Genomic DNA, 64775 nt, shown 5'->3' on the forward strand with positions numbered 1-64775 from the left:
AAAAAATTAATTGAGACGTTTTGTCAGTTGAGAATTGAATAAAGCTTTTGAAATCACTATAAACTTTTATTCAAATATATGAGGTTTTGCATTTAGTTTTTAGTTACAGATTTGTATTGTTCGTTTAACTTTAGATCTGACATATCTAAAGTTGAGAAAATATATGATGAATTTTGTTTATTTTTTATGCGCTTCGTGACATAGGAAAAGCTGTTTTAAATTTCATGTAAATGATATTTTAATATTTTATATTTTAATATCATTTTCTTTGGTAAATATTGACAATAAGTGAGTTCCGGCACCATTTTAAAGAAAAGCTCTGGTCGCAATAATTAAATTAATTTTATGATTATTAGGACATTTAACCTGATATTCAGTGGTCATTATAATTTAGGTAATTTACGTATAATAAATTATCCGTTGCTATGCAAATTTATTTTAAATATTAATTATAAGGGCATTGAACCCAATATAAGCGGTCAATATAATTTTGTTAATTTGCGTGTAATAATTTATTTGATGGTCCCCACAATATAAAATAAAAAAACAAATATAATTTTAAATAAATTAAATATTAAACTGTATTTTTTAATAATCCCTTTTTTCTCGCAAACATAACAGAGTAATTTAAAATATTATAATTAAAACACAGAATGGCGACGGGAGACAATTAGACACATATTGAGCAGCTGCAGTAGTGTTTTTATTGAAGTATATAAGTTTGCATAGATAATAAGTATACGGTGCGTGCATCAGCAGACTAGGGTATTTTTGTCGAGAGTTTCAGTACCTTTGTGCTACTAGGTGCTGACAAGTTTTGGCCATAACAAAATCTAAATAAAAATATATAAATATAAATAGGCTCTCTACAACAGGTTAATGAATTTAAGCGTAGAAGTTAAATGAAATATTTATGACACTGTCTATTTTCAGTTTTTGTAAGCATTTCTAGTTAAGAAGCTTTGTGAGCGTACATTGCGTTCGAAAACTCAATTCGGCTCGCGAACGTGTGTATCTGTCATCCGAAAGATGGAGGGCGGCGACGCGATGATGAAGTTGCCGGATATGTCTTCGGGGCAACAGCTCGCGCTGACGGTGACGCAGCAGCTGTCTGACGATCAGACGAGGGGCATGCTGTCACTGCCAGTGGGTGCGTTGGCCACGTTCATTACACCGGAGCAGCTTCAGCAGCTGAAGCCGCTGCTATGCGTGGACAGCGGATTTATAACGAGCGGATCGGTGCCCGTGATGACCGACGGAGACATGAAAGCAACTCACATCGTCATCCAGCAAGCGTCATCGGAGCAGCAGCATGCGGCTATGTCTAACGCGTCCTGGTCGGAGGCGGCCGGCATGTCAGTGCTGCCCGTCCGATGCAAGAACACATCGGCCGAGCTGCATAAAGCGAGGTTGGGCTCAGGTGGCCGCGGACGCTGCATCAAAATGGCCGAAGACTGGTATACGCTTGCATTTTGACTGCTAGATAGTGTAAAATATTAATATTTATATACACAGTACAAATAACCCTCGGTTTATGAAAGAAATCAGTTCCATATAAAAATTAAGTTGCTGAGAAAATAATTCTAATTTTACTTTTTAAGGATATCTTAGGATTTTTTTATTTATCGAACATTTGATGTATTTCGTTAATTATGAAAAATAATATCAATTAAATGGTCGCATCTGTTTCTTTCGATTACTTTTTCGTACATTTCGTCAGTATCTCGACTAACTGGTTTTTATGTGCTCCAACGTTTTGGGTTTCTCGATGTAGACACGACTCTTAATGAACCCCATAAAAAAATCCAATTGGGTTATATCGCATGATCTTGGCGACAAAAAGTGAAATAATGCGACTTAGGAACTTTTCATGCAAAACATCCAACGTTGCACCCAATGTGTGGCAAGTTGCACCATCTTGTTGGAACTACACGTCTTTCATATCAACATCTTCGATTTCGAGCAAAAAATAATCAGTTTTCATGCACCTATAGCGTTCACCATTGACTGTTACAGTCCGACCTTCATTGTTTTCAAAAAAGTAAGGCCCAATGACGCTGCCTGACCACAATACGCGTCAGTCACTTTTTGTTCATGTAATGATCTCTCGTGAATCACATGAAGATCTTTCCCGCTCCATATGTGACAATTTTGCCTATTAACATAACCAGAAAGGTGGAAACGTGCCTCATCAGAGAAGATTTTCTTTGAAAAAGCAGCATCAATTTCCTGCTTCAGTTAACACCCAATCTGCGTAAATTCTTCGCTGTCCATGGTCTCTGGGCTTCAGTTCTTGTGTTAACTGAATTTTATACGGGTGAAATTGTAAGTCCAGATGCAAATATGCGCCAAAAAGAGCCATAAGAAAAGCCGCGAACGCCGACGAATCGGCAATTTCGGGTCTTCGGCCGCATTTCCACTTACAGCAGTAATGTTCTCAGCTAAACAGGCGCCACAATGATACACAAATCTTACACTATATACAATGCTTTCAGTCTCTTTAAATTTTTGCACTACGTTGCGAATTGTTCGTTCAATAAGGCGATGAAATTATAAATAATCATCCCGTAAATTTCGATACACAGTCGTGCACGCATTTAACAAATTTTACAACAATTATAAATACATATAAGTACATATTATATTAGTACATATTATTCATATTAAAATGATTAAACTGCATAATACATTTTACCCATTGCATTATTTTTTAATTTAATTCCATTTATTTATGTTATTTTATTTCAATTCATATAACATTTTCCAAACTTTCTCTTATCCTTTGCTATTATCATAAAGCCAATTTTTTTTAATGCAGTACTAAAAAAACTAAGAATTACATAATATATCCATTTCACATTTCAGGAGGAATAGACAGTTATATAGTCAACTAATTACTATATTACAGAACATTTTTTTAATAAAAGAATGTCAAGAGAGCGGTTTTTTTAATTTTTAAATATTTTCACAAAAATTTGCTGATAGTGTCATATTTTACACTTTTCCAAAAGATGCGGATACATTAAGAAGAGAAGGACACCTGTTTTAATTGTCAATCATTATATTTTTGACTACGTATGTATATGCATATATGTGTAAATATTTAAATTTTAATTTGAACATATTTCTATCAATATCATCATATTGTAGAAGAAAATAACTTCTTAAATGCAGCTACTCCTTGTTTACTAGCTGTTTATCGACCACTCTGATTTACAACGGGAAATCCTTCCAGAGAGAGAGCTGATATGGAATATTTCGAGAGAGAGAGAGAGCTGACTAACGAAGATTTGATAAAATTAACGAAGTGCTTGGAAGGACTTGGAGGAAGAAGAAGTGGAAAGAATGAAGAAGTACAAAAGACGTTCACCATTAGCTCAAGGGATTAGCTGGCATGTTCTCGGAAGTGTATACGGTTTTATTAGAATTAGATTCGAATGTTGAACTTTGAAAGATTCGTTTTTTTTATTAATGAAATTTAATTTTTGTGTTGATTGATTGTATTTTTTAATGGTCTGTAATATATAAGAGATGCAAATTTAAATAAAGTGATTAAATTAATGTTTTATTATTCAGAATAAATAAAAATTAAACTCTGCTTTCAGACCTATTCATATGAACGGAACTCGGTTGATAATTGAGAGTGGTTGTTATATGCTTTGAATATTAAAATTACTCTCTGATCCTTTGGATAAATCGAGGAAGGAAAATATATTTTTAGGAAGATACTCAATTCTAATTTTTTGTCGATATATATTTTTCTATTTCAAGAATAAATTTATTTTTGAACAAATCTTCAAAAATGACTTTGGTAAACCGATCTTCAATTTTCGTAAAAATGGATCAATATGAATTTTAAATAAAAATTTCCAGCTGCATTGACACCGAGAATGTTATTTGCTCTTTTGATACTCTTTTTTTTATATAAATGTTCTATTAGGCGTTTGTTTTATAAAAGTCCAGTTTCGTCAACATTTAGTACTCACCGAGAAAGATAATCTAGATATTCAGGATATAGACGAGCTGCATCACTGTCGTCGCTCCCAGCTTTTCAATGTTGTGTTGTCTAAGGCATGTTTGCTTTTTTTTAGTTTATAGCGAAAGCTGTGCTGAATACCCGAGATAATATTTTTTTGTCCATGTAGTTCGGAGTAGATTTTTTAAGACAAAAACTTCCCCACTACGGAGAGGAGACTTTTCGGTTTATAGTTGGACGATTTGGTGTCACCCGTCTGTATGACTTCGTCGGTTTGAATTGGTCCTTCAGTTCATGTCATATCTTAGATTGCAACAATTCAATGTCTAGAACGTCTGCGTTTACAGGAATCATCTGATACAAGTGGGTCTGTGTAGCAGGAGCGTCAATGTGGATCGAGTATTGAGTGCTCCGAAAAACAGAATCTAGCTATGACTAGAAGTGAGTTTAAGTAGTCTAATTGTATTGATGATATTATTCTTATTTATATTCGTGTGCTAGCTTTATGATGTGCATTGGGTCTAGGGCTTCTCATAGTAGCCGGCGGCACTGCAGTTCCGGGATGTCCCAGTGTCGAGTCGGCCAGAGCCGTGTTTTCCGTTTTTTTTCCGATGTTATCTGTATATTAATTTTGAGTAATTATTTCCTAGGTATACACCCAGTGAGTTTGAAGCCGCTTGTGGTAGAGCATGCAGCAAAGATTGGAAGAGATCTATTCGCTTTGGCGGACAGAGTATACAAACTCTGATTGACGATGGGATTCTGACCCCTCACGCTACAAGTTGCACATGCGGTACATGCTGCAATGATGATGCAGGTATTGATTTTTAGGGTATTCACTCTGAAAATGATAGTAAGTGACGCACAATATCACAGTGGCGGCGTTTTAGTTTGGATTGAACCTACTTGCTCCAGTATGGTTTTGTTTTCTGAATTTTTGCTAACCTGAAGTATCACATGTCAACTGGTGGATACTAAATTGCATTTGTTATTTCTTGTGCGATTTCAGTTACGATTTTACTGCGGTTGTTGTCGATACCACTTTTATTGATGCTTAATTTTTATTGTATTGTTTATAGCGACGGGTCCGGTACGACTGTTTGTTCCTCATAAGAGGCGGCGAAAGGACGAGGCAAAGAGGGAAGTAAAAGTTCAACGCAATGGCAGCTGTGAAGAAAACGACTTGGATCCTCTCAATTACAACCCTAATGATTTTCCACTGTTGGTGCAAGCGATCGATCCAGTCCAACCGGAAGAAGGTAAGCGATCTATGTGTCTATACTTTTTTAATCCTTACAATTTGGCCTTAATTTTTTTCAAAAACTAGAGATCATATTTATTGTTTTTACTTTCTAAAAAAATAAAATGAATCTATTGACTAATTTAATTAAAATGCAGAGATCGGTTGACCAATTGTATCGCCTGTATATTCGACCAAAGAAATATGTTCATGCCTTGAAAGGGGTAATCACAATAGTGGTTTTACACTGAATAGGCTCATGGTCTGTTGCATCATTTATTTCTTACGTCCCGTTTTGAGTCAGTCGGCTCCGATTGTTGTTACGAAACGATCGTACCACACCGAACTCAAATAAAGTTTACATACAATCACACATGTTTTGGATTCAGACCTAAGATCTAACCAGCACGCGTATCTACACGCAACATATTGGTCCTTCTAACCGGATTCGTGTGACGAGGTTTACACGTCGTAAAGGTCTGAATCTAAAAACAACGTCGTAATCCCAAAGACGTCCACTTTTGAGACGCGGAGCCAAGCAGCGCTACAGCCGTCAGGTTACTGGTACCTCAGTCGAGACAGTCCTAGAAAACACGCTGTTTGCCAGTAGTGTTTAACGGTATTTTTTAAATCAAAAATGGCCGTCATTTTGCGAGTTCACAGAATCGCAATTTGGGAGCGTCAAGTCGCTCGTAGAACGAGCCAATGGGTCCAGGAGCTGGTACCCAGATCTGGGGCAGTGAAGCGCCAGTGAATGCGCGCCCCAGGAAGCTACCGTCAGACCGCTTGGAGCTCCATCAGAGTTTCAAGCTCATGTAAGCAGTCGCATTCAGCAGGAGAGAAAGAATTGCAATTTGGGAGCGTCAAGTCGCTCGTAGCACAAGTCAGCTGGTCCCCAAAACTGACGCAGTGGAGCGCCAGTGAATGCGCGCCCCTGGAAACTGCCGTCAAATCACCTGGAACACCACCAGGACGCTGAGTCCCGGGAAGCAGTCGCATCCAGCAGGAGAGAAAGGTTAGTGTTGATCATCCTAATCCAACTTCTTCTCCATTAAATAGTTTGCTTACATTTTGATTAATATAAATAATTTGTATTCATTTTGTCAACGACCACAGGGCGTGCCTCAAAAGTGAGTTAACAAGGTTTGGCAAACTGTTAACCGTTGATCCCATCAATATCCAAAGGATAAGGGATAAATTTCAAAGTTTCAGCACACTGCTGGACAGATTCCTCGCTGTCCAGCAACAAATTAGGGTGATAAATGCCGAGGGTTACGATGAACAAATGATGATTTTGGGGATAGCTATTACGATATTCTCAACTCGGCAAAACTGGCGCTGAAAAGTCAGCCAGAAGTGCAACGGGATCCAATTTTTAACCATTACAGGTTAACACAACCAGTGGTTGTCATTCCAAGTTTCAATGGCTCCCGAACTAAGTGGGTGGCCTTCCGCGACACTTTTTCTCACTTAATACACAACAACCCGAAACTAAGTGAAATTCACAAATTTTATTACCTAAAAAATGCACTTTTAGGTAGCGCAGCCAGGGTCGTAGAACTTTTTTAGTTTAGTTCCGAAAACTACAATTCGGCATGGGAAAGACTTCTAGACCGTTTTGACTAAGCAAACTGTTCTTAAACATCTGGCTGCTCTTCTGTATCTGAAACCAATTCAGATAGCGATATCACAGTCGCTATTTGAATTGGTGGAAACAGTTGAGACGAACTTTGCTGCTTTAAAAAACTTAGGGCAAGACATCGAGGATTCTACGGTGGTGTCTATGGTGGTTTTGCGTCTCGATAATCTGTCCAAACAGGCATGGGAGAGTCGGCAAACAGAATCTATTCTGCCTACGCTCAGACAGCTCGTTTTGTTCCTCACTCTACGAGTTCAAACATTACAAAATTGCACCCCTGCACCGTCACATTCATTCAAGTCGGTACTGTTACAAATTATGTGCAGGCAATCGAAGAAGATTTTTTTCCTTCTTACAATAATGTCAGTCAATTTGAGGAAATACAACCTCAAGTACATCATTCGAGCTCCTCTGCATCGTCGCATATGTTCAAGTCGATACCGGTACCGCATAGGCAGACCGGTACTGTTATAAATCATGTGCGGACAATCGAAAAAGATTGTTCACTTTCTCACAAAATTGTCATTCAGCTTGAGGAAATACAACCTCAAGTACATCATTCGAACGAAGATTGTGAGCCATTCATTCAAGAAAGCAGCCAAAGAGACTTCAGGGCGTTTTGTCGTCATATTGCCACTGAAGAGATCTCATTTGTGTCCCGACAATGCAAACGAATTTGCATTTTAAACCACAGAGCGACGGCTCATGGTGAGTCGGTCATCTCAAAGCTGCAACAAATGTTCAAATGGTACGAATTGTTGGTTTCTTCTGGTGTAAGCAACTCGGTACCATTATTTGAGCATCGGTTTCATGCCAGGAGGCTAAGATTCAAAAGACGTCACTACCCAGAGTCGCCCAGTTATCAAGCGGCTACTCAAATACCTGATCCTTGGACTCCTCCTGATCGGCACACCTTAACAGCTCTTCCACGGCAAGACACTTCAGCCTACAGGGGGACGCAGCTGTACCATCAGATGCAAGATCTGGTGCAGGAGTTCTGGACCTGGTGGTCTACCGAGCACCCGTTAGAGCTACAAGGATGGAGAATACGGCTGCAGCCGGAGTCACAGACCCGCTGTAGGCGTTGTCAAGGAAGATGCCCTGTATCCTTGTTACAGATGATCAGTCCCGTCGAGACGATTCATGCAAATTCCGATGAACTAATTCGTGAAGTGGCAATTGAAACAAATAGTGGCACAAACAAAAGTGTGAAAGTGTGTACAGTGCAAGATATTTTATGTTTTATGTTTCATTGGTTGATAATTTAAATGTGTACCATATTTCTTGCTTTTATTAAATTTTATGATTTAGTCATGTAATGTGAGGGCAAACACTTGTAAGGACCGTTGACGTGCCCGTCATTATGAAACTAATGTTTCATAGTGGGGGGTATGTTGACGCCTGTTTCGGCTGTTGTATGCGTTTGCAAACGCCGTCTTAAAGCGTTCAGGAATATCCCGTTTTGACAGTCCGATTGACTGTCAAAACGGGACAGACCAAACGATTGGACCACACGTTTGTCCTTACGTTGCGAGTGATTTGTTATTAAATGCCGTTAAAATTTACTGAGAAACTTAAACAAATCATATAAAAAGGAACCTAGTTATCTTTTCCAGATGATATAAAACCATATTGGATGTAATTTTCGTTTTGATGAGGTGGACTTTTTATTCAGGTGTTCATTTTCTTTGCTATGATTTTCTGATTTTTCTGAGGTCTCGACAAAAATTTGTCAATGTTTAAAATATTATTTCTTCACTAAAAATCGGTTAAAATTAACATAAAATTATTTATTTAAATTAAAATTAAATCAGGTATTATTCATATCAGCACACCTGGAATCTCTCGCGGGGGCACTATTGTGCCGCGGTATACAATTTGCCAGTATTATCCTCTTGTGGGTTAGGCCTTTTGTACAAACGAGTTGCTATTTCCTTAAGTGTCGTTTAAATGCCTTTAACGTAACTGCGCAAATTGACCTCTCATTTTCAGTGGGACGAACAATTATAGTAGGGTGGTGAAGTTTTTTTTTAAATACATTGCCGTTGGCCGATAACATATTACGAACGGTCGTTTTGAGAATAAACCCGAATGTACCGACTTTCTCTTCTCAAGGCAGTGGATATTTAATCCCTTTTGATTTATGGCGTGTACATTAATCTGTTAAGAGGCTGCCTACAGTGTTTTATTTCAACAAAGAAAAGCTTTATCTTAAGTGGAACTGGACTTTTTATGATTAATGATATGAGTTAATCCCTCCAATTTTAAATAGAGAAGTGGTTCAAGTGATGAACCAAACATTTTTAATCAAACGTATTTATTTTTACAGTGGATAATAAATTAAATTTGTTTTTTAATAATTATCATTTACATAAAATTTCGTCAAGAAACTTGTTTTAAAAAAAAGCTTGTTCAAAATAGCGGCTATTATAAACAATTTTTATATTAAAATTCGATATTTTTATTGTTTCCAGGAGTTGTCGACCCATCCCCAGAACCTACTACCTGGCTCAAACAAATTGAGGAATACAGTGTGAACATGAAGAAGTCGTATGATGGTTTTCAGAAGTTTTTGAACGAAGCAAAACATTCAATAACAAACAAAGCTTTGAGTAAGCAGCAGCAAACTGAAACAGCAGCGCCCGTTAATGAAACGACAAATGTTGGCCTATTGCAAGTGGATGGTTTACCTATAAAAAATGTATGTGTTGGTATAAAAACAATTTAATTTTATATTAACTAATATTTGCTAATTTCAGTGCATCAATTGTAATCGAGAATCAACGGCGACTTGTATGGCATGTCACAATGCTTGCTATTGCTCTGTATATTGCCAACAAAGAGACTGGCCGGCTCACAAGCTCAGTTGCAACATCAGCAGAGTGAATCCAGAAGACGCATCGTCAATAATGATCATTGTCGAAAGACGAGATCAATAACAAGAAATAAATTTGAGCGGAATCTTTATGTTTGTATAAAGGATCTAACAGACCGACGTGGTACGCGGTAGCGATAGCAACGACAGTGATATCTGTACCGAATTGATCATTTACACCAAAGCGGTATGATACTCAAGGTCCGATCTGATTCGTTATCATGAAAACATACTCTTGTATTTAATATAGTAATAGATAATCACAAACCATACATTTTTGCCAATGAATAACATATTTTTTCTAATATCTTTACATAATTGGTGACTCGTATCGTACAGTATGAGATGAGGTTTGATTGATTCAATCAGTTTTTTAAATAGTCATATTGATTGAGGCGGTAACTGCAACTGATGTGTGTATAGTTTTACTTACCGCGATAATCCTCGTACCTATAAATTAGCACAGTCCATTATCGTTACCGCGTTGGTCTGTGAAAACCTTTGGGTAGGTCCAGTGGACCCCACTTTAACACTTTGTATGTGAGTCGCAGCAGTTTATGAGTTATATGCAACTGTAACTGTAACAAATAAACATTTCGAAACAAAACAAATTGATGGGTTTTGTTTCGAAATGTTTGAAATGAAAAAAAGTTTCGTCCTTGTCTCCCAGTTAACCGAAGTGTCGCAAAACGAAGATTCGCGTCACCAACATACAAAGTGGTAAATAAATAATGAACTAGAAATTAAAACGTTAGCTACTCGCGTTTTTACAACGGCTTTTATATACAAATGTATGTACATATGTTTGATGTTTTTTATGTTTAAATTAAAATAATTTTGCAAGGATTATTTTTGTGATAACTAAATATTATTTGATGAGAAAAGCTATTTAAAAAGTATATAAAGGTGATCCAACTTCAGTTTCCGAGCATTTAAAATAAAAAAAAAAATTATGGCTATCTTCAGATTTTTTTGATTTTTAAAAATAATACCAATTAAATGCCCATCTCCGAAATTTTTGCAGCAGCTGATCCTTTCGATGTAATTTTCAATGGCTTTTTGTACATTTCGTCGGTACATTTCTCCGATCTTCAACGTTTTAAAAAAGTAAGGCCCAATGATGCCACCTGACCACAATGTGCACCAATCAGTTACTTTTTGGATATTTAATAGTCTATCGTGAATCTCATGAGGATTTTCCTCGCCCCATATATAGCAATTTTGCTTATGGGCCTCATTAAAGGAGATTTTCTTTAAAAAATCAGCATCAAATTCCTGCTGCTCTAACGCACAATCTGCGTAAATTTTTCGCTGTCCATTTTCTCTGGGCGCATGATTATTGACAGCTGTCTGATTTACAGTGCTGCCAACATAGGAAACTCGAATTGGATCACCTGTATATTATTGTAATACAAATTATATTCTATAATTTTTTGTTAACCGTATTTTCTATGAAAATTGAAATTTACACGGGCAAAAAATTGATATAGTATTATGATAATAATGGAAAAAAAATACAATGACAATATTTCTTCACCTCTATGCCTTATCAAAAATGATTTACAAAACCCATTTGTAATTTCGATATCAATCAACTAAATCAGCATATCGTTTATTAGTAAATAAATTTAAAATTGGTCGTCCATCAGATAAACTAAACATTTTACTGACTATATTTTACTTACAGATAATAAAAATTCCTTCCGGGAAAGGCTGCAATAATCTAGTAGATTTGCATGTAAATATGTGTAAAGTATTTAATTTTAATTTTCAGATTGTCTTTATTTTTTTTTGATAATGAAATGTTCAATAAATGTTATAGAACATTTTTAAGTAACTGCTATTTTGCAACAAAATAATGAATCAAGCTGGATAAATAGCTTAGCTGAGATATTTACGAGGTCAATTTTTCAGAAAACTTTTATAGTTATTAGATTTAAACTATGGCAATCATCGTGTTCACAAAAACCGTTATATCAATGTTATGGGTTGTTCTCAAATTAAATATAAGCGGCTTAGAAAAAAGCAATATTTTTGTAAAGACTGCAATATTTGGCTGTGCATAATGCGTTTTTGACTATTTCATATGCAAATAAATTATCAGTTTTGTATTAAAACATTCTTTGAATGGGTTTAATAAACAAAAACTATTAACCATTTACAATTTAGTATAACGAGTGACACTCAAAGCACTAAATCGGTATGTGTGACGGCTACCTCATTTATTTTTTTAATTTGCTTAGTTCGATTGGTTATTCTTAGATAATATTAGTGTATTTATGCCTTGTTTTTGATTTGATATTAGTTTTTTACTTAATTTTTATATTGTTCCATTATACATCAATTTTAGTGAGTGCATATATTTATTCTAAGGTATTAATAATTAAATAATTTTTATATTATCGAAATTTATATTACTGATATGAATTTTAGATTTCTTAAATATTAATCAATATATGTTATCAAAAATATGAATTAAAAATGTTGTTGTTATAATGAAACAAATTTTATTAAACTGATTAGAAATATGTTTATTAATATTATTTTTTATTCATGAATTTGTTTTACTGATACATAACTATTATTTGGATCTTTTCCAACGTCCTTTTTTCTTTATTGTAAATAAATATTTATATATTATATAATGCATATGAATACACATATACAAACTATATGTATATGGTTTATTATAGCATATGTATTTTTTAAATGTGAGCACTCAGTTGCAATATTCTGCTCCTATTAAATAATAATGTATTTTAAACATTTTAGAATTAGTAATTTGCCATTTTATAATTGCAGTTTTTGTCATTGTGATTTAAAATTGCAATTTTTTAATCTTATTGTGTGATTTTTCGCCATTTAAACTTTAATAATTATGCAAAAGTGATAAAAAGAATAAGATGTTAAATACATGCTTGATAACTACTATAATATCTATTGTACTTTTTGACATTTTTTGGTAATTAAAATACTTTTCTAGCATCCTGTGTTTTAATTTTATGCATATTACCGTAATAATACTAACCAAAGTTGTTGATCCATAAATTAACTGTGTGTCACATAGCTAACTATTTCTTTCTTTTTTTTAATACACTATTAGACTATATATATATATAATCTCCATAAGATTTCGCAACAAAAAAGACATAGAAAGATAGATTGTAAACATTTACTTCATAAATATTAATTACATATGGATATATTTTCGATTAATCAGTTTATTTAATTTGTACATTAATTTTCAAAGCGAAAAAAAATTGTATTTGTATGAGATGAAAACTTTGTTAAGGATGAAATTGTACCATGGGATATATCGACTTAATTTCAACTAATATAATATAGTTTTGTATAATTTTATTAAATTATTTTTGCATTCATAAAAAAAATGATAATATTCTTACAATTTGTGCCCTGTTTAATTTAATAATATATCAATTGAATTGACGACGGACCAGCTGAAGTATCATCACTTTTCAACAATGCAGCTTAGTCCATTACGAAGCTGCATCCCATAGCTTTTCTAATTCGACTCGTTCTACCGAAGAGCCATCTTCGTTAATAACTAAAATAAAAGATTATTGTAAATAATAATCACAAACATGAAAAGTGCACAATTTTATAATGTCTCAAAAGTTACCTGAAATACATGTAACTTTCCAAAGTTTTTTTATGCGTAAGGCTTTTCGTCTCGGTCCTGAAAAAATAGTATTACATTAAAGCGGTATTGCTAATATTAATTAAATCATTATAATCGTAAATTACATACGTTTTTTACTTTTCTTCCCTGCAGAAGATCCTGTTGACGGCTTAGGGGGCTGATCATCCATCTTAAACTATTAAAGATCTTTAGAAAAATACAAAATTAGGATAGATTATATATTAGATAACCACCGTTTTTCAGAGCTCCTTCAACCTCAACGGGCACCAAAAGACTGATAATTACCAGTGATTTCAATATCGAACACACACTTGTTATGTAAGTTAAACAATGTAGTGTTTGTGATTGTCGAGATATCGTAATTATTCAAAAGTTTTACAATTTTATTAGAACTCTACATCAGCCAATTCATTGTTTCAAATTTCATTGTAACAAGACTTGTGGCGTCGTAATGATTTTTGCTTAGCTTTGATTTTTTCAGAAAGCATGTTCAATATTTGTGACAGTAACGGTAAATCACTCAATACGTTGAGAAAACATTCATCGATTGTTTGAGTCGACGGTTTTATCATGTTATCTTAACGGCAGTATTTTATTTACTAAGCAATAAAACGTTAAAAATTACAAAAAAAATATTTTTTAAATTACATTATTTTTGACTAAAAATTTGGCTATAATTATTAATTTAAATGGCAAGCATCGTAAATAAGTATGAAATCGCTTAATAGTATCTAGGGTTACTGCAATACAATTATGAGATCATATGCCAGTGTACGCCACAGTTTTCAATTTTTACACATATGTATATTATAGAGCCAAGTCACAAGAAGAAAGTCGTATACGTCACACGAAAATACGATTGTGTTATTTTTGTTTCTACCTGCGCTGCAATAACGATTACTACCGGGAAACTGCAATGTATCGGCATACTTTGGCGAGCTTAGCAGAAGTCGATAACAATGTTATGCGTATGATATATTATTTAAGAAATGCAGTTAAAAAATAAATGCACTTTCTGGTGATATAGAAGAAGAAGATTGGTAGTTCATTTTCAATTTTTAAGAAGTCAATATGAAAAATTGTGAGATTACCGAATTGAAAGACAGTTTGTTGCTAACTGATACATTAAAAATTCATATTGAAATAGTGTAATACTAAAATAAATAAGAACTACACATACATTTAAAATTAAAAATGGTTTGCTAATTGGCTAAACATTTATTTAACAGCAGATGTCAGCACAATATTTCAAAATAATTTCAAACCGCCCAATTAGTACTATATCGCCGTTAACGTAACAAGGCTGTCTTCATAGCTCGAACAAAAGTTCGTGGTGGCTTATTTTTAGCTCCTGCAGCATCCCTAAATGAACAAAAATTTATTGATGACTTTTTTAGTGTCTTTTGATATTTTTAAAATCTGGTTATCTATCTTAACATAACTTTACATCGTCATAAGAACTTTATCTAGAAATGAAATCTGTTTAGTTTTCTCCAAAACTAGATAGTGTTGCAATTTCGAGGAATTAAATACCTCTATAGGCATGTAAGAGGTAATAAATAGGATTGGAATTATTCCAATTGCCCTGGGAAATCCTAGATCTAATGATATCAATAAAGTTTCGAAAACATGCTTATACGATTATGCCGGTGAGTATACTGTGCGTATCTGTTGTTTTTTTGATAGTGGTGCCAAGTTCAAAGTCGTCATTAATTATTCGAGTGATGTAACATGCGTGCATTCATTGGCATTGAATGAAATTCAACGTAATTGGACAATAGACTTTGTAAATGACATATATGATCAAGAGCAATTTGCATAGAAAGTTGATTTATAAATTAATAAAGATATCGACACTTTGCTAGTTAATTGCACAGAAATATATCATTTATACCGATTTATGTAAAATTAAAATGCAGGCGTCGAATCATAGACCAAAGAGTTGTAGAGTCTCTTTGGTCTCTGGTTTCTCGCAGTCAGCTAAGTAGATTTGGTGAGTGAGCTCGTGACATTCTTCATACTGCTCATTGAATGAAGCTTGGATGAATGAGAAAACGACAGTTTAGAACAGTCACGCTATTGTTGGGTAACTTCGAAAGAAGATAAAATTACTTACATTAAATCATATTTAAAAATATATTTAATATTATTTTGTTTTATAATTCAATTGTTTAAATAAATATCATTAGCTATTTCTAATGAAATATGGTTTTATTACCAGCCATTAAATGCTGTAGTTTCGAAATTACCTAACTATAATACTTTTCGTTTGCCTATCACTATTTTTATTAATTTATTTTTTGTAAACTGACAGGCGTTACAAATGGGTAAGCACAATTAACAACATCATAGTTTGTACATAAATCAGTGACATATATTTATGAACTATTATTACAGCCAGAGTCGGCGCTAAGAAACGCGGGACCCGAGGAAAAAATCAGGCGCATCCTCCCTCCAAAAATAGTTTGTGAATATTAAATTTTTAATAATGTTTTTCAATATGCATATTTGCCCAGAAGGTTGTTTTCTTTCCAATCTGTCTATTTTAACCCGTCACCATCCGATTACCATTAGTAAATACCGCGAAAAATATAAAAAGCATTTTAACCCGTTCATTAAAAATCTTTAATAATAAATTTAAAAATATATATTAATAACTATATAAAAAAACTAATATTATAATGTCTACGTTTTTTGTCATTTTGTCTTTTTTCCTCATAAAAAACTTGTAAATAGAAAAGTAACCAGATAAATGGCGCGAGTCAGGGATGTCATTTCAGCTTTTTCTTGAGAGAGGGGGAGGGAAGGCGGGCAAAAATCAACTACACTGTAGTCATTGGTTGTTTTTTTTTAATATTTCGATTACAATAATCTTATTAAATGACACGCATTTTTCTAGTCAAATTAAAGGGTGGGTTAATTCCACCACCTGTTTAGAATCCACGTCAAAAGCAATAAAATCGTGCCGTCGCTGTCGCAGTGGAAATGATGGGTTATCTAGCATTCATATTAAGCCTTTTTTAAACAATATTACGAATTACAATAAGTGAGAAACGAATGAAGCACATCTAAACCAAATTTTTATCAATAGGAGACCGCAGAAAACCATTATCCCTTCTCAGAAGGCTAAATTCCACGTCAAAAGCAATAAAATCGTGCCGTCGCCGTCGCAGTGGAAACGCTCGTTGCCGGGCGTGCAACGGCGCCGACACGATTTTATTGCTTTTGACGTGAATTTTTGACTTCTGAGAAGTGATAATTGTTTTTACGCCCTCTTATTGACCAAATTTCGGTTTGAATGCACTTTGACTAATAGTCTTATATTAGAAGTTCGAAATAATAACGGTAAGAATAGCTATCATATTTTTAAATCTTTTTCTAATATTAAAGTGCAACCGAACTATAGAGAAATATGCGAGTTTATAGTCTGTTTCTTTCACTTATTTTTCTTTGAGAAATAAGTTTCCTTAGTTTGTATTTTAGACTTGAGCTAATGAACGTTCTAAAACTATAATTAGTTTTAAAACGTTCATTAGGTCAAGTTGGGTTTGGTGAGTTCATGTAGGTTAGGTTTGGGTTTGAACAGAAAATGGATGTTTCTGAACTGACAAATTGAGTGCAGCATATAATTTCTCAAGCGCCTATTAGTTTATATTAATAATTATATTTTCGTTAGTAATAACATGTATCTACCGTTGAAAATGTATTTAGATTTCACTAGTGAAAACTTTATTGAAAAATATACATTCACTGTAACATTTACATATCGCATGTAAATAAATAATGATAAGTATGTAAATGTATATATTATTTGGATGGAAAATTTAATTATATAATTTTATTTGCACCTGGCAGATAAATTATATTTTCATTGGTAAAAATATATATCTACCGGTGAAAATGTTTTCCGATATGATTTCACTGAAATTACATTTAAAATAATATTTTCGGGACTGTTTTTTTTTGAAGGATAAAAATGCATTTCACTAAATGAAATGCATTTTTCTGGCCAAATTCAAAGGGAGGGACAATGCCCCACATTATTCTACTTAGGCGGGGTGCGTTTAGAAGGGTGTAACAATTTTTTGCCGAGAAAGTTACTTGACGTGTTTTATTTTCAGAATACAACTCTAAAAAATATTTTAGTTGCCTTGCTCAGCCAGGCCTGATTACAGCTTACAATCAATAAATGTCATTCTGCACAACCTAGCTCAATTTTATTTTAGTTATTCATTCTTCAGAATAGGAAAATCGAGGAAAACATACTCCGTGATAATCGATCGTAATTATAATTGTATAATAATTACTAATTACAATCATCCAGATAGGATATAAATTAAAAAATATGCATTATCGTCCAGTTAAGATTGTCCAGATAAGTTTATAGTTAAGATATTTTTTACTATACTGGTTTATAGTTAAGATATTTATCATATTATATTTACAATTTTTCTGGACGGATGGTGACGGGTGGCAATAAAATACAGATTTTGGCTACTGCTGTAAAAATTTTAATAGTTACGTTACTGAATGTTATTAATGAGATTGGCGGACGAGGCGCCGCCAGTGTTGCCAGAGTGCCGGCTCGCTTATGGCCAAATAAATCGGTTACCACAAAATTGTTTGTAAATTTTTCCGCTACACAAATTACACATATATGAATGCGAAATATAAATGAAGAAACTTGAGACTTGAAAAATTTATTTACAAAAATAAGTAAATGTCAGTCGCTAATTTTTGAGAATAATAAGATCAATAGAAAAGGTGCCAATGGATTTTAATATGAAGTATTAATGTCGACATACAAGTCTATTGAATAACTATCAAATGTTTGCTTCAAAACAAATTAATTCCTTTTCAGAAAAATAATTTAAATCAAATTTGTATATAACAGAATGTTTAAAACAATTTTACAAAGAAGTGTTACGGAAATAAGCGATGGTTACTCTCTCATAGCTCGAACAATTACCGAAACATTTTTATTTTTGACCACCTTGAATTATTCACATTTTAAATTAGCATAACTTTATAAGTAGGGGATTCTTCTAAATTACGGGGGGGAGGTAATTATCTATATAATATAGGCACTGATAATATCGATCTGCACTCGAGTCACAACTAGCTCGTAGCGATAACAATTATTTTATACTCTAACTAAAGAGTCTATTTTATTCGAAATAGTCAAATTATAAGGTGCTATTTTTTAATTTTGTGTGTATTAAAATCAAAAAATTATATTTTGTTATCTTTAAAACGGTATAATTTTTAAATAGATGTACTACATCCTATATCAGTGTTTGCTTTTCATTGAAAATAACCTAAGATCAACATTAGCGCCGTCGTTGTTTTACAATGACAAATGTTGTCCAAAAAACACAATTTAGCATTCTCATATAAGCCACGTCACATACTTATTCAGAGCTATATGAATAACTAATTAGTTAATATAACATTACGCGCGTTGAAAACTATAATTGAGATAGACTAAACATGGCAAAACTGTTACCACGTCAAAGAAAATTCGTATAGTTCAATATTTGATCCTTTCCGTATTTATTTATGAATTTATCGTGCCGATACTTGATTTAATGTGTTAAAAGGAATAGGCGAGGAATCGATGCATTATGGAAGATTTATCTTTGAAGTTAGTGAATTGCATTCGAATCCAAATATGTATTTAGTATCACGTTCTTAAAATGCATTAGTCTTATCTAGATCTATTTTTAGATATTTTCAAACTTTTGCCAAATAATAAAAAACTGAATCTTTCTCTAAATATTCTGCGATGAACATAGAAGTTGAAAAGAGTTGCAATATACAATTGGTGGCAAAAATAAAATAATATTTTTAACAATTTTAATTAAATGCGTGTAAGCTAAAAACATTTATATTGTATAGATTAAAAAATCACTATCATAAGCATTCTTTTTACTCACATTAAATTATGTATGCAGATAAAATTCTGTAAATTTGTCAAGAAGTAAATCTGTTTTTCATATATTTTTAAAATTATATTTAATACAATATATAGCCAAACTAAAAGTGCGTAGGAATCTTCACGGCCATCTTATGTTAATTTAGGCATTTGACAAATAAACCCTAGTCCACAGAAATGACTCAGGAGATTATTTAGCGTGGGCTGAAAAGCATTAGTAGACACAATCCGAATATGAGCAAAATGGTTAAAGCGATCCTCGAAAATTCCAAAGGCGAGAGACTAAAGTGAAATAAATTTAAATTCACAAGTTTTTGTCTTTTTCTTATCTAAAATTAGAGTATTCACAGTAAATATTTTAAAATGCTATCTCGTTTTTCATATTGTATTGTTTACATTGACACAAGATGCGCGGTCTAGATAGTGCTAATTTTGTGCGCATTCTATTAAATAATTAATTATATAATGATCTGATTCATTTGCCATAAGTAATAATTTTAACCAGTGCGACGTTTACTATCAGTGTTGGGATAAAGAGGATTCCAAAGTTTGAGAAGCTCAAATGGTAAAACGCACCACTGCATTCTAAATCCAAATACCCCTCCGTCACCGGTCATTACTCTATTCGAAAAACTTTGGCTAATAATAAAGACCAACAACACAAACAAGTGTTGCATTGAGTGTCTGACAAACACCCGACTATGCGGTGTTATTTTATGGACCTTTGGAAAGCCATTAAATTACTATATGAACGAACACTATTGCTTATGTATTACGGCCACTTCAGAATCTTAACATAATCTTGCATTAAGAGAACTAAATCAGTATTATTTATTTAGTACTAATTACATTGATACAAAACATAACTAAATATAGAATTACATGATGATTTCATAATAAATCATCTTTTCAAAATAATCAAAAATGACTTGTCAATGCATTTGAATATAGTATGGTACATATTATAGTGTATTTTGCACTTACTTAAAATGAAATAAAAATATAAATGTCTTGTATTAAAATCGCTACACAAAAATTATCATAATTTGTCCTAATAATTGATTATTTTTTATATTGTAGTGATGTACCGACTTTATTCCTAGTTAAATTTCACAATTAAAAATTACTGCTAGGGGAGAGTAGTGTGGGGCCAAATTATTTGTACGCGACAGCGGCGAGAGCAACACTATACTATAGGCACAACTTTGATTTTATTAATATTATTTAATAACCATGCAACTATATAATAATACTTTAATTAAATACTACTGTAGCGGCCCAATCTGTGTATAATTGCTACTCGTCACTATTTATCCGCCAATCTATAGTGTAGTGCTGCAGTTTTTTTAGCATAATTTGGTGAAATAAAATATTTTTTGCCATTTGACGAATTCTTGCAGATTTGATTTATGCCCAGAAATGGACTGAAAACTAAAAGGACGAAAATGGTTAGTAAAATTGCAATGATCTACATATAGGCGAAAAATAAGTGGGAAAATATGAAAACAACAATGATTTAAGTGGGAAAAAAGTTCATCGAGACTAAAAAGGCAGCCATAAAGCAACAACGGTGAAGGACGAAATATTAGAACTAATGAACAAGCGTAGAAAATTCATAAAAATATGAAAGAAGCCAAAGATAATTTGCTGAATGAAAATGAATAGAAATGGAAAACTTACAATAATTTTTTAAAAGGAACATAAGGACAAATCGGAAAAAAACACCCCAGAAAAATATAAAGAAAAAGTATTACTTAGAGTGAAAAATATTATATTATGTATATCTGTTTATACTATGGTTTGGTGTGGATGTCTTTATGCTTAATTTAGAAATCCCGGAAACAAAAATATGACTTTTAACATTGAAATTTAAATCTTTGTCGTTCATGATTAATATAGACATCACACGAATAATAATAATTGCCATTAAACGACGAAAGAGATATCTGCATTACATAATGGTAGCGAATAAAAGGATATATAAATCGTGCAGGACACCCAGTATTGCATAATAACCACAACTATCTCGACCTTACATCAAATGACTTTATACTTAAAACCCTTTGGCCACCTAATAAGCACCAACGAAAAAGTGTGTGTTTCGGAAAACAACGCAATTAGTTCTCAATCATCCCCGTCAGCGATTTGTTAAAGCTTTCTTAAACGATTGATATAAAAGATGTGACACATCAGAAGATATTCATAATTTTGCGTCAAATTATTGTAAACATGTTATTGTTGTGATGTTTCATATTCTCCAAATAATTTATATAAATCGCAAAACTTTCTTTAAATAACGTTTTTACTGAAATACAATAATTCAATTTTATATACTAATAATAGTGTTTAGTACGTTTATTAAATTATATTTTAAATGATTTTATATGATGTATTTACTTATTTTAGTAAAGAAAAATGTTATCTTTAATACAAAAATAACAAATATGATGAAAAAATAAAAAATCTTTGCTCAAAAAATAAAAAAGTTTTTCTATAAGATAATATTTATACGATGAGGCCTTTAAAACAGTCCAGAATGATTTTAATAAAGAATTGTATTAAAGCCTATTTTAAACATCAATACATTTAGTAAAAAAATCCCTGTTTTTATTTGCTTAGTTTTAACGTTTCCTGACTGACCTTATATTATTACGAAATAATATCATATTTATTTACAAGCTTGGCATCATTTTTATTTATCTTACATGGGAAATCCAAATAACATTTTACATACATGTTGATTTTTTTCCGTTAAGTACTCAAATAAAAACACAGGCATTTTTTAAATTATTTACAAAGCAAATTCATCGAATTATTGTTTACAGTGTAAACAATAATCGGTTTTGCTTCGGTTGCGCTTTGTATTACCGCTCGAACGCTTACGAAAATCTTATTAGCATTGCTTTTCAGATATTATGTAATTAATATTTAAAAATTAACGGAACATGTATGTAAAAAATATAGGGTTTTTAATGATTTTTGTGACTTATTTAAAATATTTATTAATAATATCTCCAAAAATTATAAATCATCACACTTTCAAAAATGTAAATATGGGACATTTACGAGACCTTTACAGGGACGTAATCTAAAATAAATATACATCATTGTGATCTAAAACGGTTTGTCACCACTGAATATCATAATTGAAGTCATTGAAACGCGCGGTTAAAATATGGCATTATTTTATCTTTTTATTCATTACAAATCTTAATAATTTTATAATCGTTATACAAAATAATTTTATCATATCAAGGGTAAACGAATTGTGATTGGAACAATACGATCCTAGTAAATACCTATTGAATTTATTTCCCGAGGGGTGTTGTAATCTTACATTTTTAAGTATTTTCAGACCAACCAACTCATTATTAAAGACACGTCTTATCTCATGTCTATGTAATTTGAGAGAATGATTTGCATGCAATTCCACTGAAATATTCCGTAGACCAGCAAATAAAATAAAAAGCGCTAATATGACAGCCAACTTAAGAATAAGAATAACATGAATGTATTTCATTTTTTTAAAGCCGATTATTTCATTGAGCTGATCTGGGAATAAATTGCAAAACCTTATATACATATGTATGTATTGTTTTCTGTTTTGTTGAGACATCTTGTGATTTTATGTCTCTGTCAGACTGTGGTTAACTATCATTCTTTGAATTACATTAAGGTGTCATTTCTCAATATAAATAAAATTTATAGTGATGAAACCAGTAACGTATTTATGAATAATGTTTTTCCGAGTTAAGTCATCATGCGGGAGAACAATCAAACTACGGACCTCAGTCCCAGACAATAAATTGTCAGAGGTGCTAAGAATCATCAAGTCACTATTGAAGATTGCAATTTGATACATAAGCGATGTAAAAGAATGACACAACATCGACAAGCTATAATATATTGTTTCAAAAGAAGTAAGTCTATGTGTTACAAATATCCATTCATAGTACCGTTGTTTTATTACAATTTAACGATTATAAACCGATGGCATAAAAATTGATTTTGCGAACGAATAGTTTTATGTAATCTTCTCTCTATCTAGACTCCTTTTTTCAAGTGACATAAAATGTTTTCGAGTCAATAGGACAGGGCTCGGCAACCTATGACCCGCGGGTCACAAAGTGACCCGTTTGATGATTTGAAGTGACCCATTTCAGTTCTGCAAATATTATTTTTTAATGTGTTACGATGTCAAGACTAGACCACATATATGGTTGTTAGGACCAAAAGTATTCACTGACCCGAATAGTCTTTTTAATAGTCACATTCTAATTATTTTGACCCGCAGCCAAAAAAGGTTGCTGAGACCTGCAAAAGGTTGCTGAGACCTGCAATAATGAAAATATTCGTGGTGTGAAATGTAAATCAGCTGCAGAACATTTATAATAAGGTCCAAAATCATTTGAAGGTGGGGGGGGGGGGAGTGCAGGTGGAGGCATTTGCAACAATTTAGTAACACAATAAAAACTCTAGACCGGAAAAGATACCTCAACCGTATCCAAGTACTTATAAAGGCTTAAGCGCCACTCCTAACTGGAGTAATATCGATTTTAAGAATATATGTATATATATGTATGTATTATATATACATATTGCATAATAAAAAGATAGACGTGTCGCGTGATTTTCTACAATAAAAGTAACTCGGTCAGAGTTTGAAACTAGCAACTGGTGCAACTCAAGCTCGGAAATAATATTCATAAAGCCGTCTCGAAACAGCCCTAAGCACGAAAACGGTTCTTAATCTGTAAAGTGGCAAAATGCGCTTCTTTTACAACACAGGAGCAATATAATCGAAAAGAAAAGCAAAGCAGGTCACTCGGAGGCGGATCGATACTGATTTATTAAAGCATAACTGGGTTATTCTTTTGCAGGCTGAAATCTTATTCCGCTGAGTGCTTTTTTTATCTATTCCATATTTAATTTGACAGCATTTCCATATATAATTTAGTTTGCTTCAAAATACGCGCACCAATCGAGATGCTGGAGGACATTGTGTGACTTGTAAATATAATTACCTAGTGCTCGGTACCAATTAGCGTGTTTATCTGATCGATTGCGCGTTTAGTGATTTATTTTATATATTTTTTTCATTAAAAAAATGTCAGACAATCGTAGCATCTATGCAATTTACTAGAGTTTTAAAATATATCAATAAAATATGTTATGTTTAATTTACGATCCAAAAAACAGCGATTACTCATTATGTTATTGTGTTCATCTGCCTAATATATTAATTTTAACTTTGAGAACCAAAACCAGTGATTACTCATTTTGTTATTGTATTTATTTTTGTAATTCACTAATTCTAATCTTGTCTTGAAATCCAAAGATAGCGATTACTCATATATTTTTCGTTACTTATATCTGTAACATACTATTTATAATGTACTTTCACAATCTTATGATTGTTTATTTTAAGTCATTTCGTTAAGAACTTTACTAAATGAAATAAAAACAAGCCCCAAAATAATTTCTCTTCTTTAATATTCTGCTTGTTCGTTTTTGTGACACAATTGAAATAACCTATTAATTTCTGCATCCAGATAGAAAGATACATGTGTTAACTTAATGGGTAAACATGCAAAATCTTGATTTAGACAAAGCCAATGAACATCGGTCATTGTTTACCAAACGACTCAATGCACAATATAATATATTCCGTATTATCATCAATTGGATCTTAGTTCCCGGTATTTAGTGCGTATATATTTTTAATTGGCCAACTGTCACCCAATCATTTATTCGATTAATATTCTTCCATCTCGATTGTTACTGATCAACCTTGCCCTCAATTATCATATTGTTTGTTAGTATTACTAAATTTCATACTTAATCAAGATGACGAACATGTTGTTTTTACCTCACGCTTTTTTGCTTTACCCAAGAATTGACATTAATTAAAAAATGTGTGAATTAAGATTAATTTATTATAAGATTAAAAATACGAATAGAATATATATATTACAATTAAGTACAGGTTGCTAGTTTATTTAATTAATTATTTAAATTAATAACCCCAAAACTATTTATAACTATTTACTTAACTGAGGTCCTAGAGCTACTTTTTATATTGTAGTTTATACAACCAAGTATTGTTTTATATAATATATATTTTTTAATATTAACACGAAAATTGTAGGTTAAATTATTTATCAATGTTTTCATTTGCAATATTTTATTATTTTTCAGTTTATATTTTGATTTATTACATTCAGTAATACGCGTTGGAACGAAAAATTCATGCTTGTTCAATTACGGATGTGAAATAGTTAATATCATCGTCGATTGATTTAGTGACTTGCACAGTGTATATTTGCTGTTTGAAATGTAAGCTCTTTTCCAGTCAGCTTTTTCGTAATCAAAGGGCTTATCTAACCGATACTAAAAACATATAGTCAAAACGCAATATGCACTGTACTTGTTCATTCATAATCAGAATGAGTGAAAGTTGAAAAATGTATCGCAATACCACACGCACGTTGCATCTTCGCCCACGAATTATTTACAAACAGCATTTTCTCGCACTCTTCAATGGGACTCGAATAAAAATATAAAAGTCAAAGATGTGACGTTAGACATGTGCGATAAGAGCTTGAATATAATACACATATAGTATATGGAAAACTGGTTTTCAATAGAATTGAATACACATACTATGTGGTATGCTCGAGCCATGCCTACGGGAAACTATTGCATAATATTCTAAACGAAAGATTCATATATGATATGAATAGAAATTCTGTAAGTGCGATTATCAAGTTTATAAAAATTACAACTAAAGAATTTGTTACTGTAAGTGCAATATGAGATAGCTATTCTATGTATGATAATATTTTGGCTTAATACAAGAACAACAAAGAACGAAAAAACTTCGTAATATAATTCATACATATGTATATACATACAAATATCACTCAATGAATTAATCAACTATGCATTATGTTTTCTTTTTTGATAAATAAAAAATATGTATAACTTATGTTATTATTATATTAGTATTGTACATCTTTTTTATTATAAATAAACATAAAACTGGACCGTTGAAGAGAACAAACTTTTTTAAAAGAGAACAAAATGATTTTTATTATGGACGCGAATAATCGAACGATCAAACCGATCGTTAACATTGGTTGATTAAAGAGCATTGAATTACAAAGGAATTTTTGGTGTATTTATACCCGGAACGTAGAGAAAATAACAGCTGTTGCTACTTCACATTTTCTTTTTAATTTCAAATAAGATATAAATAAAAAAAACTCTTTCAATTATTAAAGTATTTCTGTGGAAAGCTATCATACATTTCTGAATTTTCCGATTCATTATGTACTTCTTAAATTATCAAAGCAAAGATAAGGCCGATTAGAGTAGTCTGCCATTCGAATATTTATGACGTTTATTAAAGCGTCTAATAAAGCATGCATATTTTCAAACATCTGGCACGGACCCACCCGTTCTTAAAGATCAGCAGCTGTAAAACATATTCGTACAAATTTAATTTTTAAGCAAAAATTTTCGAGAAATCATCGAGAAGAAAAACTACACTAATTGTGTCGTGTATAACACGAGTCTAATCTTAGATTTTTTCTTATAATATAAATTAAAAAATATTGTATTTTATACACTACTAAGCTGCCAGCTTATATATACAACACTGGTTATTTAATAGAGGGATGGATATTTTTAGCAATTTTTTAAATTATTATTGTATATACGTGTGTATTATTGAACTCTTGTTTACTAGATTTGACGCGAAGAGAGAAGCGGTTGCTTTCTTGGTCTTCTCAGAGTGACATTGATCGATATTAGCTCCGTTTTGTGTGATTTCGATTGATTTGTGAGTGCCAAGTCAAAAGAAAATTAAAGTAGATGAAAGAAAAAAGTGAAGTGAGAAGTCTGTGTTCCCTGAAAAAGGTTCAGAATCGGTGGCAAAAATCACTTGTCTCTTTGTCACAATGAAGACTGTATACTAATGGTACGATAATTAATCGGATTACAATATTCTTTCTCGTTTTTTTAATTGTAATAATTTTGGCTGTTTTCCAGATAGTGGACTATAGATTCTTTAGAGTTCATTCGACCTTCAGATAACAGCTCTACATTATTTGCATGATTCACGTTTGCTGTAGACTTTTCGAGAAGAACACAACACATTTATACAAAGTTTGTCTTTCTAATCAGTAAGCGGGATGCAGATAAGAATCATTAATTATCAGAGGGGTTCGCTTATTTTACTACATTGTTTTAGGTGTGCCGGTAAATACTATTTGACGCTAACCTACTAATTAAAGTAAAACGAACTGCATAATAATTTCGCAACCCTTTTTACTAAAAATAATACAATACATGGATATGTATTCTATAAGTCCTAATTATAAACATTTATAGTATTCATTACAACAAGTAATTAATACATCTAAAACAAAGGTTCCCAACCTATTTATTACATTACCGTTCCTTATGATATATTATTTATTGTTGGCTATTTTAATCTCTCAAAATTTGATATAAAGTTATCTAGTTAATTATTAAACAAAATTAATAATTTGTTTAAATTATCCCCTGATATTTAATAAACTCATATATAGATCTCGTAGAGAAATCTCAATTTAAAATATACTTTTAGTGCATTAGTTGTCTATTAGATATCAGCACTCTCTTTTAGATTTTTCAATTGAGTGTAAGAAGAATTGTGCTTCGTTGAGCGGAATAAGTGGTAATCTGAAGGTGCTATTTCCGGTGGATATATCAGACGGTGAGAATGTGACCTTGAATAATCAAGACCTGCAGTAGGGAAACTGAAACCTTGTTTTATTCTTGGAAATATGATTATTTTTTATGTGCATTAATATATGCACCTTATAAATCGTTCATTATTTATCAAAAATCCCTGGAAAGAAGTATTAAGTTTATTTAGAAAATTGAACGTTTCTGCCATATATGCAAATATCCGTTCCTTATCCAACAAGAGTTCTAATAGGTTCAAGATCAATATCCTAAACTGTTTATTTGTTCCTTAAGTTCAATAAAAAGTGTTAGATAAGTCCATACTTTCGCACTAGAAATCGTTGCTCGACTAAGAAATTTAATTTATGATTTTCATTTAGCTTTTTTGTAATTAGATCATTATTCAGTCCTATTTGCAGCACCATCTGTAAACACTCCGACGTAATTGCCTGAGTCCAAGCGCTGCGCTTGTGATTCGTCCTGTTAAGTCGAGGCACAGTAAAATTTTTTCCATGAAGTCTTCAGCTTCACTATACCTCACGAAGCAAAGTAAAAAAGCATGGTTACTCACATCGGTTGATCCGTTAGTACCTCTATAAAATTTATATTCAATATCGAATTCTTCTCTGAATGATGTTGTTCGAAAGCGAACTGCATTTTCGATTAAGATATTCGAAGGGCAACCAAAGTAAATGCTTGAAGCAGCAATATCTTCTTCATTTGAATTTTAACTGGTTCTGCAATCTTTCAAAAAATCAGGTGGCTTATCTGTGAGGACGCTATGCTTTAAGCACAAACGACAAACAAGCTTTATTTAATATAATAATATATCTAGTATAGTATATATCTAAAAATTCGTTAACCAGCCTTTTCGTCATCTAGTTTAAAAATAACGACTATTCAAAATTATAAAATCTTAATTTTATTAAAAAATATTATAGAGAAAAAAAGTTATGAAGTCAAAAACATTAAAAATTGAAATAAAAATACATATAAAAAATAAACTTCGCATAACAGTATTTTAAAAATAATACACTTATAAATGAATTGTTGTAAAATGAATTTTGCAGAAAATTAAAAAAATAAAATATATGATTTACAAATTTATTGGAAAAAATACTATATTAATTACAGCTAAAATGGGCGTATAATTACCTCATCTTTGTGGCCACATTTTTTTTGTGCAATATTAATTTAATTTTTGTAAAATATCAGTATATCATATACAATTGAAATTTTGAGAAACTCTGCCTTAGATATATGTACTTCATACACATGTTAGTTGTGCTTTCAGTCCTTATTAAATTTTATTGTATATTTAACATAATAGCTGGCATAAGTCATAAAAGCTGCAATAAACGAACGGCACACCCGGCGATTTATAAAATAAGTCGTCTCGCTGTTTTATGTCAAATTTGCTGCAGCGTCCGTAGGGCGTAATTGCAAAGTACTGAGTACATATATTTCGAAGAGATGACATCATGAACCTTTTTGACCTCTGTGTGTGGACATAAAATCAATCAAGCTACAAAAATTTGTCGAGTATGCAAATTGCCACCGTTGCTTCGTCGCATTCCCTACTGGGCGTTGTTAATTCACTAAACGATGCGAGTATTTAGATTAATGTTTCATTCGACGCGACGCCGCAATTACGAGGATATATGCACGATTTATCGCCTTTTCAATTGAAAAACTAATTCATCGTCTTGTCAACTCATTGAATATTGTCATGGTGTGTACGCGTGACAGGATTGGTCTATACTAATCGGCAAACGCAGCACCACTACTAAAATTTTCGGTGAGATTTATTCATTACAGGTATTCCACAACTATAAGGCGTCTAATACGGATTTTTATTTCAGTCCTTAATATGATATAGCGTTTTGTGCTTTTCTTCATTTTTACATTTTTAAATAAATTCAATTTTTTTAAAGCAATTTAAAAAAACATATTTCAAGTACGGATAATCCGAATTGTAAGTACACTGTGTATAATTTTAATTAAAGAATATAATAGAAAATTTATAATATAAAATATGGGAATCCATGAGACTCGAGGACATGAAAACGAATTTATTACAAGTGCTGGTTATGGTAGATCCACACAATCATACAATTTGAAGTATAGTTATCTTTTCTTATGCTTATTTTAATATCTCTGTACGTGTGGGAAACTATGGATTTATTTTAGCGTTGTTTCTTATTTTACATCTATTGTATGATGCTTCAAACGTATATTGCAGATAAGATAAATTGATACTTCACCATAACATATGAATCATAACTGTTTCTGTTAACGAAGCTGCGATGTTTTATGATATTATTGTTAGATTATATTTATATAATATTTACGTTTTACCGCTTGCGTATTAAAAAATATAGGATCTTGAAAATATCGCACTCGAGAAACACATAGACTTAAATCAGAGTACACTTTCATAAGAAATTTGTATATACGACTAAGTCTATATATGTTTATAAATAATTTTGCTCGTGAGAGATGTGCCTTTGTTTACTGCGTCGGGAAACCCTTGAAGTATAAGTCGTAAACACGTTGATGCCTTGAGCACACAGGATGTCATTACGTTTTAAGGAGACCCTCTGTTTTATAAAAAAAATGTTGCTGTATAGCAGCAGCGGCGTTTCGTCTAGAAATTCATTGAACTGTAGTGCCCCAAAATTAATTCAAATATTTAATTCTAAAATAAAGTAAATACATTTTCCATAGAGGTGATTATGTGACATTATTTGCCACAATAGCGTCACAATAATTTCAATTTAACTGAAGTATTCCTAATGATACTGTATATACACATATCAGTTATGTTCAACATGCCACATGCAGCTAATTGAGGATTGACTGCGGTACTTTTGAAGTTTGCAGCATTTTGTTATTTATAAAATAAAAGAAACAAGTCAATGTACATACGTGTTATGAGTGTATAACTTTTTGTGAGTGACAGTTGCTAGATAGGACTTTTAAGTTTTGGTCTTAGCAAAGATACAGCTGACCATTGAACAATCAAGAAATGCGTTTATTACAATTTATTTAATATTTATTCGAGTTTGCCACATTTAGCGCAGTCTATTATTTGGTCGATTTGTCTCTTTCTATTATTATGCTTATCAATTGATGTAAAATAGTGAAGCGGTGAATTTATTTGATTCTATCAATAATTAATTTTAACATTTTTTAAAAATAAGATGAATATTGATCATGTCTGTAGATGAAAATCATGACCGGTCATTGGGAAAACGATGATTCCGGGCCTCATGACAAAAATTACATTTTATATATTTTTTAAAATACACATTCACTGTAACATTTATACATCAGATGTAAATAAATAATGATAAGTATGTATATATATATATATATATATATATATATATATATATATATATATATATATATATATATATATATATATATATATATATATATATATATATATATATATATATAATATATAAATACATAAAGGAAAGTTATATAAGTTTACTAGCACCTGCCAGATAATTTATATTTTTACTAGTAAAAATATATATCTATTTGTGAAAATTTATTTCAATATGATTTTAATGAATAATGATATATTTAAAAAAATATTTTCGGGATAGATTCGAGACTGTTTTTTCTAGATTTTATTTTAGAAATAACCACATAAAACTGAATGTATTATGAGGGCCTATCAGTGGTGTAGCTAGGGTATGTGCCGCCCAGGGCGATCCTTAAAATTTCCGCCCCCCCATATATTTTTTGCAGGGTCATAAAATCAGCATTTCTTAAAATAATAAATTGGTTATTATTAAGCTCTTGTTATTCGTGGATTTATATGTGTTTTAGTGCATTCAGAACCACACTGGACGATCCCATCGCGAATATGCCGCCCAAAGTGCCGCCCGGGGCGGCCCGCCCTCTCCGCCCCACCATAGCTACGCCACTGGGGCCTATTTATATTTTCATATTGATTTTTGTTATGGCCAAAACTTGGCGGCACTTGGTAATACTGGCGTGACGGATTCTCTCGCCTGGCAACCCTCGCCCGGCTCGCGCGCCCGTCGCGCGCTCGCGCCCCGTATATTATATTCTGCAGTGGCTCAATCAGTTTCTAATTGTCACCCATCACCATCGTATTATTATATTTATTTATTTTGCTGCATTAAATCTAGTTGTCAAATTACTGATAATACAATCTATTAAAATAATAAATTGATTGATTGATTTTTTTTGTTATTTCTTTGCTTCTTCCTTATTAGGTATCCGATCTTTTACTGCTACTAATTTATATTCGTTGAATATTTCCTTTTATGTGTAATATTTTTTAAACGTTCAAAAAGCGTTTAAGTCAACAATAATTTGCAATCAAATTTTAACACAAACGGATCTGTCTCTTTGAATAATAATGTTTATTGTAAAGCTACTTATTGTAAGTCTACCTAGAAAGTGGGTGCTTTTGAAGGCAATGTATAAAAAGGGCTAAAGGAAAACCTGAAATACATCAGTACATACATCTCAATAATGACACTATTAGGATTTTTTTTAGTTGTTTTAGTTCCCGAGTCGCATTGCGGCCGCAAAAAATCAAAATGTGATTCGTGGCCTGTTGCCCTACAACAACCTATCATATAAAGCACGTGAAAAGCTATTAAATTTCCAGTCGAGTCACACCTTTGACTCGTCTTTTGTTCGGACTTAATCCATATTGCTGGTTCATCTATAACTAATTCATTCGGTTAAGTCACGCCATTTAGCCATTGTGCAACTGTCAACCGAGTTTAACATGTTAATGCGCTTACTGAAATTCCAAGATTGATTCCGAAGATAGCTGGGCTCGGTTTTTTCCAGTTTATCAATTATACGAAGCACGAGTTGTTATTTAAGTTTTATGCTGTTGTGTATCAGAATTGACAGTGAAATAACTAAAAAATACAGCAGGCCCGGCTTACTCGCTGATGTATAAAAATTTTTGAAATCGGCGTTTTTTTTTTTACTTTTACAAATACGTAGGTATTTGAATTATATTCTGAAAATAAAACGCGTCAAGCGAATTTCTCGACAAGAAAGCTTGTAACACCCGTCTAAGCGCACCTCGTCTGAATACAGTTGGATGCCTATTAAATTTCCAATCCATTTTTTTTTTGATTTTGCAAAAGCAAGGTCGTTTTGTACGAAAACACGTGCAGTTATTGCAGTTGTTTTCCAAGTAAAAATATATGTATATTGTCCATCAACGGCACAGATTTTTATACAATGTCTATTATTTCTTACGTCAACTCCTTGGCTTATGGTAAACTATTCTTTTTTTATTTATAAGTAAATATCCATTTATATAATAGTATTAAATCGTTAAAAACTAATCAAGTGAATATGTTGCACACAAGTGTGAAGCTGGTGCCCGCCTAAAATTGCGCCAACAATAATCTTATATATAATTGTTCTAAGCCGTCGGACCGTTCAATTCTCTACTCTGTAAATCATATCGCTTTGTATGAACGGCGTATAATAAATACACGTCAACAAAGGAAATATATTTAATTATAATAATAAAAATAAAAATTGAATTTGCTTCATGGTAATGCATTCTGTTGTTTCGACCAATGAAAAATAAGCATTCAAATATAAAACAAGATGGCCGACAGTTCCGTGGCAACCGTTTTAAATAATTATTATTTAATAATAAAATTTTGCTACGCGACAATAATTTTCATTAATTCGTCATTTGACTGAATATAAATAATCGGATTGCAAATTAACTAGGTGTGTTATAACTAGGAAAATTAAATATATACATAATGTGTTGAGGATTAGAAGAATACATTGATTAAACTAGATAAACAATCATAAAACAATCTTCGTAATGAAATCTTCAAATTTTGAATTCCCGGCGACGGGCTCCGAGACCGAAAAGTGAGTTTTTCATTTTATATTACATAAACATTATCATTGCTTCCGATTTAATGCACATATACGTTAGATTTTAAGAATTTCCAATAAACCTGGTATGTTTTAAACATGAACGTGTAACTTATGGTGTAACTAAAAACGTTCTTATTACTAAAATTTAAATTTACGATAGTGTGGTACCGACAGCTAGTATGAAAAAAATGTATTATTTTGCGTAGTAACTGCTGCTTCCTCTGAGAGAAAGCAGCAGTGAGTTCTGGAAAAGCTATAATATTTATAGATAAATTCCATGGCGATAAAATGTATTTTAAACATGCTCAAAATGAAAATCTAAATTATTTTTTTATTCATTAATACTTAATTTAAATTTAAAGTTACTTTGTACCACATATCGGTTCTCGATTTCAATTTCGAGGGTTAAAAAATGAATACCTACAGTAGTAACACCACCTTTCTCTTTTATTACTTCGAATAATCTTCTAGGCATACTCTCTATATTCGTTAATATAGTTTTTTTTTATTTTTGAGCCGTTTGGCCACACGTTTACAATATTTTTTTTTTAAAAACATTTAAATTAGTATTTGAGCACTTGTATACAAAAGATATAAGAACTAGTAAAACTATTTCTATTGGATTGGAATTACCTGACCAAAATAAAATTTTAATGATTTTTTCGCATAAACATTTATAGCGTGAATTAAAAAAATATAAATAAATATTTAAAAAAATAATTTAAAGATATACTTTTTTCTCTTCATTGGCAGTTTAATCTTTGTGTTGCTTTGGCCTATTCAAAATGTTTATTTCCATCGCTGTTGTTAGTCGTGGCTTTTTCACTGCGGGATTGCTTTTACCATCCACTTCGCGTAAGCGATATTGTGAAGCTCTCTTAGATATTCGATTCCTTCATCATTTAAAATAGCTCTTACACCTTCATTTTAAACATGCATATTTCACAATTCAAGGGGTCGTTTTGCTTTTTCTACCATATTTATGTCGTTATGACGTATAGCGTTGCTGTTGAAGTGCTACCATTTTTTTTCTCATCACTGATTGACGAGGGAAATTTGGGGCTATGAGTTTATTAGATACATACAGTGAATGTAATTCTTGACACTCAAAAATAAGCATAATAAATGCACAAAATTTCTCGTTTAATACAGCTGTTGTAAAAGCTACGTCTCTATTTATAAAAATCGTAAAAAAATAGTTTTCAATATAAACACTATTCAACGCAACTCTTTGAAATTATAAACAATGCTTTTTTTATCATACTTTCTTCGCACGTTTAATGTGCGGTAGGTATGCACGATGTAAACACGTGTGTATGAAATGGAATCCAATACTATTTTTTGGTAGATTACTCATATCATTCTTATATCGATATCAGGTGTCATTAATGGGATAGTTGTAATATAATCTCTTAAATTGAAGGTAACCGAATTATGATTAATAGTGTTGTTTTCATATTATTTTATATATATAATCGATTTTATTTTTTACACAATATATGTAGGCATTATTATAATTAACTTGACGTCATCCATCGTCTGCATAGCTGTCCGTTATATTATAATTGTTTTTGAATTGACGGTATGCACTTTTTATTAGAGGGAATTTCTAACGATCAAAGTACAAGTCTCAAACATAACGTTACCATTCAATCAATAAACCATACCGGGACTTGTTTTTATTTAATCTCTTCATCCGCATCCCACAAATGACAGTCAATCGATATGTAATATAAAATCTTGATATTGACGTTTTAAGACGAGTTTATTAAATGGAAGCATCAATTAAGAGCAACTGCTTCGGCTTTAACCAAAGATAGACCTAGATTAATTCAATGCAATCTTATTCTTTATAACACCTTGGTTTAAAAACCTTTTTATGCTTCACAAAAATATTGCAAAAATTATATTTTTAATTGCATTTTTATATACAAAAATTAATAATACAGACCACAGATTTAAAAAGATATTTGACGATAACTTACAATTTTACAATATACTGGTATCAAGATAAATCTTTTTTTAAGTAAAAATAATTGTTGTAAATCAAATATAATATAATGTTAATTTATTATTGATTGATATTGATATATAGTGAAAAAATGTATGTGTTTTTAAAGCTAATTTTTAAGTTCTATGATAAAATATAGGATTTAATAAGATATTTAAAATTAAGTCAAATATTTTTTTTTCATATTTTACAGACTGATTTTTATTTTTGAAAAAATAATAATGGGGCTAAATTGTATTTTTTAAATTCCTAGTTTAAATTCCTAGTACATCAAAAGTTAGTGTGTAATTTTATTTTATGATTGTGACAAAATCTTGAATGCTATTTTTATACGATTTTTAAAAGGTTTTTTCGAAAATATGCTAATTACTAAAATCATATGAAGTAGGTAGAAAATAATAATGAAAAAAAGTGGATGGCTATTTATTGTTGACGACGAATTCGTTCAAATAATTAAAGGAAAAAATGTTTTTATAGATTGATGTACTAAACTTTTTTCTATGAAACGTTTATCGAAAATTATGCGCGCACTGGGTTCCAAAAATCAGAGCAGATGCTGGACTTGTATAACGTTTAATTCGATAAATTTGTATTTGGGCTAAATGTGTATATATTATTAAATCAACTAAAGGATCTACTTAAGATATATTAAATACTTATTTTATTAATTTATTTAGCTTAATAGCTAATCTTTACATCTAACAAATTTAGTAAACATATATAAAAATATATAAAAAATACATAACAGAAAGAAAAAATATACAATAATAAAGACTTAATACTATAATATTTTATTTCTATATGTACGAAGGTGTTTTTTTATTCCATTTATAAAACCCGTTATATTTTTGCTGTTTCGGATTTCTCTTGGAAGACTATTATATAAATTAAAACCTCCGTACATAATTCCCCTAGCCGTACTCGTTTTCTTATACTTAATTATTTTTAAATTTTCTTTATTTCTAGTATTATATTTATGTACATCTTTATTTCTTATTAAATACTTATTAAAATAGTGTGGTAACATATTATTTTCTAACTTATATATAAATACTAATACATTCATACTCAATATTTCTTGAACATTCAACCATTCTAATCTATCAATCATACTTTTACAATTAGTTAATCTATTTTTATTTAAGATTACTCTCATTGCCCTATTTTGTAACTTTTGCAACATTTGTTTATCCAATTTATTCAACATATTTAAAAGTGTTGCACAATAATTAAAATGGGGCAATATTATACTATTGTAAATTAATTTTTTTGTATTTATACTTAATATATTTCTTAATCTAGATAATAAACCTATTTTTCTACTAATTTTTTTTAATATGTAATTACAATGTTCTTTAAAGTTTAATTTTGTATCAACAATTACTCCTAAATATTTTATATTATCCACTATTTCTATATTAGAGTTATTTATTACTATTTTGGTACTATCATCTAACACATTTTTATAATTAATAAACATACATTTAGTTTTATTCTCATTTAATTTAAGTACATTATTCTTTAACCATATCTCTAACACACCTAATTCATCATTCAAATTACTCACAACTTCTTCAATGTTATCACCCATGCAATAGATCAATGTGTCATCCGCAAATAGATGAACTTTACATTTTTTTACGTTATTAACTATATCATTTATATATAAAACAAACAACAATGGTCCCAATTTAGACCCTTGTGGTACTCCATAATACACTAACCTCTCTTCAGAACATACATTATTTATCTTAACTTTTTGTTTTCTTTTATATAAGTAATTATTAAACCATCTCAAAACTATATCACTTATACCTATACTCTCCAATTTCTTCATCATTATTTCTCTGTCTATTGTTTCGAAGGCTCTCTTGAAATCCAAGAAAACTGCTCCAATGATTTTGTTTGTATCCTTAGCCAACAGCCAATCATTTATCACTACTTGTAATGCAGTTTCAGTGGAATGCTTTTCTCTGAATCCCGATTGTTGTTCACATATTATGTTTTGAGAAGTAATAAATTCCTTTAATTGTTTGATTACTACTTCTTCTATTATTTTTTCTATACACGGTAGCATGTTGATTGGTCTCATTTCTTCAACTTTTTTACTATTTTTTATTTTAGGTATAGGTACAATAGTAGCAATCTTTAAATTTTCAGGCATTTCTCCTAATGAGAGTGCTTTATTTATTAAATAATTTAATTTAGTTCCTATTATTTCCCATGTTTCTTTAATTATATTTATATCTAGTTCATCAGTACTAGTTCCTTTTTTAAATTTACATATTATGTTATGAATTTCATCTAATGATACTGATTTAAATTTACTAAATTTTACAATTAATGTTTTATTATTATATTGTACTAAATTACTAATCCTTGGTATTGAATTTACAATTTCTTCTATGCTCTCAATGTAATATGTATTCATCTTTTCTGCCATTATATAAGGATCTTGATATATATTTCCATTAATTTCCATTTTTATTATGTCGTTTTTCTGAGTTGGATTAATTAATTGTTTTATTGATTTCCACATCTTATTTGGATCATTTTGTATTTCATCTATCAATTTTTCATACCATTTCTTTTTAGCCATTCTTAATACTTTGACTGCCATATTTCTACATTGTGTGTATGTTTTCCATTTTTCATTAAAGACTTTATATTCTGTTTGTTCTGTTTTTAATATTTGAAAAATTTTGTATGACTTATCTCTTTTCTTTATAGCATTTTTAACATCATCATTAAACCACGGTTTTGGGTTGTAACGATATTCCTTTTTAAAATTATATTGACTTTTTGTTTTACAATCTACTATATTCTTATAAATTTTGTTCCATATCCTATTAACATCCATATTATCTACATTCCAGTCACATTTTTGTAATTCTAATCTTAATTTATTAAAATTAATTTTTTTAATTATATCAATTTTTTTTGTTTTTTTAAACTTAAGTTCATTATGTTTTTCTATATAAATATATACAATTGAATGGTCTGTTATTCTTGGAGTTGATTTTACTTCACAATAAATTTTTTTGTTGTTGGTAAATACTAAATCTATTAATGTGCTCGATCTATTATTAGTCCTTGTATTTTCTTTGACACATTGTCTTAAACCAAATATATTTGATATTTTTTCTAATTTTGCTGTGTAAAAATCTTCACATTTGTTCCAATTAAAATTCCAATCTCCAATTAAAACAGTATCCAAAATTTGATCAAAACTCCATTCTGCAATATTATTTATAAATTCTATGAACAAATTCGGATTACTATTTGGAGATCTGTATGCTATACATAATATTATGGGAATTTTTTCAATAAAAATCTTAACTGTGATAGACCAGTATGTCTTATCTTGATTATTTTTAAATATAGTATTGAATTTTATATCATTTCTAATATACAGTATAACACCTCCTGTATGTCTGGAATTAGAATCACATCTAATTATATTATAATTGCCAATATTTAGTTCAAATTCTTCAATGTCATTTGTGATATGGGTTTCAGTTAACCCTAAAAATATTGGATATTCCTTTTCAGTAATTAATTCTATTTCCTCTTTATGTTTTAAATAACCTTGTGCATTGATTAATATCCCAGTTACTGATTCTTGTTTCCCATATGAACTTGATTTTTTTAATTGCTATACTATATTATATTGTATTTTATTATAGTAATTTTGCTCGTATCTTTTATAAATTGAACAATTTCTATCCATGGAGTTGTGTTCCACATTCAAATTAAGATTTAGTAATTTATTTGCTCTACAGCAATTCACACAGTTTTCTTTTTTGTTGCATTGATTTATTAAATGTTCTTCCGAACCACATTTTATACATTTTTTTTTATTTTTACATTCACTGGCTTTGTGATTATAACCATAACAGTTATAACAACGGTATATGAATATGTCTTCATATACTTTACACCTATCCCATTCAATATTTAATTTGCCTACATCCATTATATTTTTAAATGTCGTAACATCTACTTCAATAATAGCATCATACTTATTAAATTTGTTTTTTTTAATATATTTTACTTCTAAATAGCATTTGTTTTCTTCTACACATGTGTTTTGTTTCATTATACACTTTTTTAGTTGATCATATTTTAATTCTTCAGAAATTCCAATTATTTTTATTTTTGGTTTCTTTAAATTTCCTACTTTTATATTATATTTATCTCCTAGTTTTTTTACTGCATCTGTCGTAATTTTCGATGCATCTTCTTTACTATCACATGTAATTATTATACCTCCTTTGCTTATTGGTCTTATATTTTGTATTCCAACTTCTAATTCTGTTGGTTTAATTAAATTTTTGCAATCCTTTTTTGTCTGCTCAATATTTTGCAAATTTTTAGGTATAATTATCGCAATATCTTTTCCTTTTTTTACGATTTCCGAATAATGTTTTTTTTGCATTTTATTTTTAATAATGTTGTTATTTAAATTTAGTTTATCCTTTATATTATAAACATCTTTTCTAACTTCATTTAATAACTCCAATATTGAGTTATTATTTTCATTTTTATTATTTACATCGTCCCTATTATTTTTTAACACATCTAATAAATGTTTATACATAATATCAAATGTATTAGTTATAATGGTTTTTTTTTCTTTTGATAGAATATTACCATTTGATAACAATACATTTAATTTTGTTTTTAATTCATCCATTTCTTTTATTCTGTTTTCTGGCGTAATTACGCCCGCTATATTCACGCCGCTATCGGCCATTTTTTTATGTAACAATACTAATTATTTCTATCTTATACTATTTATATATTATATTAATCAATCTATTTATACTATTTATTAAATTGTGCTACTTACGCGCAAATATCTGCCGGTTTTCACCTCCAAAGGGGTTGGTTACCACAATCTTGGCTAATTGCACGGCAGACACATGCACATACGATGAACACAAACAACTGACTTAAGGAATATTTTTTGGACTTTGTATCTTTAATTGATTAATATCCCTCGTTATTTATGCGATCAAATATATTGCTCTAACGCATTGCATCCAATGAATCAATGCAGTGACATCAATTGTTTTAATTGAAATCGTTGCGTAATCACCATAAAGAACGTAAATACGTTGTTTAATCGTACAAAAATTAAGAGTATTTTTTTAAATAAATATATTTGTACACGTGTAAATTGAATTGTCAATAACTCAATATATACGTAAGAGGTGCATATAAATGTACATATATCATGGAATGGCCCAGGCTTCGTTCTGAATAAGTTATATCTATAATAATACAACCGCTTAAAATTCATGTAATGGAATTGCCATTTAAATTATAATTTATGTGAGAAATGAATCGACATTAACTGCCGAAAAATGTTTTTCATACGAATCTAGTCAAATTATGCGAATTTTATTATTTACATAGTTTTTTTTTAATAAAAAAATATAATGCTTAATAATTATTGATTGATATTGGTAAATAGTAAAATAAATGCGACATGTGTTTTTTAAAGTATATTTTTAAGCCAGGAATCTGCGCAATTTCGTCCTTCTGAGCTACTCATTCACACTCTGTCTATGCCCCCGGATAATTTGCTTCGTAAAACGTTTCTTTCGTTGGGTTTTTTTTATGTTTTTTACCAGTGCTTTTTTGCGCTTTATATATATATAAACTAAAATCTAATTATAATACAAATAATAGCATATGATACGCTTCATCTCATTAATTCGCAAATTTGTGGAATATATAATAGTTTAAATATTTTTTTTACTGAACTAAGCATTTATAGATTAAAAAATTAACATGAAAAACTCCTGAAAAACATCATTCATCAAAAAACTCAAGTATTTTCATCGGACGATAACTACAATGCTTTACACTGACTTTCTTTTATATAACAATGCTAGAAATGTTCGTTTTTTTTAACGCATGCAGAACTTATATTTGATACAATGAATACCCAGAACTCTATGTTCAATATGTTATGTAGATAAATTATTGGGAAAACCGTTTTACTTTACAATTTTGGATAGATCTATTTCTCTAGACGTTCAACTGATTTCATAAGCTTTGTACATATTGCAATTGCTATCAATTTATTGTTATATTTTTCCTTAATATCAATATATTTTTAAAGATTTTTTTGATTAATATTATACCTATTTATAAATGCTTTGAGGCTAAATATTAATGTAAAAAATATGCCCCACAAAGTATTTCTATAACACATTATCGCAAACTTAAAGCAAAAACGAATGCATTATATAGTTGCCATATACGAAGTGATACAATCTAATTTGATTGATGTCACACCAGAAACGAATATCTGTCGTTTTTATCTACATACAATGATACAGATGTACCGTTTTGAATACAAACTTGACGAGATTTATCAAAGGACAACGAATTAACATCTGTTGAATTAACAATTTACAGGTCAGCGCTACTATATTCGAGTGGAAGCTTTTTTTTGTAAGCCGAAAGCTTGCCTTTGAGAATACGGTTAACGGTAACAGACTGGATTGGTTACCTTTGCGAATACCGTAACTATATACACGCATACAGTACGTAAAGCTTTCGATAAAATCTGCGGTTTTGATTAAAAACGTGTTTGAAAATAATTTAAGTTTGTGGTTGATGATACACGTATAATATTTTTATTGTAAAGCACGATAAAAAACCAAAAGCACAATAAAAAAACAAAATGGTAGAACTGAAACTGAAGATTACGAATCAAAAATATATACAAGCTTCAAATTATAAGAGGGGAAAGAGTTCTGTAAAGAAATAAAATCATGACAACTCACTTCTTGCAATCTTGTGAGTAGAAACATGTAATAAATGCTTTGAAAAGCTTTTAAAGTGAAACATTGGATCAGTGATCAGCTATTAAATAAAACTAAATAATTTGTTTCAATGAAACAATATCTTTTAGACATTTGTTTATTTTTATTTTTATATATAAACATATTTCATAATTTTATTCGTAATTATATGTGAAAATATTCGATTTTTTGATTTGTAAAAGGGAGGAAAACTGTAGATAGAAGTAAAGAGCTAATAAATATTTTGAAAATTAAAAAATTATTTTTTCTCATTTTTTGACAATTTTGTGTTTTTTTTTAAAGACACGATCACTGCCAATCTGCAGTCTTTCTTAATTCAAAATAATGCCTATTAAAGAATCGTAACATCGGAAAAAGTTAAGAGGTAAAATACATTTATAAATTATAAAAAAAATACATTTCCTTGATATTGTTAAATCACTTTTCATTATAAAAATCATAACTTTGTTAAAAAAAATACAGAAAAGAGAGTATTTTTTCTCTTAAGCTTCCAAAAATAAGATTTTTTTCCCATTTTTTTGTCATTTTTGCTTGATATATAAATTTTTTTTTTTAATTTTTGTAATTTTTTTTTTTTTTAAAGACTGTCGTAGTTTTAATTACATTTATAAGAAACTTGTTTTAAAAATATCTCAATTAAGTTTGTTAGTCATCTTGATTATAATGTCTGCTGTATTTTATCAAAATAGCGACATTTAATTTAAAATATTAATTTAATTATAATAAATTTATTTGAAAAAATTGCTAAAAAATAATAAAAAAATGTTTTATTTGACACACTTTGTATAGGAACCAACTTATTTTTTGGGACCTTTGCAGAATGGAATTTTTAGTATAAATAATAACAATGAGTTTAAAACGTAAGATTTTGTAATGATAAGTTGAAAATATACATATTAACACATTAAAAAAATAGTACAAAATCAACTAAAATACTATAATAATAAGAAAAAAATACATTTCCTTTATTTTACATAACTTCACATACAGTTTTGACAACAAATTATTATTAAATTTGATAGAACAATGCTAATGAAATATATATTTCTTTAATTAAAAAAAATTCTGCGGTACACTAATTTAGCCATGATTTAATTTAATTTTTATAATTTCAATTAATAAAATTAATTGTACCGTGCTATTAAATTTTACTTATCTTTATTGAATATATGTATGTAGAAATTATTCAACTAAAATCATTATTTAAAAAAATACATTGCAGTAGCTCAAAACGGTGCCTGGCGAAGGGAGGGGTTTCTCAGAATATTTCTATATATTGCTTTAGAAAATCTCAAGGCATATTCCTGTATTTTTCGAAAATTTGTTTTAAACAATTGTAAATCAGCTAAAAATTTAGTTCCGATAAACGTCGTTTTTTGCTTAGCGAACGGTTGCCACACAATATATTATACATAATTTGTCCTAAATTTTTTTATTTGATTTATTAAATTTTTTAAAAAACAATATATTTATGTATAAAAGTAGTGGAACCAGATTAAGTATGAGGTGTAATACTTAAAAAATTTGCGAACAATGCTGGATATTTGAATGTAAATTTTATTGAATATCGTTGAACATTTATTTTTTTCACGTAAAATATGTATTATAAAGGGGGTTTAATGCATTTTTTACGCAACTGTTGTAGACACGGATCTCAATACTCGTTATACATACTTACAATGTTATTGTAGTATTATACAATATCGAATGGCCCATTGTACTCTCTGCACGCATTTTCACGTCATAGAAATCATATCGTTTCACCAATTCATATTCACCGCGAACACCGCAAATTCTCAGAATCGTGTAAACGCGGATACGGTTTCAACGGGTTACGATGACAAAAACCTCATTCAAATATGTGGTTCAATATTTATTGCAGTACTAAAAAAACAACGATGATAATCTTATCATTAGCCTAATGAACCTTTTTTATTAGGTTATTGGTTAGCTTTGATTCTTGGGAATTTTCCGGGATTTGTCGAGCAAATGTTGATATTACAATTAATCTTATAAACGAATGATAAAATATGAATATAATTTACTGAAATTAAATACTCATTTATGTCACTTTCACTTAACGATTTACTATTATTATTATTCTTCTGTGTCTTCTCATTTCGCCAGATGATATGATGAAACATCCGGTGCGTTGAGAGCTGGCGGTTATTTTTTACACATTGCACACAATAGTGGAATATATTTTGATACGAGAGCGATCATTTATTGTTTTAAAACATACTTCAAATAAACGGCTTACAAATCAAACGCTAAGATTAATGATGTGTTAAAATGTGCATGGTTATTTGCGGTCCAATACCCGAAAGCTTATTTTCGCGCCTGTACGATGAATCACACTTTAAAGTGACAATACGGCGCTCGTGAGTTAGGATTTGGCTACTGGAGCACTTCTTCGAATCGATTTAAACGTGGGCGTTCATTGATTCTTATAAATATTTTTTTGTAAAAAATTGTCAAAAATAGATTGAACAATGCGATACAAGCGCTTTTACTTAAGGGAAAATTACAAAATTGTGAATACTTTTGATTATCTGGGCTATTGCTGGGGAGGGAGTGCACGCATATTAAAAAAACACGTATAATCCGAACTATAAATTTTTATTTATTTTTAAAATATGTACAATATATTTACAATGTAGATTGTCTGTAAAAATCTGTTGGCTCTCGTTTGCGTTTGAGAATCTCTTAATATTTTTTTCTATGAGATTTTAAATTGTTATATTTGAATCCCATTTTGTCGATGTAGTCCAGTAAAGATTCAACAGAAGCCATTTCCGTCTTTCGGATAATTGTAAGCATCTTCTTCACGTGTGTTCATACTATCACTCCTTTTCTATTATGTTTGAGTAACATTAGAAACGACATCCAAATCATTCAAGCACTTAAAAACCGCAAAACATTCGTCGATGTTTTCTCGATCGATATTTACAAAGCATTTTACAGTTTTCATTAATCGACACAGGTAGAACCGTTATTCACAATTTTGTAATTTGCTCTTCTCAGTTTTGTAATTTGGGTTTGGTTGCCAATTGGATCCAGTGAAGCAATAAAAAAATAAAAAAATAATAAAAAACACTACAATATACAAACATATATTTTAAGTCATAGAAATATAAAAACACTAAAACTTTTAAACTTTTTGTAATATAATATGGCCCTAACTATCACATACAAAAGACAAAAGTGAATACGAATGCAATTTAATCCACTTAATAAAAACCCTTCTTATCCGCCAAAAGGTTGCGTACATCTGCAGATAATTAAATACACTTTTGACGCAGGATTCATAATTTTAACACCCACTCCATACCGCACAATACATTTCATAATATCACATGTAATATACTGCAGCTTTTTCCTTTAAACCTAATTTATACAAGGCTTTAAAGGATCTCGTTGATTTAATTTCGTTAAAAACCTATAAGGTCACGCTTCCATATTTTATTTAATATTGTTGTTGCGAAAGATTCTGATGATATAAAGAACGGTAATCTTTTCACCTACACAATACTTTAGTTTTAATGACTAACACATTATTTTATTACCATATTGGCATTTTAAATAATTTAAATACACAATATTTTATTAGATAAATTTACATTATTGATAATAATATATTTTTAAAATTAAATTTAAATTTTGCATTTTGTTTTTTAATGTAGTTTACGGATGGTTTACATAATATTGCTGACAGCTTCGCGCAATACTTCCGTTATTTTTGAGGTATCTGTTTTGACTTCCGCTCAACTTTTCGACTTTTTTCTTTTTGTATTTGATCTTCGGTACTGACCACCACAGAAACTAAGAGTCCAGATCTTAAATATGACTGTGAAGTAGAAGAATAGGTGTTCTTCTGGGCTGAATTAGAATCCAATTTAATTTTGAAAGGTTGCGAAGTCAGTCTTGCTGCTCCTTTAAAACGTATTTTTGATCTGATTCTCAACGTCATCATTTCCTGATTTTTGGAAATGCGCAAAAGTCACACATTAATAATTGATAATTGTTTTTGCGCTCAAAAGTTTCAAAATAAGTACTATTCATTACCAACCAACTACTAAGCACACTGTTGCAAAAATCCCTCTTACGAATCAAAATATTTTTTAATAAAAATAGACAGAGGTCTCAAAATTATTAATATTATTTTGAAGCGCACTTTAGGTCTAAAGTAACAGATTAGGTGCTTTATATTTTCAGTTTATTGTTTTTTTTTCTAATTAGTAAATGTAATTAAAAACTGGCTTTTATATTTACACATAAAACATATAAACAACTTTTTTTAATTATAGTCAACTTATAGTGTAACTAAAAAACGTTCTTATTAAATGAAAATGTCTAATTTGAACCATTCAATTTTAAAATTTCTTTTAAAAAATCAGGTTGAAGCAAAAATAATATTTAAAACCCAAAACGTTGATGGTCCGGTATTCGCACACTCGCTAGCTTCGGTACCTCACAATAGTGAGATACCGACATCTAGTTTAATAAAATGAGGGTGTAAGAGAAAGAGGAAGATTTGAGAACTAGTTTTATTATATTGAAAAAATCATAATTTATATCTCAATTCTATGTTAGTAGCTGCTATTAATATAAGTACTTTCGAATGCATTTACAAATACTTTGATAAATTTTAATTTTAAAGTTGTATGAACACAGTCGTCAATTAAAAAATCGCGAATTATTAAATATAAACACATTATATTAACCAACAATGAGCGAAATATTTAATAGAAATTATTAAAATTTGCTTTTTATATATTATGATACAATTGAAGCTACCAGAATATACATATGCTTTAGATAACAACAGATTTTTTTATGATCGAATTTAAACTACTTACAAATACTAGAACAAATTCTTAAATTTGATTTATATGTACGCATAGTCTTTTCAATTGTATAAAAGCGTGGCATGTTCATTGGATCTTGATAAAAAGTTGTCAGAAGCCGCACTATAACTTATCTTTTGTGCGATTCTCCATTGTATTCATTGCGCTGCTATTGTGTATCTTAGTATCGAATTGCATCAGCGACATAAAAGCAAATCCCACATTTTACACACGAATATAAATCTAACTGTATTATCTTTAAACGTTAAACAATTATTGAAAAAACATTTCAAGGGTTTACATCCATATTAGTTTTTAACATGTTCTAACAAAAATCTACGATAAATTATTAGGGTTATTTATAAAATAATTTAGCTTGCCTTATCAATCTTTATAAATGTAGACCTTCAAAGCAATAGCATGTTAACTTATTGAATGTCATATACAACATTTTAGTTCTGGTTAAGTCAATAAACTGAAATGGTAATTTGAAATTAATATAAGGTAGACCCTGACAGTGAATAATGAGGCATAGCAATCTTAAGATAAGCCATGTGATTTTTATGATTTTTGAATTGTTTTTGCCCGTGAAGATTACACAACCAGATAAAATGTAAGAAGGGCCAACAATGACTCGCTGTTTCTTATTTATTTGCTCTTCTTAGTGCTTGTTAAATTGTATATTAAAAATTCTGGGTCTTTCAGTTCTTTGAAAATTAGAAGAGATTTTTACTTAGTCGCTGATATTGAAGAGCAATTTAGAATAGATGAGATTTTTCGCAATTTAACGAATTAACCGACACATTTACTGCTATTTAGGTGCAGTTGCGATAGCAAAGCCGATTTACTGTATAATACAAGTAAAGGTTCTTTCACTTATTTTTGGACCGATTTAGTAGAACGCTATCTTTTTCGTCGATATCAATAAGTATGACTATGGACTAAACCTTTTAATTTATCTTGAAGTTCAAGACAAATGCTTGTATTTGTACAAATAAATACTTTATTAGAAAACCATTGATTTTTAAAATATACATTTAAGTAAAATATTTTATTTTCAAAGTTATACATATTATGAAATATAAGATCGAAATATAAAAAAACCCGAAGTACTTGATATAGTAATTGAATAATTTTATTTTTTGGCGACCGTTTGTAACGCCAAACTGCTTCTCAGAACTGAAATAATAGTGGCTCTGATTAATCTCTGAATGTAATTTCTAACAGAGTATAAGATAAATATTTGGTCCAACGATTTAGATAGACATCTATATATTTATTAAAGATCATTTTAATATTTTTTACTATTTTTTAGGATTTTTATGAACGGTGTTACAATATTTAAAAAATTTTATGCGTGAAATAAAAAAAAATATATTTTAATTTATTTTAATCAATAATTTGGATTATTTACTTTTTTTTCTATACAGCTACATAGGTATTTAAAAAAAATATATAGCTATTTAAAAAAAAAATAATAATCAATTTTGATCTCTCTAATATTTTCTCTAGATTTTTTGTGATTTTTAATTTTTTTATTATTTAAAAAATGTAAATTTTCATATTTTTAATTTTATAATATGTTTTTTTTTAATTTAGGATGTCGAGGATGTTTTTAAACGGATGACGTAACCGTGTCACTTAACATATTTTGAACAAATGGGATATAAGGCTAATTTACTAGCAAACGCGTTATTGTTTAGCTCCACCTCCAGTATACCCCTAAGTGAAAGCGTAACGCTCAGGTGTCAATAAATTGCCGACAATCCGGTAATTACAAAGAATACGTACAATAATAACGCATTGTGTCTCGAACTTAATTTTATCTATTTAAAAATATACCTTTATTGAAATAATGTTTAATAACACTTAACAACGTGAATACTCTGGAATGAAGCAAGATTAGTAATAATATATAATACAATGACACCTTGTATAGGAATGCCTAATAGATGATTGAACTTTTATACTGTCTTAGTACACATATTTATATAAGAGTTATTGTTCTGAATATAAACTATTTATTAATCGATCCATCTTTTGGTAATGTTTAATGTATGTAATTGCAAATGCTAATATGAAACATATTGCGGTAATATCGGAATTATGCAATCGCTTAGTCATTGTTCGTGTGACTCATCTCGATGATATAATACATCTTAGTAAACTTAAACATCGTAAATATAGAACATTGTGCATCGAACACGAACGTTACTATCGAAAAATAAAAACAGGTGCACATCAAACGGTGGATGTGAGAGTATTATTTATGAGATGCTTCGAAAAATGGCGAAATACACAACACGTTAGTATTCTCGTTAAAAATATACTATACATCTTCTTGGATGTGAATATAAAGAAATATTTGAAAAGAAAATGATCCTAAAATGTCAGTCAGTCATACGTAGAAGTGTGACGTGTAGAATCAAACATTTACATTTTTCTGGTTTCTTTATTTTATGTTATTAGCGATTCAAATTTTGTATGCGTTTCATGGCTCCGGCTGAAAGAACTAACTATACTTTATCTGTGAGTGAAGTTGTGATAATATATTATAAATTAAATATTTAAAGAACTTCGCAAATACATTACATTGTATAAACAAGTATGGATCGATTATGTTCTCACATTATTCCACTCTCAGCTAAAAAATATAAGCGACCAATATACTTCTTAAACTATTCTAAGCACGGCTAAACAAAGCGCCACGCACCTAATACGTACAAAATAAATTATCAGAAAGTTTAAATTCGTGTTCCAAAAAAGTTTATCGTTCAATTTCAATATGGACATCCTTATTGTGTTACGCTAATAATTTATAGCGATGACAATATCGACAGCTATTTACGTGATAATATTTGAGCCGTGTCATCGTTAGACAATTTTATTAGTATGTTTTTTCAGCTGCATTATTATATTGTACGGTTGCAATTTATTAATCTGTGTTTACAGTTTTATGAATCTTAGCTTAAAAATTCTTTAGCTAATGAAGGATAAAATTTTCGTGCCGTAATCTGACAACTGATTTTCATTGTTTTTTTATCGGTCGATCAGAGAGTCGAGGTTATAGGTTACTGTCCCCTTCTGTATAAGTTAAATATCTCTATTAGAAATTATTAACTAGCCGATCGCGGCCTTCAATAGAAAGAATGTTTCGAACTCGACCGATAAATCATCGACAAAGTGTCGCTTTCGATCGATATAGTATTGCATCAAAATTAATATATATATATATATATATATATATATATATATATATATATATATATATATATATATATATATATATATATATATTGTCATTTTCTGTTAATATATATATATATTGAAGTTGAACGACTTAAGCGGTCGTCAATTGAAATTATTAATAAATTAGTAACTATAAAACAAAAGATAACTACAATGAATTTGAAGATTCTTATACTATATCACTAATAATAATTGTTTACGTTCTTAAAATATCAAAACTGTGTTCTTTATTTTGCATATTGTACTTTAACGATAAACTACGCTGATGACAGATGTTTTTTATTATGTTATAATTTATTATTATATTAATAGCTTATAGAAAATTGTATAATACAAGAAACAAATATATAATATATAAAGAGTGATGAATCGTGTATGTGAAACTTTAGACCGGCACCCGCTAAGTTTATTGCTACAATTATTCACATATAAACTTAAAAGCGATAGTAGACCAACAACGCGGGTTTCGTCCGTGTCATTCCACGGACACTAACCTCTTCTGCCTTTCGAAGGCGTTGTCAAAACACCTCGATTCTAAGATCCAGGTCAATGTAGTATATTATAATTTTCAAAAAGCATTCGAACAAGTTTGTCATGAGTACCTTTGTTTTTTGGAATAGTCTTTTTAGCGTTTTTTCGAGTTGCTTAAGTTAAAAATAATTAATCACTAAAGCGAAACTGGGCAATTTAACTTGCAATGTTTTTTTTTTTAATAAAGTGAGCAATGAAAAACGACAAACTCTTGTGGAGTTTTACACAATTTTAAAGGGTGCCCCGTTAGCTTCATAAGATTCCCATATCATCTGGACGAAGTACCGTTACACGAAATAGCATGCTTTATCTCTTTCTTCGCTGCGTGCGACACCCCTCCCACTTTTATTATTAGGGTATCGGCATCAGTTCTGGATTGTTAAATGAATAAATTTTATTAACCTACAATACTACTAACTTCATTCCATAATTTTACTACTTATGTATCTGATTTTTTTTAATTTCGCGCAGAATTTCAACGATCTTTTATTTAAATATAATTATTATAGTCATTATTAAATATGTTCCTACTATTGCTGCTTCCAAAAGCAATAACATATTTGTATTTATTATAAGAAAAGGGCATTATTATATAATAAAAATAAAATGGTGAATATTTCTTTAGAAGCACAGGGTAACACCCCCACGGTGTATGGCTGAGAGGCAAATAGTACTGGATTCTAATTAGAATGTAACGGTAAACCGTCGAGCTCGATAGGGAATCTTATGATGCGCCCCGTTATTATGGCCAAGGCTGTATATAGTCTTTAGATGTATTATTACCTATGTTTTATAGAAATTTAAGATGTATCTTTAATATTAATCGCTCTTCAAGAATATTTATTTATAAATCTTTATCTACACAAACGAATGCGAATTTGTCATTATTTTAACAACGCGATTATATCTAGTCAATTTTATTCTATAGGTTACTTAATAACCATCACGTTTAAAGAATAAATTCCTGAGTCAGAATCCCGAGCTGAATGCATCATTGCACGTAGACGTAAGAATCAAGACCACCAGCCAACATCACGATAGACGGTTACTAGAATAATTTCTACGCGGACAATAGATCACGTGTTTAGATAATTTATTACCAACAAAAAATACTGCCTAAACTTTATAATGTGCTCGAATTTCATATTTATTTTTATATGGATCGTAACCCAAATCCTAAACTATTACAAAAACAATGAGTCATCGGACGGCTCATTCCAATTTAACTTTTACTATCGACGAATGCAGTGCTCGTTCCTAGACGATACAATAATAAACACAAGCGTGTGATACTTCTTTAGTCCATCATCATTTATTATATGCATTTTTATTATTACATAAATCTAATAGTGATAGAAATATTTTTATAAATATGCGCAAAAAATTACTAATTTTCTTTACGAGAATTTTAAAAGAGGTTTTTAACTAAGAGAACTATAAGAATATATTCAATCTTTTTTTTATATCTATTTGACATTATTGTGGAATCAGCTATGACAAATTTTCAGATGGAGTTATTAGACATTCAGTCATCCTCTTATTTTAAATGTATGTTTAAGTTCATATGAAATATGTCTGTATTGATAAATTCACTAACTAACAGGTTGTCAACACTACCCCTTAGCAACTTAAAAGTACCTCACTGAGTAGACACTAGGGATTGCAATAATACTTGGATTTTCAATACCGGTATTGATATATTTTTTTTATTAACACTGGCCAAATTTTTTTTATGACTTGCATATTAATACCTGATGTTAATAACTGCATCTGAAATAATTCATGCAATTTTATTTTAATAAGTAAAGTACTTCTTAAATAGTAGGCCAGAGGAAGAGGAATTCCGTGTTGAACGGTCGTGCGAATTTCGCCGCGTCAAGTGTTAAAAATAAAAAATAAATTGTGTATATCACAAAGTTAGATATTTGCTGTTTTTTAACAAGAAAAAGTATTTGACTAGTATTTTATCATACTCGGTATCGTTTTCATTTTTAAATATGTGTATATTATATTTGGTGATTCTAAACAAATTATTATTTTATTTTATTAGTACGCGATCCACAATTTGAGGTTTACTGATTTTACCATGGTGATTATATTATTTTAAAATAACAATCATTATGAAACTGTATTTTAAATTTAACGTTAACACGTCACCTAATTAAAAAGTTATAATGTTTTAAAAGGTTTAGGTCCTAACTTTCGCGACTAAGCCCCGTCTCATTTTTAAGAATAATGGTATGCAATGTGTTAAAATCAGCAAAAATCCGCAGCTAATTTTACATGTATCATAAAGAGAAAGACCTAAGCTTTATATTGTATATAAAATCTACATTAAAAAGTGGTGGGAAATATAACTAATGAACTCAAAATTTAAAAAAAAAAAATAGAAAAAAGTATTATAAAAAATGGTACTTATTCAAAACAATATTGTGTGTTTAATATGGCAGCAACTGCAACAAAGAGCTATGAAACGTAGAAAACCTTATCTGCTTTATCTCAATCAATGGTTTGTATTTTTAACTGTACTCAAATAAAATAATAATAATTGTCCAATGTACGAGTATGCAATCGACGCGACGTTGAGAAAACGATGCGTGCACTCGAAGGGATGACTGACTTCCGACCGATCGTGGGGGCGCTAGCGTTATGCAAGGAGTGGAGGAATTGTTGATTATTATGCGCAAAATTATCAGCTTTACAGAGCAACTTTTCTTTTTTACCTGCGCTTAAATTTTCATAATCGACTTTTGGCCGCCCAGATCGAGCAAATACCCCACCGTGCGTCGTGCCGATTGTTGCACAGCTGTCAAAATTAAATATATCAATTTCTTCAATATTTACTTCTACATTTATGCCGTAAAGACAATTGACAGGCGAAAACTATATGTCTGTAAGGTTTAAAATACGTCCAGAATTGTGAAAGGAGTTTAAAATTCGACGAAAGAGCATAGAATGTGATACTCCAGAATGAGTGAAATACTTATCGGAGCGACGATTGCCATAGCTCACATATTGTGACAAACAAGACCGTTCGAAAAACCACAGTTGCTTAATTTTCGAAGAAGTAGCTTTGTGGAGTGCTTTTTAAAAGTCGGTATAGACAACATTGATCTGGATTTTAGAATAGAGGCTATTTTAGAACTTATGTTGTTGATCTACTAGCGCTTGCCGATAGTAATTGTGAATATATTTGTGAATAATTATATCAAACAACTTAGTAGGCAACGTAGGAATGGTGACCGGTCTAAAGTTTTTGATACACGACTGATCACCATTTTTGTGGATCAGCGTGATTTTCGTATATCTCTACCAACCAGGAAATTTATAAAAATATGTCTGAGGTGAAATTTTAGGGGACCCGACAGAGCCGCGCCGGACAATCCCGCGCCGACTAAGCTGCCCCGACATAGCCGCGCCGACATTGCTGCGCAAATCAAAATTATAAAATTGAATAAGATGAAAGAAAATGATTTTTTAATTCTAATTATTTTGTTTTGTGGACAGCTCTATCACTAGTGATTCGCTTTTTGAACAGTTAGTCATAGATTGGATGATGCTGGACAGTTACAAAATATACCGAAATGAAAATAAATCAATACAATATCATTAAAAAAAGCTTAGGTTGTTTGGTTCTACAATGAAAGTCGGCGCGAGCGGTAGCGAGACGCTTCCCTTTTCCTATATATATTTGTAATTATTAATAAATAAAAACCATGTTATAAAATTAATTTTGTTTTGACTTTGCGCGGCTATGACGGCGCGGCTAGTCGGCGCGGGATTGTCCTGCGCGGTTTTGTCGGGGTGCCGAAATTTTAATTGCAAACTGCAAAAGTTGACGATGATATTATTAAACTAATCGAAATCATTATTAAGCAATTTTAATATAAATTTGGAAGAAGAGGATCTAGTTTCCAACATAATTTAGCAATGAATTTTTAAAAAAAACTCGACGCCATTGCGAGATCGAGATACGAGATCCATTATTGTGTGAAATACTATATGTGGCCTCTCTTTCGATACGGTGGTTAAAATAACCCCTAAATTATAACAAATTATGCAGGTGATTGAAACCCCCACACTTTTTTCATATGATTGAATTGTTTTCTTAGGTCTGCTTGAATATATCATATAAGTAGCAAATTACAGTTTTATAATTTATTTATTGGTAGTTTTAAAATATTAGAGAACCGCTATAATACATATTTTTTTAATGCGTTCAAGCATTCTAAAAAGTGCATATTTTTAGCGCGCAATACAAAAATACATATATTTACTACGCTTGTTCTAATTCCAATCTAAATCTAAATTAAAAACGGGGTGGCCCATATTTAAATCAATGGCACCGTCATAAAGGTATTTTGGTAAGTGACATTAAATTAAGTCATTTTATAAGAATATAATTAGGAGACATGACGATACATTTTAACATTTTTATCTATTCATACAAATGTGTGTATAAATCTACATTCATATACATATATGAATTCATACGGCTGGCAAATACAACATACAATGTAAGAATTATGTACTAAAAATACATATTCGTTGATAATAACAACATACGTGTAAGAATAAGATCTTCAGCCGAATGTCGTTTTTTATATATCAAGGTAAACATTCCATTATATGTATGTTTGTATGTACTATGTATTGTATATTCAAGAAAAAATCATGTATGAGATGTGAACATATTAGAAATTCTGTCCCGAGAATCAAATACCAGAAAGACCTGGGTTCGAATACCATATAGATCAAATTTCTATCGTGTCTGTGAGATAAAATATAGTAATTTTATATAATTATAAATATGATCGATCATCACAGATTAGCTTTTCTTAGATGTTTCGCGGATGAATATCGTTGGTGGAGGCTCAAAATATATTCATGCTTAGTAATCTATTTATATTAGGCTGTAATAATGGTTAATAATTAATAAATACAGACTGATTTTAGTCTGACGTACCTTAGTAGTTGGTAATTATGTTTACGTTGTAATAAATTGGGGTCACGTCTGTTATATTCTTATATTACAACGGAAGATTTTCAATGAATGAATACATTTGATAGGAAAACTACAAAGATTTTTATGTTATTCTATATGTTAAAACTGTTAATCAACATAATATTTTTACTACTTTATAAAATGTATTTAATAGCACAAATGATTAACAATGTCGAAAGAAAGTAATAAATTACATAATTTTATTTTGCGTTTAATAGTTAATTTTAAGATTCTATATAATTTTTAGATGTATATAAATATTACAATTTTAATTTTATCATGATATTTTTTTAAGGTTGCGATGAACATTTCGAGTATCGTTACAATCTTGAACGAAGACACGCGAAGGATTTAATTGGTTCTAAGGAACAGGTAGATTTAATCTCTACACGAATACTCAAAGCTATATATTTATTTAGTCTGAAACAAACAAAGCCTTTTAATTATAGAATAAAAGATCAATAAAATGCAAAAAGCTGATCTGGCTTTTATAGAGCTGCGTATTATTGACATTAATTAAGAAATTATTTTTTTGTAAGAATATTTTTAATATCCACGATAGTTTCACAGAACTTTTAAATTAATCTTTTATATTTTAAATATAAAAATTTGATGTGTTATATTTATTTAATTCTGATAAGTTCTAATAAGCTCATTACGACCTCCTACCAGGACATTCGCGTGTAAAAGTTGCGATCGGATAATCTGGGGTTAACCTAATTAAGTAAGAACTATATATATATATATTATAGATTAATATAACATATTTTTTTTAAATATATTCACAAAACATCATGTTCAATAGATGTAAGTTAATCAAAGACATGTAATCTTTTAGTTGATAAAAAAATTGCCAGTGGTTTCGAATACATCTAAGTGAGAATACCATCATCGTTATCACTAGATTAGAAAGTCTTTGATAAAATACTGATTTTTAGAAAAGAAATTGAGAAATTATGAGCTGTCGATAATCTATGGCATAAAACACGTGCCCTATGAGCCAGTATGTTATATTATTATGCTTCATTCAAACCTATAAAATTAACTTGAACAGCTGCCGTAGTGCATTCTATACATTTTTATTTAGTCAGAGCAAAAATAAACGATTATGTAAATTAACATTATATAAACACCATTTTAAATTCCTTAATGCTAGTCGCACATGTGCAATATGAATTTAGTGAATAAATAAACTGACTGTTTATTTACGAATTAGGAAAAGCTCGATAACTACTGACATTTGGTTGCATCCAACAAAGGCAAAAACCGTTGAATATGTTCCTTATGCTTCTACTGAAAATGTTAAATGAGTAAAAGCAAACATTCGTCGTCAAACATCAACTATTTTTTTTAAATATCAGCAAATAACACAATTTGAATAATTTCAACAATGCTAAAACCTAATCAGCTTAAAATATATTATATTTATCTAGCAAATAGAAGCAAAAATTGTAAAAAGCAATCTTAAAAGTATTGTTATAATCAATACAACATTTTACAAAAAGACCAATAAAATAATGATTATTCCAGAAATACGGTGGTTTAAAATTCTTGTAACAAATGCCATCAATTAGTTAACTTTAAACGTACTAGTTATTTAGGTTACGTGGTCTAGGTCAGATGTACAGTAGCTGAATTGATGAAGTCCCATTGTACTAAATAGTTAATACGATGAGTTTGATTAAAAGAAAGCATTATTGTTTAAGAATTTGTTATTAGACCTCGAAATTATGACCTATACACCAGGAATAATCAAGAAAATGTTTAGAACTGATTTTAAATATAAAACGTTAAATGCTAATAATAATTTTAAAATTGAAATAAATCAGTCCAATAAATAATTAAGGTCTTAATTTAAGAAGGAACAGCTAAAAGTAAAGTAAAGTAAATATTTACAATTATTTAAAATCTATTCGGATATAATAAAGTTAGAGATTCCAACTACAGTGCTAATATATATTTAGTTACAGAACAATAAAATGTGGATTTTATATCTCATATATTCACTAAATTAAAAAATAAACCAAAAAATCAATTATTTTTAAATATTAAATTACACGTTTTATTTCTTCAAAATAAATTTCAACTAAATTAAAATATATTTATTGTGTTTAAAACTTTACCAAAAGCCTTACTATAAGTAATGAATACATATTCAATATATTTGTTATTGCTAAAGTTAGTCGCCGACAGCCGTGTGAATATCACATTATTAAGATATCTCTTTAAAATGGTAAACTTTCACGCTGTACTTTTAACTATAAAAATATGTCGATACACAACAGGTCGATCAGTCATTGACCAGAAAGAAACTGCGCACGTTCGCTTAGCGCATGTTCGTTTATAACTTTAACCCAGTTTGCATTTTGTCACAGCTATAAAGTGCTAACGGAAGACTTAACGATCACTTATTGTGTTATTATTATTTTAAGCCATGCTGTGTTCTTATATATTAAAATAAACGATAAAAAGCTCAGAAATATTAATCATTACCTTATCATAAAATACGATCCTTTTTCACCTGCCTACAGCGAGAGCGAATCTACATAAATATATGTGGACAGAACTATAAAATTATTTATGCTTCTCGTCAGAGTTATTGACGTTATGTAATTAAATTATTTGATTAGAATGTAAGGTGAATTAGAAGTAATAACAAATTATTTTATAGCAATTTCAATACAACGTTTCTCTTTTACAATAACAATATTATTTGTAACTATCGGATGGTCACCCACAAATGGACACATTGGAAGATACGCTTTCAATTATGGATGTACCAGAGGTAAAGTTAAAGAACAACGCGATTGATTCTAAATTGTCCTTCTCTACTATTGATTTATTTATCGAATGACCAATAAAAATGTCACTTTCTTTACTTCTAGAGATAAATTAATCTGCGTCCCATTTACCATAAATACATATCCTGATGATGCTAAAGGACATCTTTGGCGAAATATCGAGAAAACGAGAAAAAAAGGACATAAATGCGACGATAAAACACGTAAATATAAAAAATAATACATAGCTCGCGTAGTGTGTATATACATATGCATCAGTGCCGGTCGGTGAAATACTTTCCTTCTCGATCGCTCGTGTGTTAGTAACTAGAGTGAAAGAGATGTAGAGGCATGCACTGCATGCCTCTGTCTCTCAGTAACTCTAGTTACTTAACACGCGAGCGATCGAGAGGCAAGTTATTTCACCGACCGGCACTAATATGTAAGTATATGTGTATATATTATAGTTTTTTAGAATTAATATTATTGGGATCTCGGGATTCCTCAGTGCTTCTTAAATTTTAACGGATTTAATCAACACAAGACTTAGCTTTTTGAGATGTGAGGGTATGCGTATCGCACCTTTTCTTACTTGCAATTCGTTCGCTGATGTTTTGACCACCGATGTTGGGTTCATCACCTTGCCCTTATTTCAGCAGGCGCAGACTTTTCAGCTGCGTCGTCTTTGATTCGATTTTGTGTTTTGATATTTTTTCATTTGTTTTTTACTAAAGGAACAACAAGTGTATTCATATTCAAATTGGTTTATTGAAATGAATTAATATTTGAATGAATTTAGATAAAATTAAATTTAACAGAGTAAATTGCTTTCGCGTCGTATATTTTATGTAGTGCTATTTTTATTTTTATTTCGATTTCAATTGCTTTTTCATAACTTTTACAATGTATTTTTTTTAATTTTGTCTGAAGTTTTTGTTGTATTAAAATCAATATTGTGATTGATTTTCTTCGAAATTGTTTTGCCAAAGTTTTTATCAAAGCATTTAACGCGTTTTTTATGCGGCCCTCTAGCTACATAGAGTTGAAAAACCCTGACTCTAGATCGTTAAAATAGAACATAAATTTGCACAGGAATGCCAACGCCAATCCTGTCCAATTATAGTCCCATACCGTAAAATTTATGGATCGATCACTCCAATTATTGCACTTCAATAAAGTATAATTTTATCTACTTCATATATACGTACTTGATAAAACCTATTACTTCTAAAATTTATTGAGTAGTTAAATTTAAAACAAATGTTTTATATTTAACTGCTTAAACCTTTTTGACTGATTTTTTCATTCGTATATTTGGTTAAAAATTTTGTATCTTTGTCTAAATTTAAAAAATGAAATATCGATGACAGTTTTTATTATTTATTTTTTTGTCAAAAGAACAGAGATATTTTAATTGCGAAAAAATTCACGCAATGTGGTTCAAAGCTTTAGAATATAAAAATAAAAAATTCTTATTCTGCCTCTTTGATCTTTAATTAGCCTTTAATTCGTTTTTAACTGTAGATACATTCGTCTATTTGAAAATTTCTCTTATTAATCATGCCTATAGCTGAAAGAAAACATTCATGAACATGTTAGTTTGTAGTATACATTATAATGTATGCTACAAACTATGTACAATTTGTAAATTTATTGAATCATAATATATATGTAACTTCTTTGATATCTTAGAATATTGCATATGCATCAATAAGATAAACTTTGCGGTTTCTACTATTACTTCATATTATAAGGTAAACATTTATTAAGCCACAATTACATATTCGTTAATAAGGAAAAGACAAATTCTAAAGTATTTATTTATTAAAATATTTACTAAAATATTTATTTCATGCAAGTGTATATATTATATAAAAATGTGCATAATATTACACATATAAGAAGAATATATAAACGTTACGTAATATCCCTTTTACTGTTAGTATTACGTGTAATTCTAGTGCTTAGTCAGAACAAGGTTATGCCAAAACATAATGCTATAATTTAAACTATAATGAATTATTATAACTATAAATAATATAAAAAATGCTCTTTCTTCCTTACCTAAATTATTCATGATATTTTTTTCAAGAAAAATATCAGTTTTTATGGAAAGATGGAATAACTGAATAAACGGCCTAATGCTTCTTTAATATCTGCTTCGTTAAATTAGCTCAGGATCATTAGTTTTTATAAATAATGTCCATATTTTTATATTAAATTATTAGTATAGCTATAATAATAAATAAAATATTATTTTTTAAATATAGTTTAAACAGATTACATATCTTAATTATTGATTATAACGATACATAGTATATGTTTATTTCATTTTAAGTTTACTTTCATATTCTAGAGAAAAAAAATATTTTTTGCTATATAAATTTCATAACAACAATTTGTTTTAAAGATAAAATATAAATATCAAATTCGCGTATTTTTATATTAGGGTAAGTTTTTTATTCTCTGTGGCTCAAAACTGTAATCAGATTTAATTCCAGCCAAATAATACAAACAGTCACGTGTCACACGTAGCCGGAAAATCGACTGACTAACTATATATGAAATAATAAAACTATTTACATCTAACTTGTATGGCAAATCTTATCTTCTTATATATTGTAATCTAAGACTCATAACTCATTTTTACATAAATGTAATGCATAATATATCATATTCTATCTCTAAAAAATCAAAGCGTAAGTGAAATGATGATTTTGTAAAATTTACGATTTTTAAAGGTGCAATTTAATAATTTTATTAATAGTAAATCTCATCTTTGAGGCAAAAATATTGTTTTTAATTTACAAAATTGTCAAATTTATTGTTTTAAGCTTTCTGTTATAGAAAATTGTAGTTGACATTGAAAATACAATAATTCTTTTCATGCATTGGATAGAATTTGTTAAATACTGTCTTAATTTTTGTAGAATTATTCTAGCTGCTTTTTTTTAATATTTTGAAGCAATTCCAAAATTTTGCTTATTCAATTTAAAATTTTAATAAGATCTTTTGGTGAAAAAAATTCTGCACTCTTATTACAATAGCGACTTTTAGATTGGTTTTTTTAATTATCAAAAATCGTTCGATCACTGTTATCAAAAATATATTTTTATAATACGATATTTCTAATTTGCTATTTTAAAATATTTCTACTATTAGAAATTGATTCTATTTTAATTTCTATTTATGATGAGGTTACAACGACCTTTGCCATTAGTCATAAGTTAGAGGTCACCATAACAACTACTTGAACAACAAAAATATAAATCTGATCATCAACTTCGAATTAAAATCGTATCAAAAACCAAATCGTTATTAATTGCTAATCGCTTAATATTAGATATAAATTAATATACTTCACTCAAAAAATATGTTTGTATCATTAACCATCAGTTTATTCTCAACTTGTCCCATGTGTTGATCATTTCAGATTCCACGGTCAAATATTGTACTCGTGTACTTTAAATAGCCCACCGTGGAGAGTTTGCATCGTTTGGAATACAGGCGTCGACGATTCGCAAATGTCGCTCCATTCATATTGTAATTGCGGGTTATTGAACGGCGAGATGACGGAAAGAAGAACGTGAAGTAGATAAAGGATAAAAAAATAATGTCTCGAGGCACGATGTAAAAAATTTACGTTTTTTAAACACTTGAGCAAACACTTGATGTGTTCGCGCGTGTGTTGTCTTGGTTTTTTTTTAGAAGTGCATTCACAAGTCAAATGAAGGAATCTGAATGGAAAAGGGCTATTGTGCTGATGCAACGCAGACGGTGATCACGACCAGTGCTTACCGAGAATTATTGAGGCTAGTGATAATTTCATCGAGTGATATCATTCCTTATGTCACGCACCGAAATGACAGTTTCGTTGGCGGCGTGTGGGCAATGGGCCCAACTACACACGTAGGTTGCGATTATATTATTAATCTTTAAGTAATACTACAGTTTAAAATCCCTGATCCACATTAGTATCCAAATGCGGGCCCGCAAAGCACTGAAAGAAAGGATGGAATGTGACAAAACAAATTGAAAAAAAAAACAATAGAGGAATTACAATTCTAAATGTGACTAATAGAATGTATAATATATAGAAGATTAGACCAGCGATGCCCAACTAAGCACCTATGGTTAGCCAAATAAAATATTACTTGTGTTTAGCATTATATATAATTATAACATAATTAATGACTCTTGATATTTTTTAAAACTCACGTTTATTTCATACAAACATGTATTTTTACACCTTTGCATGTCTATTAGTTCTATTGGTAAATTTGAAGGCGCTGATTCCACATCCATGTTAAATGGAGCTAATAATATTTACTCATACTTTTGCCTGAATGATAATTTGGCAAATGATTTAATTAATTTTGTGACACCATTCGTATATTTTAAATTCTCTTTACGGTCACTTTTAAAGTAATTTAATACTGAATGGCATTATTTGACTGTAATTGATTTTCATAAGGCTTAAGTTTAGTTATGAATGCTTTTATGTCTTGATAACATTCTGTAATTAATTTATTTTAACTTTCGGGTTTGCGGGTTATGCATGAATTTAATTAAAAAAAATAATTACATTGATCCAATTAAATTCAAATATGTTACATTTTTAATTCAAGCCATGGATCAAGGGGTTATCTTTTATGAAAATTAATGTAAAAAGATTTCGAAAAACAAAAGAACACAATTAGGCTATAAATTAAAACTATTTAATTTTATTATATATCATGCGGAGTCGAGCTCAACGCTTCATGTTAGTAAACGCTTTTAATTGATGCTAAATATCAAGCCAGCGTAAATCTAGATATTACTGTTTAGGTTATATTGAATAGGAAATAAACCATGTTTAACTTTATTTATATGACGTATTTGGCGTTTCCGAAAATATTTTATATTGTTGCCAACTGCAACGCTACACGCACTCGAATGACTTTAATATTATTTTTAGACACCGACATTAATATTTTAAACACAGCTATGTATATTATTTTATACCATTTGCTAACATTTTTTTAATAACTGTTATTAATACGATACATACACTATAACGATTATATTATAATGAATTTATTTCATCTTACTCTTTTTCCGGGTGCATTGCTCATCTTCATTCAATTCCCTGGATTATCTGGGTCACGTCTGGAAATGCTATAAAGAAGGTCAATACACGTTAGAGTAATTTTAGTACGGTCGATTTATCGCTTATAACATATTTGTGCAAATCCTGGAACTTCAAAGCTCAAGACAAGAATATGTTTCATGACACATTCATCAATAATGAGGAATTTAGAACTTGTACGATTCTAGAATAGCTGAAATTTTACGTTGAAATTATAATAAATAAAGTAATGTTTAATTATAAGAATACTGATATATTTGATTATGTAAATTAAATTATGATATTTGTATAATATTATCTAAACTTTATTTTATTGTAATTAATACCAAACTTCCAAACTAGAAGCAACTAAATTTCACTACTTTTCAGTGATCCTGTTACTAACCTTCTCAATGAGTAGTGTT

The 64775-nt window shown here is 30.0% G+C and overlaps 1 protein-coding gene and 1 long non-coding RNA gene across 4 annotated transcripts; one reads left to right on the forward strand and one right to left on the reverse strand.

The window, feature by feature from the left end:
• Positions 1 to 1007: 1007 nt before the first annotated feature.
• On the forward strand, positions 1008 to 9805 carry LOC148234388 (deformed epidermal autoregulatory factor 1-like). The gene is made up of 5 exons (XM_088187984.1): positions 1008 to 1457; positions 4627 to 4793; positions 5056 to 5235; positions 9330 to 9556; positions 9615 to 9805. Exons 1-5 carry the CDS (start codon positions 1030 to 1032, stop codon positions 9792 to 9794), a joined length of 1182 nt encoding a protein of 393 aa, XP_088044110.1. The 5' UTR covers positions 1008 to 1029; the 3' UTR covers positions 9795 to 9805.
• Positions 9806 to 9848: 43 nt separating this feature from the next.
• Positions 9849 to 31048, reverse strand: LOC148234389 (uncharacterized). 3 transcript variants are annotated; one of them, XR_015810040.1, is made up of 4 exons: positions 30988 to 31048; positions 13500 to 13566; positions 13371 to 13427; positions 9849 to 13295 (listed from the first exon to the last, which is right to left on the reverse strand). It is a non-coding gene; the product is annotated as an uncharacterized LOC148234389 (long non-coding RNA). The 3 variants fall into 3 exon arrangements; XR_015810042.1 differs by lacking the exon at positions 30988 to 31048 and adding an exon at positions 15286 to 15412; XR_015810041.1 differs by lacking the exon at positions 30988 to 31048 and adding an exon at positions 13625 to 14785.
• Positions 31049 to 64775: the final 33727 nt, after the last annotated feature.

This window comes from Plectrocnemia conspersa, unplaced genomic scaffold (assembly GCF_051122295.1).
Source record: "Plectrocnemia conspersa isolate PC_06_02 unplaced genomic scaffold, ASM5112229v1 ptg000006l, whole genome shotgun sequence".
In the NCBI taxonomy this organism is placed as follows: Eukaryota; Metazoa; Arthropoda; class Insecta; order Trichoptera; family Polycentropodidae; genus Plectrocnemia; species Plectrocnemia conspersa.

Bases quoted from the DNA above. Each gene is read 5' to 3' on its own strand.
- LOC148234388 (XM_088187984.1), top strand. From the start codon at position 1,030: ATGGAGGGCGGCGACGCGATGATGAAGTTGCCGGATATGTCTTCGGGG. The intron at 1,458-4,626 runs GTATACGCTTGC...ATTATTTCCTAG, and splicing joins ATCAAAATGGCCGAAGACTG to GTATACACCCAGTGAGTTTG. The intron at 9,557-9,614 runs GTATGTGTTGGT...TGCTAATTTCAG, and splicing joins ATGGTTTACCTATAAAAAAT to TGCATCAATTGTAATCGAGA.